The sequence below is a fragment of the Chenopodium quinoa genome, unplaced genomic scaffold, assembly GCF_001683475.1.
Source record: "Chenopodium quinoa cultivar QQ74 unplaced genomic scaffold, ASM168347v1, whole genome shotgun sequence".
Classification (NCBI taxonomy): domain Eukaryota; kingdom Viridiplantae; phylum Streptophyta; class Magnoliopsida; order Caryophyllales; family Amaranthaceae; genus Chenopodium; species Chenopodium quinoa.
The window spans coordinates 210,676-271,623 of record NW_018742684.1 but is presented as its reverse complement, the minus strand read 5'-3'; the positions used below and the strand labels follow the sequence as shown (position 1 = coordinate 271,623).

At 33.2% G+C, this 60,948-nt stretch overlaps 7 protein-coding genes across 7 annotated transcripts; 3 read left to right on the top strand and 4 right to left on the bottom strand.

Annotated features, from left to right (window-relative positions):
- The first annotated feature begins 222 nt into the window (after positions 1 to 222).
- On the top strand, positions 223 to 7,463 carry LOC110722601 (2-C-methyl-D-erythritol 2,4-cyclodiphosphate synthase, chloroplastic-like). Its single transcript, XM_021901865.1, has 3 exons — positions 223 to 741; positions 1,168 to 1,298; positions 6,895 to 7,463. Exons 1-3 carry the CDS (start codon positions 381 to 383, stop codon positions 7,126 to 7,128), a joined length of 726 nt encoding a protein of 241 aa, XP_021757557.1. The 5' UTR covers positions 223 to 380; the 3' UTR covers positions 7,129 to 7,463.
- Positions 7,464 to 15,300: 7,837 nt separating this feature from the next.
- Positions 15,301 to 18,251, top strand: LOC110722600 (1-aminocyclopropane-1-carboxylate synthase-like). The gene is made up of 4 exons (XM_021901864.1): positions 15,301 to 15,991; positions 16,144 to 16,275; positions 16,574 to 16,734; positions 16,964 to 18,251. The coding sequence occupies exons 1-4, from the start codon at positions 15,839 to 15,841 to the stop codon at positions 17,967 to 17,969; spliced, it is 1,452 nt and encodes a 483-aa protein (XP_021757556.1). The 5' UTR covers positions 15,301 to 15,838; the 3' UTR covers positions 17,970 to 18,251.
- Positions 18,252 to 20,589: 2,338 nt separating this feature from the next.
- On the bottom strand, positions 20,590 to 22,837 carry LOC110722599 (heavy metal-associated isoprenylated plant protein 39-like). The gene is made up of 3 exons (XM_021901863.1): positions 22,547 to 22,837; positions 22,042 to 22,117; positions 20,590 to 21,170 (listed from the first exon to the last, which is right to left on the bottom strand). Exons 1-3 carry the CDS (start codon positions 22,556 to 22,558, stop codon positions 20,857 to 20,859), a joined length of 402 nt encoding a protein of 133 aa, XP_021757555.1. The 5' UTR covers positions 22,559 to 22,837; the 3' UTR covers positions 20,590 to 20,856.
- Positions 22,838 to 23,921: 1,084 nt separating this feature from the next.
- Positions 23,922 to 24,755, top strand: LOC110722495 (uncharacterized mitochondrial protein AtMg00810-like). Its single transcript, XM_021901763.1, has one exon. It carries the CDS (start codon positions 23,922 to 23,924, stop codon positions 24,753 to 24,755), a length of 834 nt encoding a protein of 277 aa, XP_021757455.1.
- Positions 24,756 to 34,062: 9,307 nt separating this feature from the next.
- On the bottom strand, positions 34,063 to 35,295 carry LOC110722494. Its single transcript, XM_021901761.1, has one exon. The coding sequence runs from the start codon at positions 35,293 to 35,295 to the stop codon at positions 34,063 to 34,065; it is 1,233 nt and encodes a 410-aa protein (XP_021757453.1).
- A 751-nt stretch (positions 35,296 to 36,046) lies between these two features.
- On the bottom strand, positions 36,047 to 43,777 carry LOC110722597 (monodehydroascorbate reductase 5, mitochondrial-like). Its single transcript, XM_021901862.1, has 17 exons — positions 43,495 to 43,777; positions 43,214 to 43,403; positions 43,011 to 43,110; positions 41,221 to 41,298; positions 40,946 to 41,017; positions 40,610 to 40,728; positions 39,838 to 39,922; positions 39,220 to 39,309; positions 38,763 to 38,864; positions 38,551 to 38,640; positions 38,142 to 38,222; positions 37,694 to 37,765; positions 37,511 to 37,605; positions 37,256 to 37,344; positions 37,027 to 37,089; positions 36,886 to 36,926; positions 36,047 to 36,412 (listed from the first exon to the last, which is right to left on the bottom strand). The coding sequence occupies exons 1-17, from the start codon at positions 43,502 to 43,504 to the stop codon at positions 36,299 to 36,301; spliced, it is 1,491 nt and encodes a 496-aa protein (XP_021757554.1). The 5' UTR covers positions 43,505 to 43,777; the 3' UTR covers positions 36,047 to 36,298.
- Positions 43,778 to 50,090: 6,313 nt separating this feature from the next.
- Positions 50,091 to 53,646, bottom strand: LOC110722596. The gene is made up of 2 exons (XM_021901861.1): positions 51,374 to 53,646; positions 50,091 to 50,876 (listed from the first exon to the last, which is right to left on the bottom strand). Exons 1-2 carry the CDS (start codon positions 51,917 to 51,919, stop codon positions 50,151 to 50,153), a joined length of 1,272 nt encoding a protein of 423 aa, XP_021757553.1. The 5' UTR covers positions 51,920 to 53,646; the 3' UTR covers positions 50,091 to 50,150.
- Between the last annotated feature and the right edge of the window lie 7,302 nt (positions 53,647 to 60,948).

Sequence of the window (60,948 nt, the reverse complement as noted above, 5' to 3'; positions counted from 1 at the left end):
AGACGTTTGGTTCAAGCATCTAAGGTATGAGATATGTGTTTAGAATGAGTAAATCCCATACCTATTGCTTATTTTTACAAAATTCAATTTTGAAACCCATACTCAAACCCCCCAAGGTACGGGATTTTGAAAATCAAGGGGAAGGTAGGTATGAGTCATACCCATATGGTCACACCTTTAGGCTTTAGCTTTAAATTAAAAGAAAAACATATCATTCTCAACTCAAAACCAAACAAACCAAACCCATACCAACGTAGTTTCATTACTCATTCCAAATTTATACCATTAGGGAGTACGGAGTATTTGTTTATTTGAACCAAATACACCCTCATTTCTTGCTCATTCCTTTTTCAATTTCCCAATTTTCTGAAGGTTAATCAATGGCAGCTATGACAACTGCTCTCTGCGCTTGCTCATTCCTTCACACCACCACACAAAAACATCTACTTTCTCTCTCCTCTTCTTCCCACCTCTCACACTCTCTTCCCTCCTTCACTCTCAACACCAAATGCCTGAACAATTCAGCTTTAAAACCCACCAATTCTTTCTCAATTTCAGCAGTTTCTACCCCAATTGCTGAGACTTCTCAACCCACTTCATTATCAAATTCAAAACCCCCTAAAATCCTTCCTTTTCGGGTCGGTCACGGGTTCGATCTCCATCGCTTGGAGCCGGGTTATCCTTTGATTATTGGTGGCATTGACATTCCTCATGATAAAGGATGCGAGGCTCACTCTGATGGTATTTTTTTTTTTCTCTCATTTCTGGGTGTTTTTTTGTTTTTCATTTTTATAGAATTTAATTTAGTTTTGAATGTTGAATTTTGTATTGAATAATGTTGGGATATTTTGCATTGTTGTGAATTAATTACATGCTTGGCTGGAATTATTCTGGGCAATTTCGGATTTTTTATCTGGAAATTTGAAGGGGTGCTGAAATGGATGGTTTCTCTGCTAGTGCTAGATAGATTTTTGTTTGTTTTTTAATGGGATTTGTATTGAATAGTGTTGGGCATTTTTGCGTTATTGTGGGTGAATTATCAGTTTTGTTGGAATAATTTTGGGCAGATTCGGATTTTTGTGGAATATTTTACTTGATAGTTAGGAACTTAGGAAATTTAAAGTGGTGAATTGTAATTATATGTAATTTTTTAATTTATGATTGTAGGAGATGTGCTGCTTCATTGTGTGGTAGATGCTATATTGGGGGCATTAGGGCTTCCGGATATCGGGCAACTTTTCCCTGATAATGATCCTAAGTGGAAGGGTGCAGCTTCTTCTGTTTTCATCAAAGAAGCTGTGAGTGATTCGTTTACTTCTCCCTTTTATTATCTATCGTAATTCATGTAGGAATATTCTTGGTTGTTTCCAATGAACTAGAACTCTTTGGATATCATTTTCAGCTAATGAGATGAATTGTGGGTGTAACTCACATTCCATTAGTGTGTGATTATTTGAGATGCTTTAGGTGAGATAGCACCAATATCTACACTCGAACTTTTTGAAAATTCTAGTCTAAGCACTTGAGTTAGAGATATTATTCAAAATAAGGTGGAGCTAAATCAGGCAAGGATATAAACCCCTAATCATAATATTCAGTAGGGAGAAGGTATGGTCTTAAAGACTTAAAGAGTTGTTGGAGGTAAAAATTGGACAGCATGAGGTTCAGCAATGATGTCTTACCTTATCTTTTCTGGATCTCATATTTTCTCTTACTCTTCTTCTTTATACCTGTGATCTTTTTCCTCCTCTTTCGATTGCACCTTGAGTACTAAGAAGGATGAGATAATTTCTGACTTGAACAATTAGGGCTGCATCAGAACTTGTTTCAAATTAGGTTGATCAATCATCAGTCTTTATGTTTCCAGTTTGGAAATCATACTCATTTCCTCCCAACCATTTGTCAATCCTCCAGTCTAGTCACCGTGCCTGTCACCTATGTATCACCTGCACTATTTCAAATACTAAAAAGATGGTAATATTGTTGCTCTTCCACCAGATGAAGACAATTTTGTCATCCTTAGACTGCTTGCAGCTCCTTTTTACAAGGCTTGAGTTAGTTTTGCAGACCATTGTCTGGCTGTTTATTTAAATCCATGTTAGGACTTTGTCAATTTGGTATGTTTTTGGGCATCTTCACTTGAACTTCCTCATGCAATTCTCCTTATAGCAGGGTGTTAGTTACATACAATTGGTTTAAACTCTTGTCTCCACCCCCTTGATGCTGTAATAACACTATTACGCACTTGATAATTGACGTATTAATTCAGGGCGAAAAATTATTTGGAATTCAGTTCCAGCAGCTTTGAGTGCCAATAACCTTGCTTTTAACCTTTTCAATGTTTCTGTCTGGCTTAAGCTTAATTTTAAAATTACCCACTGGCAATCCATGGGTCTTTTGCCTGCTGGGGGGTTGTTAACTTGTGCATTCCAGTGCATCTAACCCTTTTGCATTGCATCGAACCTTCAAAGGTCTTGTAAGGCTTTAGTTGTAGGTTCTCTGCAGGAACCAATGCATGATACTAAGGCATTGTGAGTGACAGGAAACTGCGGAAACTGTATAATTTTGCACCAAATTGCTTCGATAGCCTAAGTATTAATCAAGGAACGATATCCTGATAGGTGTGAGACTTGAATTGACAGGAGCAGAGAATGATTCGAGTGATTAATAGGCCTCATTAATTGCAGGGTGAGGTGGAATTTGGAGGTGAGATTTGTAAGGAAAATCAGGCACACGAAGAACTTTGTTCAAAATAATGTCAATAAATGAGCTGACCAGTGGATTTTGGTTTCTATTCTATTTGGTATTGTAATATGGTTGTCAGGATGTGTTATCTTAATGTAAGAGTTGAACTGAGATAAACGAATAGTAATGTAGTATGTTGCCCACTATATATGAGCCAGTAGGAGTTGTGTCAAAAGGCAAGCTTTTTTATCTTTTTAGAAATCCGTGGAAGTTTCTTCTCCTTGTGACACTAGTGGTGTGGAGAGATCTTGGCATGTCACTGTTGCTGTAGTATGAGATTTGGTGCTGAATTTGTTACTTAATCTAAGGTTGAAAAAGTGTCATCATGATCCAGTGTAATTCTGAAATATGCAGCAAGCCTTGTACTCTTTCCTGCCATGAGTTCAGGTAGATAATCATAGAGTTTGAAGCGCCTTTCTGTTATTTATAATCAATCTTACAATGGTCACAAAAGTTTACTTGGTTTCCATCCATATAAAGCCTTGAAGGCTCCTTCTGAACAAGTAGGGGGGAAGGGTATTATCTTAGGCTCTTTGGATTCGATTTTGCTGATTGTTGAATCAAGGATATAAACGTATAAAGTGTGCCCCGCATTACCATTGCTACTTTTTCGAGGATGCTATCTCTTGCTGTAATTTGTAGCTATCGTTGCTGCTGAATCTGACACCAAAGAAGCAGGGTATCTGATTAACTTGGTCAGTAGAGTTGTATTAGGGATGTTTTCTCGAATGACCCTGCATAAATAAGCATTTTTGTCGGAGCCCTTATGCTATTGTGTTAACTAATGGTTTTGTATCAATTGAACGATAGCTGAACAGCGAGGGTGAGTAGGTGAATTGATGGCCTCTGAGTAATCATCCTTGTTTTGTGCAATAGGCAGAAACAGAAAGATTTCCTTGGAAGTAGTGTGCATACCTATCTATCAGGTCATTCCTAAGTCACAGACTGGATAAAATGTCTTTTGGTCTGTATATATTTAGCCAGAATGTGAACATGCTACCCCAGTCCATACACCTCTCCTATTGCTGCTTGGCGAACTTTTGAGCCGGGTTTTACAAATGTTACCATTACAACTCCTGATTTGTTTTGTCCTTAAGAAATTACATAAGACCTCCTCCACCAGTGACAGTTAGGCACATTAGTAGAACAGTAGCTAGGCTGTAGTTGGGATGGTCAGCTTTCAGCATAGATTAATTGTGTAAGTATATGATCTGGTCGATATTAATGTTATTAACCTGGCATTATTTTCACTGTGGTTCATTTTTCATTTTGCAAAATGCAAATACTTTTCATTTTATTTTATTTTTTATTTTTAATTTTTTTGTGGGGGGTGGGGGGGTTGTGTGTGTGTGTGTGTGTTTGTGTTGGGGGGGGGTGATTGACTGATTGAGGGGGCTGGAGGGTAGTTGATATAAATCACTTGGTAAAGAACTAAAGACTAGAAAGAACAGAATGTGATTTTTGTGTGATTTGAAGTTAGGTTAATAATTGAACTTAATTAGATGGAGAGGGGAGTCTATTCAGTCCAAATGCTTATAAGAGGCATGTAGCAAATAAATTAGCAAAATTAGATGAAGAAAATCGATTGTATGGGATGAAGAAAATCACCATTAAAGTAACTATTCTTTTAGTACAAAAAAATATATGTACAGCCACAAGGGAAAAAATGGAAAGAATAAAAGAGTGAGATGGGCTGGAAGACCAATACTAACAAGAATAAATATTCACATGAGTTGGGCTATAAGCTAAGGAGGACCTTAACTAAGTCAAGTAGATGACAGAGACATGAGGCATTGAGAGTTTTGAGACACGCATTTTGTGGCTGTCACGAATGTAGTAAATCCATTATCTCACCTGTTAGATGATTTAGCAGCAAATATTTTTTATTCATTGAACTATTGAAGTGACAACTTTATGTGCCGAATGGCGATGCAATCTTATGTAAGGTGAGATTTGGTGTCTTAGAAACTTTTCTGGTTAAATTGAGGAGTATAGAAAAGTTAAGTACACAATAAGTCAGAAATCTAAGTTGATCAACTTTAGGGATACAAATTCTTGATGATTAGTTTTGGATGTTGTTTCATTAACTTTACTGACTGCTAGTTTAGAATTTTAGTGGATCATTTGTAAAGAGAATCAAGTAGATCAAACGTAGGCATGCTGATGCTGTACTTTTGCATTTGATTTTGCTGTCATACTCGGTGATACATCTTAGATTTATTACTCAGTGATAATTTGGACTCCTAACAGATTTTCCCCAATGCCCTTATAGTAGATGAGATGGATTACTGGTGTTTAATCTTGATATTGACTGTTTCTTGTGCATGACCAGTGGCGGACCCAAGAATTTCTGACCGGTGAGTCACAAACTCACAATCGATAACCAAATATGTAAAAAAATTTTTTTTACCAAAATTCCCAAAAAAAATTATTTACAAAGATCATCCAAATAGAAAATTGACAAGATTACAATACTAACTAACATTTAACAAGCTTAAAATTGACAAGACTAAAATTAACAAACTAATATTTATTTATTTATTTATTTTTTTTTTTTTTTTAAAAAGACTTAGAAATTTTTTTGGGCCCTGGTGAGTCATTTGACCCACCAGGCACAAGGCCAAGTCCGCCCCTGTGCATGACATATTTTTACAAACTTAGGACTTCCCTTAAATCCTATTACTGTTCTGCTGTTGGTAAATAGTGCTTCAAGATGGCACTAATAGACGAGATTTTAGGTGAGGCTAAGTAATGAAACTTTATCCTTTGATTATACTAAAAGTAAATTTATCACTGCCAATATGCTATGTTTCATTTTTACACTTACAAAGGGTAGCATATTGCATAATACCCTAGGTAAGCTGAAACTTGCTGTAGCTTGCACAGCCTATGGCAATGGGATATTGGGTTTATAGATCCTAGTACAGATTTTCATCTCTTGTTTATTTGTTTGTTTGTTTATTATGTTTAACTGGCAATGAAAACTGCATTGTTGCATTACCAGATAGGAAGCCTGGACATCTAGGTGAAATGACTATATTTTACAAAATCGGATGTGTTAGTAAGTGATGCAGTGGGGAGTGGGCTAAAAGTGTGAAAGCTTGAATAAATTGACTGATAGAAGTGACAGTATACTTCTTATGTGAGTTAGTTCCTTGATAGATATATTCCAAGATTATGCTTAAGCAGGATAGTGTCCAGTCTGCCCACTTCATGTCCTTGAATGGTACGCTTGCAGTTTCTTATCGGAGTTATTACAAATTTTCTTTATCTTTACCTTAGAGCATATTAGTACCCCACCAGCTTATTACACTGATTAGAAGGGACATGGCATTTATGAGCACTTCACTGACTTGTACACTCCTTGCCATTATAGAGAAAGTAGGCTACCAATTTTGGTAGCTTGGCTACAAAATGACCTATCTTGGCTAAAAGAAGGCAAAACGACGACAAAAATGTACCAGTAGGAGAAATGCAATAAATTTTTTGTGGTTTTCAGCTAGTGACACTTGTCGTTGCAAGTGGGCGAAGTAGCCCTCTTTTCAACACTGTGATGCCGCCGCGTTCGTCCCCTTCTACACACACACACTGTCACTCTGCCATTGCCCCACCCCCAACCAACCTTTTGAACTTTTACATGTGAGACTCTCTGAAGTTAATTTGTACATGTAGCCATTAGTCAACAATTGGAGAAATGGCCATCCTATTATCCAATTAGCTTAACCGGTGTACGTGGCAAGAGTAGGAGTGGCCAACCTTTGGTGATGCCATTTGAAGAACTACAAACCTCTAACTTTGTGGTTAAGACTCTAAAATGAGAATATCTCATGATTTTTTTTTCAATAGTTATGGTCCCAAGCTATATTTGCCCAATCCTTAATTTTTCTACCATTTTTTGTTCTTTTCCTTTGTGATTGATTGGCGATTACACTGAAGGGGCCACTCTGACATGGTGGTACATTTAGTATCATCATTTCCAAGTGGTCCAATTATTGTGTAATAGTTGAGCAACTAACAAGGGAAAACTGTATATAGTGTTATTATTAACTCCTGCATGATTTGTCTACTTGCATTTCTATTTGAGGCAATGATGCTGGAGTTCCTTGATATGGTTAAGTTATGCTTATGCTCTAAATTTTGTAACAACAGGTAAGACTAATGGACGAGGCTGGGTATGAGCTTGGCAATTTAGACGCCACCTTAATTCTTCAAAGACCTAAAGTTAGCCCACACAAGGAAGCAATCAAGGCCAACTTGTCTGCTCTGCTCGGGGTTGATACCTCCGTCTTGAATCTGAAAGCGAAAACCCATGAGAAGGTTGATAGTCTCGGAGAAAATAGAAGTATTGCAGCTCATACAGTGGTTCTATTGATGAAAAAGTAAAGGAACCATCATGAACCACAATTAGAAGATCAACATCACTATTGAAAAATCTTATGTGTGATATGTTTCTTTTGGTAGGTTTTTGGTGAATATAACTTGCAAATTATCTTGTATAGCGTTTAAACAGTTCATGTTTAAACATTTTTATCTCGACCTTCATTCAACGAAGGCTTGATGCATTCATGTATCAATCTAATACTAACAGTGTATTGTGTAGCAGCTACATGTCTAAGTCTGTGACTGGTTTCTGGTTTCGGTTTCGCCGACAAAAACCAGGATCAAATAGTAAACAAAGAGCCACCTGCCAAATTAAAAGACTAAAATTGTTGTTGGGACACAATTTATCAAAACAAAGAACTAATCTATGATTAAAATTCAACAACTTACGTGTATAATAAAATAGAAGTTGACATTATTTAGGTGTATTTTTTAAATTGGAGTATCACTTATTGCTTCACTTGTATGCATCCCACATATATGTATATCTTAATTTATTTACTAATCTAGCTAATTGACCAAAATAATTAGTCGAGAACTAGAGACAAATTTAACTATCATTGATTTTTTTTTTTGCTGTTGAAATTTTGCTGAATTGAATTTCTAAGGCTGTTATTGTATCATAAATCAATTATCAATATAAATATATAATCGCTTGAACAAGTAAATGTCAAACATAAGAAGTTAACATCTTGAAAAGTCAAATGCGTGATTGTATTTTGGTGGGGGGGCATGTGAAATGAAATGGAGTTTAAGCTAGATTTCAAACCATGTTTGGATATGTACATACACATCTTAATTATAGTCATTTTTGGTGATAAACAAGTACATGTTGATGTTGGACTGACACAACCTTAAGCAACATTTGACTCATTATCTTTGATTAAACTTGATGCAATCTAATTGAAATTAAATTTCATGACAATTTCCAAGCAACATGTAAATATATGTAATGAGGTACGTATAATTTTACACTCTTATTATATTTTCCGGCCTTTGTGCTTATATCTGTGTGTAGAATGAACACACATTCTTTAAGATGAAGCTAAGTTTGTAATTAAAATTCGCTTTTTAAATTACACAAAATAGCATATATATAACACTTATGGAGTAAACAAAATGTTTCTTAATTACTTCGCATAATTTAAATATGGACTGTTGAATATCAGTAAAAAAAATTTCACCACCTCATGATCTTACTGAACTTTTTGGATAACAAACATGAGTATATTTAGCTATTCATTGCCAACCCTACGCCGTGAAAGTTTAGGCTTACAAATCCTACAATTATCTACTATGCGCAATGCGCCTATGCCAGCAATTTATATCATGATCTAGGCCGAAGGAGAATATGAGTATATATAAACGAACTCAACCAAGTATCAATCTAAAATCAAGAGTGATATACTTCGTATCATATATAGAGTAATAATTCTCTCTATATTATTCTATACGGAATATGAGACCGTTAGGGCCAGTTCTCATTGACTGAGCTGAATTGAAGTGAACTGAACTAAACTAAATTTATTAGACTTGAACTGAACTGAACTGAACTGAACTGAACTTATTAGAGCTGAAATGATCTGAGCTGAAATTAATCTCATTAGAACAGGCCCTTAATCTCAACTCACATATGATTAAATCCCTAATAAATTATACTTCGTGATATATATCATAGTATCATACGTTGCATCATTTGCATGTCAAAGTAGTACAGTATAATGTTATTAAAAATACTAGTATAAAATGTTAGTGCAACAATAACTGTTGTGCATGATAAATGTAAGTTTGAATGAGTAAGCCTTAAGCATATTAATGGTACTCTCTATTAACTTTTAAGCCGTGTCATCTGCGTGGCTAAAATGACCATTAATTTGGCCAATTTCCTTCAAACACCCTTTTTTGTAGTGTGAGATTTGTGACCCTACGAAAGTGACGTGAATTGACATTGTAAATGTGTGTGTGTCCCAACAAGCTTATCAATGGGTTAGCTCCCAAACAACCCACTTTAAGTTTTGTCATCGAATGTACATTTATAATGCGACGTGTGAAGAGATAATGCCAAATTTCTCCTATACGTACAAATACCAAGTAATATAATACAACGATGGACTCAAAAGTTTTATGTATGATTTCCTGTTTTATACACCTTAGAAATGTAACATTAACCACCATCCACTTTTTGTACTTAAGTGAGTGTCCTCGTGAATTTTAGATTGGTACGGAGTAATTAAGTGACAACCCTCTTAAGAACGACAGAAAGTGGTATCATTGGTATGAATTTGATAGTAAGGTTGGAGAAAAGGTATCGACTAAAGTTATCAAAATCATGATTCAATTTTGTAGTAAAAAGAGACAATATATGATTATTGTATTAATGTTTTTTAAGCTTATTTTAGATTTGTCAAATTTTCATTAGTTAAGAGAAATATGTTGAATTGTATGGCTATACATGAATTATAAATGGCAAAATTCAAAGATTTGAATCCTAATTTTAATAACTATGGTATTAACAACTTATTTAGTTCTTCAAGGGTATTGAAAAATAAAGGGTGAGAAGAAGGAGCAAGTGAAGGAAAAAGAAAATATTGGAATGTAACTAGAATTGTGGTTTGGAATGTAACTAGAATTGTGGTTTGTTTTAAATGGTAGCTAGCTAGCTAGGAATTGAAATTATAATTGGGAAATTCATTTTCTTTGGTCGGTTTATTATAGAGTATATGATTTCATGAACCTAATGATTTAATGTTACTACCTCCGATTTTTGTTTGTTACAACTTTAGGGTATTATTTAAGAGATATAGAGTATAAAATATTCTAAAGTTGCAACTAAAAAAAAATCGGAGGTAGTATTAATAATATCTTATTGTACTATTCGATTTTAAAAAGATACGAAGTACTATTAAAGAAAAAAAGTTACTCCGTACTTTATATGTATTAAAGATAGCTGTCTTTTCATATCAATTGCAATATACGGTATCAAATGTTTCCTCAATCAACCATGAGACAATTTTAATTTACTTTTCAATCTTTTATTTTCCATCTACCTTCATGCTATCAAGCTAAGCAAGTTGTAAAAGTTGACGAGTCATTACACAACCATTAATAAAAATCACAGGTCTTATAAGACGTAGTATAAGTCAAGATTATGAGGGGTTTAATATCAATGTATCGTACTATCTTAAAAGTTAGTATTGTACTACAGTCTCCGTAGAACAGCTGGCCATAATATGGACCATTTTGAAACAAAAGGATACCCTAGCTTTAGTTTCAACTCTTCAAAAGAATATTACGTGAAAGAAAGAAAAGAAATTCCTTCCTAATAAAGACATATCTCCCACTGCAATATGAAGCCATAAAAACCCTTCTCTCTTGTAAATTTCATTGCATTGGACTACTGGTGACCTTAATTCGTCAGCAATAACGCAATGTTACAATTAAAAAAAAAAAAAAAAAAAAAAAGGAATATATTGAAGTAAAAAATTGTTTTATGTGTGTGAAGTGTGATGTGACATAATGATAATATATGCACCTCCAGAAGGTCTACATATAATATATATCGTATATTTCTTCTAGTCAAAAGAACTTTTGGTTTGCTGAAGAACAAAATCAAAGCATATGCTTATTATATTGGCAAGTAGTAATTGCTAATTGGTTTTGGATGATATGTCCATTTTCTACTAGTGTCATTCCAGGGAGAGGCCGCCAGGATTCTCTTATCTTTTCTTTCTTTTATGTATGTATGTATAGGGGCTTGTCCACTAATTCAGATTGAATATACATACACGAGGTTTTAAATATAAATACATAATTGATCTGATAAATGAACAGCTACTTCATTCCTACTAAAAAATATATGCCTATATCGCCATACGTACCTACTATATTGATCTTATAAAAGTAATTTTTTTTTAAAAAAAGATAGATACACGAATATTACTAGGTGATTTAGGTCTATGTTTTCTCAAAACTAAGACCAAATCTATTATACTCGTAGTTCGTTAAGAAAGTAGAAAAATTAACGAACTACTGGTATGTATCTGAAAAAGGGCCAATAAGACTATATAATTTGCAGGCTATTAACTTCTCTATAGCTAGATGTGTTTAAGTGTGTAACTGAAAGGATTGAAACTTATGAAACAAGATCTTCTTGCCTTTATCCATTACGAGTTGAATTTTCTACATATATACATGATGCTGCTTGGATTTGTAAAGTTACATGAGCGTAGATGAGCATGCACTACGGCTGACTTGCTTTTGTGTCGTCAAACACTAAATATACCCTGACAAAAATAAATTGAAAGAAGACTGAGTAGGGGAAATACGACTTTTTATTTAGGGTGTTACACTATATATTAATTACTGTATTAGATACGCAAAGTCTGCTAAAAATGGTCGACGTTTACAGGTTGAATTTGAAGTCTTAGACTAAAATTGCTTACCAAGGAATATTTCCATCTTTGACAAGCAAATTAAAATTGGCCTCCCATGTGCATATTGACCTTTTACATGTGTATTTTCTCATGCATATAATTTTCATATTATGCTAGCTTTTATGTATTATTATTGAATAGTAAACTTTCTATTAGTATAATTCAAATTATGGATATACTTTTTTCAACTTATATGAGCCCCCCTTCAACGATGAGTTTAATTGACAAGCAGTTGTTGAATGTGCTAATCTGATTTGATAGGTTGTTCATTTGTATTCAATATTTATGCTGGTTGATGTTGTTTCTTATTTGAATTAGCTAATAAAATTAGTCATTACGTGTTTGGTGAAAGTCAGTATTTGGTTTTTACTCTAAAAAATTACCAACTTTGTTATAGATAAAAAGCCAAAACCAATTCTCAAGAAGATAATAGTCAAATAAAACGTTTTTCATTTAAATCAAATCAAACATAATTTTAGTTTTGGGGTGTTTGGTTGAGAAACATTCAGAGTGATAATAGAGCTAGGCTTTTGGAACAAAATTAAGGTATGCCTAGTCCAAAACCCCTAATAAGATTGTTTGGTTCAAAAGATTAATTTACTACTTCATACATAGTATTTCTTACAGAATAGTTCTCCTTAACTAGCCATAATAAATTATCCCAATAACCTTATTATTCAGTTTACACATTATACACATATACATGAGAAAAAGAATAATAAAAAATAGTAAATATAATAAAAAAAACATAGTAAATCCCTACCACGTTATTACTAAATACTTGTACTAAATATTCAATATACACAATGAATTGGTCAAATCAGCCAAGGACTAACACAATCATCTAAAATATTAAACTGCTAACAAAAATGATAAGACTATAAGAGCTAAAAGCCGATAAAAAAATTTGTAAAAAACTATCTACTTAAAAAGAACAATGTTGAACTGTGGAATTTGGAGATAAGGGAGGGTAGATGAAGTCGATAAGAGTATTATATTTCAAATTATTATATTAGCATTATATTTTACCTATATACAATTACTACCTCCGTTTCTTATTATGTGCAACAAAGGGGTATTATTTTCGAGATATAAAATATTATTTTGTTACACATAATAAGAAATGGAGGTAGTAAATATTTTATCGGTCAACATTATGTACTGTGTATGTTGACAAATTATTGGCAACTAAGGTGTTACATTTATTAAAAATAGAAAAATTACATAAAATTATCACATTATTACTCATTCAAAACTCTTTATAATACTACCCACTTCATCCAAAATTCATTACTCTGTATCATATACGCCGTATTATATTCCGTATTTATAGTTCAAATTCACTATTAACGTGAATATGTGGCTATTAGCCTATTAATACTTCCTCCGTTTCTATTTAGTTTAGTGACACGTTCAATTTAGGCACACATATTAAGGAGAGGAGAGAGAGTGAGAGAGAATGATAAAGCAAGTGAGGTATACTTAAAAAGCAAGGTATAAAACTTACCCAAAAAAGAAACGTGTCAACTAAAAAAAACTTCTAAAAAGGAATACGTGTCAACTAATAAAAAACGAAGGTAAGTATATAGTAGAGGATGCGACCTTATCTTTAAAATGCTAAGAGTATTTTAGAATACATGTTTATTTCATGTGAATTACTGGTTGTTTAATTTGTTTCTTGATCATAGTATATAAAGCAGCAGACTATAATCTTTGACACTTTTTTTTCATGATATTGAATTTTTGCCGAACTTATCGACCATAAAAAAGAAGAATGTTTTTATTGGGGGCTGAATCTAGTCATATATCTGCATGTAATTGACGTCGACATTTACACACACGATTTACTCAACAATTCTGATTTCTGTAAACGAGTTACGAGTATCAAAATAAAAATAAACATAAACCCACAAATTAAAACAACTAAAAGTTAAATAAATTTCAATTTTAGCAGTAAAGTTTGGCAGAAATGTTTTATTACACGTTAAAAATGTTAATTATCTTGTTTGTGCCACAATAAAGGGGAAACCAATTACCAAATTGTTTTTATAAAAAAGGAAATTATCTAAGATTAAGCAGACAACCGTGCAATGTATATCTAGGTTGTCTTGGTATTATTCGTGCAACTTTTAAATAAGATAATAGTGTGTACGTGTGTAATAAATATACAAAATGCTAATTATTCAACTTACTCGGAAAAATTAAATAAAGAAATAAATTTATGTCCCACTCTAAAGTTTGGAGGATTTCCATTATTTATGAAACAATTCTTTCTAGGCTATTTCCGGTTGGTTAGGAGATTTCTGTCGTAAAGATTTTTCAGGGTGGCAAATATATTTCCGTACGTGCATGTGTAAATAATTTCGGTCAATGCTCATTTATTACAAATTAAATTAATTTATCTATAAAGTTTGAGATTTATTTGTATACATGATGAGCTCAAAACCTGCAAATTCGATTTTTTTTTTTTAAATGTTTGTAATATTTTTTTTTTTTTTAACTCCATCCATCTTACTAGAATCGATTACATACTTATTATACTAAAAAAACCAACTCACTGGGCTTGTCAAATTATGTTTCCAAGAACATTTGGTCTCTAGTAGAGAGTTATGTACAATATATCCTTGTTTAATCTTATTCAAACATTTGAACATGTAGATTGAAACATTGAGATTTGTAAATTGTACTCTTATATGTTTTCTATTGAAAAAAAAATACTCCTTATTAGTTTCAAGACTAATTAAAAAAAGGTCCATTGTTCATTTATTTCATGCATGTTGTTATGAATGTTATCTATGTAATAACCTAATACATTTTCTTTTGAGAAGATAATAACCTAATACATTATTGATTATGATCTTGCAAACGAACGTATGTGTCGTTGATAACCCTTTAAAATTATTCCTAAAATGGTATTAATTTGGGATTTTCATTGCATCGATCGGTGTAGTTAATATTTATACTTTTAGTTATCTTATCCAACGTCTCCAGAGCGTTTGTTGGCTTTTCCCTATTGACTATTTCTAAATTGAAAGAAAATATTTTTACGTCATCTAATCTTTAAAAGTAAGAGTAAAAACTTGAGCTTTCTACATATGGAGCATTTATCCATCATTTTAGTTTATTTAGTTTGAACTTTTACTTTATTCTGATATTCCACTTTCATTTTTTATTATCCATTTTAATATATATACTTTTAAATCATCAAATTTACTTTTTATTAATTATATAGGAAATTTATTTTAAAAATAATTATTGATTGCCAAAAGGATCTCCATATATTATTGTTGCAAACTCGCAATTTACTTGTATGTATGTTTTGGGTTGAAGCTTTCTTAGTAAGCTCCGCCTGATTTCCTATAATTTCCCAATAAAATTTCAAGAGTGAAAAGAGTCAAGGCCTCTATGGTAGACTAGTACTAGTTGTCTCACCATAAATGCTCAAATGTTGAACATGCAATTTTTCAACCCAAGTGAAAATGGTCTGGCATTGCACACTAATTTGAATCTTTTATGTTTGACTAGTTAAATGTTGTGTTAAAATTAAAAATACTTTGGTTAAGTTTTCCTAGTCAAACAACCTCATTACATTCTCTTAAGGTCTAAACTATTCTTATCTATCCAAATTTGAATCAAATTTGACGACTAAAACCAAGATTATTATTGCTATTTAACCTCAAAGCGAATAGTTCAAAAAACATATACCATTACAAAAAGAAAACAAACACAATCAATTACAATACAATATAATCACTATAAAGTCTGCTGCAGGATTTGTCTCACATAATCACCGATAAAATTAAAGTACACTCGTCTTTTTTTTTTTTTTTAAAAAAAAAAAATTGAGATCAGATCCTCTTATTGTAGCACCTCCACAACCCTAAAGGATTAAGAGAGGTCCCCACAAAACGAAACTTCCTGTTAACTCTTAAGAAACCAATAATAAAAGTAGTTTAGTTTATACTAAGCTAGCTACTAGTATAAATATACTAATATATAGAGAGTATTACCAACTCCAAACATTAATGTCCAACTAATTCAAAACATATTTCAAGTGCCAGCTAATTTTTTAAACGATCTTTCAAACATCATCAATTATATTTCATTCCCCTGCCTTTTCCACCCCTATAAATAGCACCCTCATTTGCTTCTGTTTTTACAAATTAAGCCACAAAAAAAACAACTGTATTTACTTACTTCTAAATAAGGAAACTTTTATTTCTTGTGAATTTAAGCCTTTCAAGGGTAAAATTGTCATTTGAGTATATAAATTCAAGATAATGGTGGCTGAATTGTTGTCAAGAATTGCTGCTGGAAATGGGCATGGTGAAGAATCTGCCTATTTTGATGGGTGGAAAGCCTATGAAAATGACCCTTTTCACCCTGCTAATAATCCTACTGGTGTTATTCAGATGGGTCTTGCTGAAAATCAGGTAATAATTGTCTGCTAATCCTTCTCTTAATAATCTGATTATGACTATTTATTTATTTTTCATTTTTTATAAATATTGTCAACATTGAATATTATGGAATTTATTGACTTGTGAAAATATTGATTAATATTATTTATTTTTTAAAATTGCAGCTTTCTTTTGATTTGGTGAAAGAGTGGATTCTGAAAAATCCTGGTGCTTCCATTTGTACTGCTGAAGGAATTGAACAATTTCAGGATATTGCCATCTTTCAAGACTACCATGGTCTGCCAGCTTTTAGAAATGTAATTTTCTATTCTCATCCTCATTGGTCAAATTATTACGAGTCAAGTTAAGTCGAGTCTAACTTAAATTTATAATATTAAACCAAAGTCGAACTTGATTCGAGTCAAGTTTTGGCCAAGTCCAACTCGAGTAGCTCTCACCAATGAAGTAATTTTATAAATTACATTGGAATTCCACGTCACACTTTGACTAAACATAGCAGCCATATACTATAGATTAAATATTATTTAAATATAATTCATGATTAATTTGGTTAATTTGTGACTAATTATTGATTATTTTGTTTTTTTTTAACAGGCTGTAGCAAGTTTCATGGAGAGAGTGAGAGGAAATAAGGTGACATTTGATCCTGATCGTATAGTAATGAGTGGTGGAGCTACTGGAGCCCATGAATTAATGGCATTTTGTTTGGCTAACCCTGGTGAAGCGTTCCTCGTTCCTACACCTTACTATCCTGGGTACGTACACTTGGACACATTTTATTATACTCGTCTTCTTTTACATTAACGAAAATTCTACACATAACTAGTCAAAGTTATGCATGATCGAGAATATTCTCATAAAAAATCAAGATTCTCTCTAATAACTAGACGGTCTAATTATTATTTGTACTTTACTAGGTCTACCTAGAGGGTCCGATAAATTATTTCATGTGAACTAATTATGTTTTATTCACGAATTTTGCAGATTTGATCGTGATTTAAGGTGGAGAACAGGGGTGGAACTTGTCCCAGTTGAATGTCATAGCTCGAATAACTTCAAAGTGACTCGAAAATCGTTGGAAGAAGCATATAACAAAGCTCAAGAAGACAACATTATAGTAGAAGGTGTACTAATAACAAACCCTTCGAACCCACTCGGCACAGTCCTAGACAGAGAGACCTTATCAAGCATATTAGCCTTCACCAATGAGAAAAACATTCACTTAGTATGTGACGAAATTTATGGTGCCACTGTCTTTGGATATCCAAATTTCGTCAGCATAGCGGAGATCATGCTCGAACAAGACCACAACCCGGATTTAATCCATATCGTTTACAGTCTATCAAAAGATTTAGGTTTTCCAGGGTTTAGAGTAGGGATTGTGTACTCTTACAACGATAAAGTTGTAAATGTTGCAAGAAAAATGTCGAGTTTCGGGCTAGTTTCGGCTCAAACACAACTGCTAATAGCCTCGATGCTATCAGATGAGGAGTTTGTCGAGAAGTTTCTGGTCGAAAGTAGCAAAAGACTCGAAACAAGGCACAATTTATTCACTTGGGGGCTAAACCAAGTAGGAATTAAGTGCTTAAAGAGTAATGCAGGACTTTTTGTGTGGATGAACTTACGACCACTCATCGAGCAAGATCTAACGATGGAAGGAGAGCTAGCCTTGTGGCGAGTAATCATCAACGAAGTGAAGATCAATGTGTCGCCGGGTTGTTCGTTCCATTGCCATGAGCCAGGTTGGTTCAGGGTTTGTATTGCTAACATGGATGATGAGACAATGGAGGTGGCATTGAAAAGGATTAGGACATTCGCGGCACAGAAGGTGGCTAAGCCTAAATCTTCTGGTGCCGCGAAAAGGAAGTGCTGGCAATCCAATCTTCAGCTCAGAATATCATCTCGAAGGTTGGAGGATTTGATGGGAGTTTCATCACAACATGGATCTCCACACTCACCCATGTCTCCCCTCGTTCGAGCTCAGACTTAATTAGTTGTTTTAATTAACATGGTTTAAAGTGTATCATTTGGAAAAATAAAATTGATCATAATGTTTATAGTATAGAGATTATTTATCTTTTGTGACTTTGTGTGCATAACTGAATTGTAAAATTTATGATCATTTGTTTGTATCTAGTAATGAGAGTAGGAGATTACAAAAAAAAAAAAAAAAAATGTATTTTGTAATCTCCTTAGAAAAAAATATTCATTGTAATGTTATCAAGCAATCAAAGGAAATTTAATGATTGAAATTGATTGATTGATTAACTCATATCTCATTTTGTACTATGTAAATATACTACCACAAATTGTAACAAACTAGCTGCAAATTAAATAATTCAAAAGAACAAAATCATCTGATTCTCTGCCTTGGAATGATACTAGCTTAGTACACAATACACATCTTTCACTACATAGCACTTTAATTTGTCTCTTTTCTAGGGTTGAGTGACTAATATGTGTCAAATTATTTTCATATTAAGAAAACTGCAAAATAAATAAATAAAAAAATAACTCTCTACTATTTCAACTCATAGTTAGCTCTAAAAAAATGTTTGTATTAAGCTAAACAAGTGGATCGATCATATTATCAGATATCCATTAACTGTAATGAGCATTGTCACTTCTCACGTGGTATAATCCATCCAACCACCAAAAACATTCATGCACAACTGGTAGTACTAATTTCTTACAAGTACAAATCGCTCTTAATTAGCTTGATACCAAGATACCATGTATGTATGTGCATGCACAGAAGATCATAAACTCATAATGCATATTTCATGCATTATTAAGGCCCGAAGTACGTAAGACAAGTTACAGCTATGAAAAGATAAAGTAGGTGTATCCTACGCTACCAACCATTGCATAAAAATGACACAGTTTTAATTTAATTTGAAGCATAAACAGACAAAGACAATTGAGCAAAGAAAATGGAAGCTAAACAACACATAATGATGTGAAAGATGGAATTTAATTGGCTGTTCTATTTAATTAAACTATCTTATCATTTATATTTATGGTTAATTATTTGACTAAGATCTAAATATTTCTTTTAGGTACTGCATCGTCTTTTGCCTACTTTACAATTTTATATGGGTATAGTAAATATAAACAAGAAGAAATTCAAGGAAAAGAACAAAAGTTTAAGCACTTTGTGAAACATTATTATGTTATAAACTTTTAAAGGTTTGTGGTGTCTCTAGAAGTCGGTTTTAATTGCTAATTGAGATGATTATCCTTGAAAAATCATGTGAAGACAACACATGAACTTTGTCATTTTTTGTGTAGATATGGATCACATAATTACTTCCCTTTTTATTCTACTTATTTATTATTATTTAATTTTTTCCTTCGAATAATTGAAGTCTTGTTAGGAACTGTTTGATTTTCTTGGTGGCAATTTTGGACACTTGTCTTTCTTCTTATGGGCTCCTTAACTTTCTTATTGGATCTTGGGCTGGATACTGGGCCTGGCCCGTTTTATCTTACAGCTTAGAAAAGGCTTACACAAATGGGTAGTCCGGTTAGTTTTGGTTGGGCCAATGAATTGGACCAAACCAATATTAATTACAAATTCGGGGGGTTGGTTCTCGGATTGATCCAAGTAGGGAACTAATAGATCATCTTTTGGTCACTTTTTTGTATATTTTTTTTATTTTGAAAATTTTATAATAAACTAGTGGATCCATTGAGTTAGATCAAGGTAGATGGATGGAGTCCTATTAATTTTTTTTTTTTTTTTGGTCTTCAGAGAGCTGTAAGGGTGGGTGATAGGAATCAATCTCAAAATCTCTGAAAAAGTAGCTCTAACCATCTTAGTTATTCCCCACTCCAATTAAGCTTGTGTGTAAAAAGTTTGACACATGATCCACCCACGACACCCACAATTGGATCGGCTTAGTATAAATTGTTCCCTATTCAATATTGAGAAGAAGTTCACTTAGTAATTAAGTGGTCTAAATCAACAACCTAGCCTAGAGGACATTCATGACTTATGAGAATTGACATATGCTCCTAGATGTTTTAATTTTTAAATTGTGACATTATATACTTAGATGCAATGTACTCTTTATATGCTATAAAAAGTTCCCATCTTTAATTTAATATAGTGACTTGGATTTTGTACACATGTATTTTTGTGGATCATGTGTATTGTTTAAATTGACTTGCCTATATATGTGGACTAGTAAAGTTGGGAAAAAGAATTGTTGACTATATAGAGAGAGCTGCACCATATTTCATAGATATATAGAGTTAATTTGAGATACTTTAGATACCATGTTTTTATTTTAACATACAATGATTAATAAAATATGCGACTTTAGTATGGATGTTATGCACAAATAAGTACGAAGTATAATACAATTGTAAAATGGAAGAAGAAGAAGCCACACTTTGGCAACTAGGGCAAGAAGTCTAGCACAATGAAGAATACTAACTTATCTCTTGAGCACACTTCAATTTTTTGATGAATACATAATAAATCATACATATACAAGGGAAAGATCTCAAATGTAAAACAATTTTCTAATAAACCATGGTTTTGATAGAAGCTGCAATTGCAAGAGTGTAAGAACATAACCTCGGTTACTAATCACAATCAAAGCTTCTCAACAAAATAGATACTTGGTATTATTCCAAACTCTTTTTATTAGGTACATTTGAAAAATATGTACTTTTGAGTTATGATACAAGTAGTCGAAATTCAAAGTAGAAGCAAGGAGCGGTCATAACAACATGATAACAACATGTACCACAACTGGGCATAACAACATGTACGTCCAATCATCTTGCATTCGCTTTACACCTTACAGGTTTCAACTCAGGCGAATATCACAAGTCTTTTCCATTTAAAGCAAACTATATCCACATAATTAGCAAATCACACAAGTATTAGGATTATTATCTTCTATAGTTTGATAACAATAGTAAACAGGAGGGTTATGTAATCTGTGAAGTCTAAGAAGCTCAGCAATTTGTTTCTCTTTTTCTTCCTTCTCCTTCTTGGCTTTATCATCATCTTTTTTGTCACCCTTTTTATCATCCTTTTTCTCCTCTTTAGGGGGCCCCACTGTTACAATCTGTGCATTCCAGGGTTTCTTTAACTTGCTTACCACGTCAACTGCATCAGCATCTCCTATCACTGTCATTTTACTTTCCTTCAAGTCTACTTCCACTGAATTAATCCCTGCATTATTAATTAACCATCATAAACTTTGATTAGCATTGTTTTACATACCCTGTTTTCCTCTGTTTTTATTGTTGTTAACAACTTAATTATAGTACGAAGTAAGTGTAATATTATTTGATTAAATTAAATCAACAACTTATTAATTGAACTTTTATAATTCAATGTTACAAAATATTCTATTGATATTACCAATCAGTCACCTTTTGTAGCTAATATTATGATTATCAATAAAATACTCCTTGTACATGATTGTTGTAAATTGTAATTTTGTTAAGCCATGAAAAAAATATACTATTGCCTCAATTGTATTATCTTAATTTATGAACAATATCTACCGTGTCAAAAGACCTTCTACAAAAACAACAAAATCACTCCATCTCCCGTCTTATATATGAATTTCTTTTTTTACACAATTTAATGAATTTATATACCTTGATAGTTATAGAAAAGGAAAGGAGGGATACTCAGTCAATTCCTCAGATAAACAAAACTTGTTTATCCCAGGGTATAATTGTCTTTTCAAGTATCAGTGCGGGGGTATATGTGTCTTTTTATATACTAGTTGAGGGGTACATGTGTAATTTCCACACCAAACAGTAAAAGTAAAAAACAAATAGTAATTGGACAACTCACCAAAAGTACTAAATAAATGACCCTGCTTTTTCAATATATTTACAAAAATGTCATTAGATTAACAAAAATTCGTTTATCTGACAGATTAACTTGTTTTTTCCCAAAGGAAAGTATATGCATAAAATTTAAACAATAAATGAAAAAACAATTATATTCGCATGAGAAAAAAATGATTGGAAAAACATGAAGGAAAAGAAAGTTTGAGAGTCAAGAAAAATAAGGAAAGAGCACCAACCTGTAAGTGAAGAGACTGCTTTCATGGCCTTTTGCTTGTCTTTGTCATCATGGATGTTCAACTTCATCACCACTTTCTACACAAACAACCCAACAACCAGATTAATGATCATTATTGCCTTATATTAATTCGTTTATTTCTTCATTTCATCACATCATTTTTCTCTTAAGCAACATATACCGACAATACATCAACCAAATACGTATTCACATATTAGTCTGGGTCTAATCCACCTATCTCATCAATAACGTCAACATATAAAAACTCGATCTAGCTAGGGGCATACGACATACCCCTAGCTCGCGACAAAGTAATAACATACATATAGAGGAAGAGAGATCATATACTATAATATATATATATATGCATTTTATTATAATTGTTATGATGTAAGGGAAACATGATAAGAAACACTGAATGAAATCACTGAAAATAACAACACAATTAAGAAAATATAAATGAACCTATCAACTTAAGAAATGAATATTAGAGTATTAATTATTACCTTGATTTCCATAGATCGAGTTGCTTGACTTGCTTCTGCAAATAAGATCACAGTTTGACTAGCTAACAAATATAAAAGAAATTAAGGTGATATCACAAGAATTGATGACTAATTCTAAATAGACACAATTGTATAGTTTAACACAAATTGTGAGAGAGAAAGTGAGAGAAGTTGTAACTTATAAGATGAGATGTCCTTGAATTTTCAACCAAGGGAAAACACTATACAATTTCCTTGAACTTCAAGGTAATACAAAGACGTCGTCATCCAATTTATTTATTTATGGTGTAAATTTTATTTGATATCGGCTAGAAAATTCCTAAATACATTGATTTTTTTAAAGTCAAGTCGTTAACATAATGTCTTTTTTTGGTATTATATTTTGCAATTTGCTAATACGTATAAAAATAAAGACTTTTGGATGATATAAATATAATTATGGATATGAACAATAGAAAGAGACTAATAATTGTCTTTTAAAAATTTAATATGATAATTATTATTTAATATATATACTTCGAATATGGTATGGTGGGCTATGATTTGTTGCATCTAACGACTCATTCAATAATTTTATGACGTATGTTGAACAACGTTTACATGTGGATTCAAAAGTTGAAAGTAGGTTCCTCGTATTAATAATATGAAGTTAAGGCATGGAAAATGGTAAACGTTGTTCTAACTCCTTCTAAGAGTTGTTACTTGTTAGCTTAATTGCTCACGTTTTTACACACTTTGTTTTTGTTTATTATTACTCCGTATTTTTTTTAGTTATAAGATAATATATGAAGTGTGTCAAAAAAATAAAAAAAATATGAAGAATGTAGTATATACGTTGAGACTTGAACATACTTTAAATGTCAATTAAGAATATGGTGGGAACGCATCTTGTGACCTTGATGTTACCATTTTGATTGATCGAATACCTTGTCATTTATATTTGTTTCGGATAGGGAAATGTCGTCCTTACCTTCCCCCATTTGATCTCAATTTGGAATTGGACATCTAATATCTAAATTGAAAGCCAAACAAGAAAATTTTGTATTTAAAAATTAGTTTTATAATGTCATCCAAGGTTAATTACTAACATTACAGCATAATCAAACCATGATACATAATCCAAAAAGTCGGACTTGTTAATAAATTTCACTTTCTAAATGATACGTAGTATCTTTGATCTTTCCTAAGCTATTGTATAGTACCATGAATCCTTTGTTTAAGAAAATAAATGGTGAAGAATAATCAACCCTAGTACGTACCGTAGAACGTAGTACAATTCAATCTCCTGAAAAACTACGTCAAAAGAGGAAAAGTTTCACTATTATGAAGTATTCTGGTAAACCATCTACTTTTAAATTGAATCAGCCTTGATATTATGAGGAATATATTGTTTCTGTCACAACAGAAATATGCACAGGAAATTATAGAGCGCGCAGGTATGGCCAGTTGTAAACCTGCGGCAACTCCAGTGGATACTCAATCCAAACTCAGTGCAGACTCTGGACCCCAGTTTCATGATCCAACACTCTATCGCAGACTTGCAGGTGCTTTACAGTACCTTACTTTTACTCTCCCTGATATTACTTATGCATTTCAGCAAGTTTGTCTATTCATGCATGATCCCAGACAGGCTCATTATGATGCTCTGAAACGCATCATACGATATATTCAGGGCACCATTGATCACGGGTTACACTTATATCCTTCATCTCCTACAAACTTGATTACTTATACTGATGTAGATTGGGGCGGGTGCCCGGACACTCGTCGTTCGACCTCGGGATATTGTTGTTTTCTTGGGGACAATCTTATTTCCTGGTCTTCGAAGCATCAACCTACTCTTTCTAAATCAAGTGCAGAGGCAGAATACAGGGGCGTCGCAAATGTTGTTGTCGAGGCTTGTTGGCTTCGTAATCTTCTTTTGGAGCTACATTGTCCACTACGACAGACTACAGTTGTTTATTGTGATAATGTCAGTGCAATATATTTATCTCATAATCCCGTACAACACCAACGCACCAAACACGTCGAAATGGACATTCATTTCGTTCGAGAAAAGGTGGCGTTGGGGCAAGTACGGGTCCTACATGTTCCATCTCGTTATCAGTTTGCCGACATCTTCACGAAAGGCCTACCTCGACAACTATTTTTAGAGTTCAGATCCAGTCTCAGCGTACGCCCTCCTCCCGCTACGACTGCGGGGGTGTGATAGAATATACGATATATATTCTAGTTATTCTGTTATAGTAGGAGATATATTTTGTGAATATTTGTAAATATCTTTTGAGTTTCCTAACGTGATTAGGACTCCCGATTGTAACCCTATATATATTGATTAATGGAAAACACTCCAATATGAGGAGTTTACAGTATCTAACACTTTATTTAATTCTGTAGAAATGTTTTACTCATCCTATCGGATAATATTTAAATCAAAGTATAATATCAAGAAGATTTTTCCATCAATTTAAACTTTTGGTTGAGTTGGTTCTAATTAATACTAAATTTTTTCATCTCTTGATTGATGTAGCAACAACCCGAGACATTGTTTGAGCCTTTGACGCACCAACTAGCTAGATGGATTATTTTAATATGGAGTATATATGTTTGCTTCAAAAAATAAATATGGAGTATATTTGTCTGAGCTCCAACTTAAGTAGTCACCAAGACATGTAACTCTATTATTTACCATGTCAAATGTAATGATAAAACTCTAACTAACAACTTCTGATCAACCAACAGACCTATTTCTATCTTAATTTAAAGAGAGCCACAAAAAATAATGATACGGATATAAATTAATTCCATATCTTAATACCACTCAAAATAAGTATTTCAAGTAATATAGGAGTTTATATGTATATATATGAGCATTTGCCATATTATATTTAGATAAGATCGGTGAGAATGGACCGCAAATGCAACTATGCATTGCATGAATAGTTAGGAATTAGGATCTTGTCAATGTCTACTTCGCCAATTCCAATTTATCATTTTATGTTGATCATTTATTTTGTTTGTTATCTCAAGATCACTAGAAGTATTTAGTGAAATTTATTTAATTTTATATTTTTAAAAAGGACCCCAAGTCCCCAATCAACGGTCGAATTTGCATTTAATAGGAGTTTCATTTCTTAAGGTAACCAATTGATGTAATTTTCCATGAGACCATGATAAGACAAACTTTATGTCATGCTCTCAGCCGAAGACCTACATTTACAAAGTCTACGATAGATAGGTACATATTGTTCATGTGTTTGAACAATTGAACTTAACAATTTTATTTGTAGTAACCAATGCAAATATATATGTGAACTACAAAGATTTAACATATTTGTAGTGATGATAAGCTTCTCCTATATACAAAAATCTATTGTCTTCTTTCTCAAATTGAAATTCATATGATCATTTTATTGACTTTGATCACTTTATAGTCAAACTTGATAACTATGGTAATATACTTTCATTGTTTTCTCGAAATTGCAAATTATTTACCAACACGCTGATTTGACCTAAAATCTTTCATTCTTTAAGGATGATTCCCCCCCCCCCACATATTATAAGTAATACGAAGTAAAAAGTTAATTTTTGTCAAAAAAAAAAAGTAAAAAAGTAAATTTATATTATATCACCACTTTGGCAGAAATTGATCTTAATTAATATTTCAGAATAATTTTGCTATCGTTTCTTTTAAAAAAATAATAGAAAATTAAAATTTATAAAATATACAACTCAACCATTCTAACGGCATTTTACATAATAAATAAACATAATTTATTTATTTTTATTATGCTAGTAAAATTAGGTTGTGTCCAACATTTAACACTTTTTTTTGCACATTTACTCACTTGGAAGGGTTGCTAATAAACAATAATTAAAAATGGAATTTCATTAAATAAATAAATAAAAAAAGATAACAATTCTACCAAATTATGTTTTATGATTGCAAAAACATACTCGTATATTGTACAAGTAATTTAAAAGCTTAGGGCTTGTTTGGCATCATTTTTGTTTTTCAGTTTCTTGTTTTTTGTAAAAATAAAAAACAAGAAACAACAAAAAGGTGTTTTCACTTTTCTGTTGTCAATTTTTAAAATTATCATGATTTTAATAAGTTCATATATTTTTTGATTCATTATGGAACATCAAGTAAAAGTTTCATATGTGGCTGGCCACATTTTTTTTATTTTTTAAAATTCTTTTTCTCTCTCCTCTTTTCTTCTTCTCCAAGCTCATAAAAAAAACATCTTGATTTTCTCTCTCTTCAAACACTGTTCACACTCCTATCATCTTCTCTCTCTTAAAACCATCAATTTATCTCTAAAATCCATTGTAACTGCTCCAAAATTCAAGCAATTTTGTTCTACTTTTTCTCAAATTCAACAAATTTTAGTCAAACTTACATATAAGCAAGTTGAACTGACCAATTTGATTAGAATTTTTGCAACTACGAAACCTATTATGACAAAAGAACAAATTGAAGAAAATTTGAATGGAATGAGGTAAAGAACAATAAACTCGTACAGAAATTTGTTCTCAAATGCAAAGGTAAGTTATACTCCAAAATTTTCGAAGAATTTGATGATTTTTTGGGCGATTTTTTTTTTATTATTTTTTTTAAAAACAATTTTAATGGTTGTTAGTGGTACGGGAGTTGGTGGTGGTGTGGTGGAGTTTAAGGTTTTGAGGACGGCGAATGAGAAAAGTTGGTGGTGGTGGTGATGGTGGTGGTTACAATGGGTTTGGGTGTGGGTTAATGGTTACTAGGTCGGGGGCTACTAGGGGTTACTAGGTTGGTCAAGGGTTACTAGGTTGGTTAGGGGTTACTAGATAGGGGGTTACTAAGGGTTACTAGGTCAGTTAGGGGTTTTACTTGAGGTTACTTGGTTAGGGGTTACTAGGTCGGTTAGGGGTTACTTGGGGTTACTAGGTCGGTTAGGGGTTACTATGGGTTACTAGGTCGGTCAGGGGTTACTTGATCTTACTAGGTCGGTCAGGGGTTACTTGATCTTACTAGGTCGGTCAGGGGTTACTTGATCTTACTAGGTCGGTTAGGGGTTACTTAGGGTTACTAGGTCGGTTAGGGGTTACTATGGGTTACTAGGTCGGTCAGGGGTTACTAGGGGTTACTAGGTCGGTCAGGGGTTACTTGATCAGGGGTTACTAGGTTTGGGGTTACTAGGGGTTACCAAATCAGTCAGGGGTTACTATGGGTTACCAGGTCAGTCAGGGGTTACTTGGTAAGGGGTTACTAAGTCAGTCAGGGGTTACTTAAGTGGGGTTATTAGAAGGGTTACTGATATGGCAACTTGGCGCACTGTGTTACCAGGCGCACCAGAAACGTGTTGTATATCATATACTGTTTAAAAAACAAAAAAAAAACCAAAACAATAGAAAACCAAAACGATGGCAAACAAACCCTAACTTTCCTTTTTTTTGAAAACCAAAAGCTCCTAGTTTCCTGTTAAAATGATTATTGTTATTACTAGTGAGTAGTGACCCTTGAATCAAAATTAGCCTAGCTCTTGCTACACTACAAAAATTAAATCCTAAAAATAATTGTTAATGACTTCTTACGTGGGTGTGACTTGGCTACCAGCTCTAGAATCGTATGAGATCACCAATGAGCGAGGCAATTATAGGATAGTCAACGCAGATTAAGAATTTAATCAATTTTTTTTGTTCCAAACATGTATTAGACCAGGATTAGGTTGCCCTGATTCATCTCGTCAATTTAATTTAAGTTAATTAGAGGAAATTAGATTTTAAATATAAATAATAATTGGGTGTGATTTGGAGCTACAGTTAGAAAGCCACTATCAAGTATCAACTATAATGTGCTTCTACATGCTTCAAGAACATACTAATTATTATATCTGCAAAAAGATGCTAATTTTATTAAATTTTGTTTTATACGCATTTGTGACATCAAGAAAGATGCTTATTTGAGTAATTTATTTGTAATCTTTTGACTAATTTTGGCTTTGAACTTTTGATGGTGATATAACGGTAAATTTTTTGGCTATGAACATGTAAGAGTCGGTGCTTTTTTTATGCTAAATGATGTGATTATGCATTTAAGGTTTGAATGAAACCGAAGTTCAAAATGAGTGATCTATATTCTATAGTTGGTTCTCAAGGTTTACTGAAGTATCAAAGGCGTTTTAGGTCATTAGGGTTCTTTGAAGGGATGTATATACTATTATCCATCCTATTTAACGCCTTTTTTTTGGTACTAAGGATTGAGTCCCGGACAAAACAAAATTTTAAAATATATTAACTACTACGCTTGGCAAGGCCACACCAACTAAATCTTCTAGGATAATACGTCAAAGGCTTAGGGTTATTGGACTTGAATCACCTCCGCTAGTCAATCAATTACTCGATTATCTACCCTATATAAGGCCTTGTAAATGTATACTCGGTAAAATATCTGAACTTAAAAGTGGATGTCAAGAAGGTAAAAACCACTTATGTTACCCTAGTAAAAAATTTCCCTATTAAGTAGAGTTGATTGTTCCTCATTCTCTGTCTTATGGGGCTAACTTTCCGTCTATGTCCTTCATATATACTTTTCGCTTTGGATACTCCTGCTCTCGCTCTTCCTTCTCATCCTACCCCTGGGAATATACGTGTCTCTTGGTCGCCTCCTCCCCCTAGTGTTATTAAAATAAATGTTGATGGTTTTGTTCGAGATGGTTCAAGGGTTGTAGGCATTGTTCTATGATATCATTTAGGAAATAATGTTTGTTGTCGTTCTTTTAATATTGGTATGAGTACTGCTCTTATTGCTAAAGCTACGACCCTTCGTAATGGTCTTCTTTTGGCGTAGGCCCATAATATTTCAAAAGTATTTATTGAAGGATACAATTTGCTTATTATTAATATTTTGCAGGGAAAGGTTCAATGCCCTTGGAAAATTCAACTATTAATGGAGAGCGTTAAGAAGCTGATTCGAAATTTTACCTATATTGATTCGCGCCACATTTATAGAGAGGGTAATAGAGCATACTATGTTGCTTCTTTGGGCCATTTTATGCAAGCTCACCAAGATATCGATCCATTTATAGATAGTAAATTTTCTTTCTATTTTGATAAGTTAAGGTATAGTCTTGAGAGAAAATTAGCGTAACTTCTTGTTTACCTGAAGAAAAAAAAAATGGCTCCCTTCCTTACCAACTCACATAGCTTTTGTATATTTTTCAGAATTTAAAGTGGCTATGCATGCTGATATTCCAAATTTCCAATTGTTAGGTTGTATCTTGTCTGCCTATAGATTCACCAGAATTTCAAAAGATTGACCTATTTAGGAATCTCTAGTTCTATGCTTAATTTCAGCTCCTCAAAGCATTTTATGGACTAATGCTCCTTCCACATCTCTAGGTTCTCGGTTCACTGTTAAGTGTTAAGGCTTTCCTCATTCGAACCTTGCCCTTAATTATAGATTCACAAGAGCTTTATAAGGTTAACCTATTTATGTAATGCTATCTTCATTTAAGGTGCCTCTAAATACAAATGAATCTTATCAATATAATGGGAATTCTAAGTTCACGAGTTATATTGATAAAAAGATTTCAACAACTAGATCCACCACAAGCCTTAGACCTTGATTTATCTACAACATGGAATTTTTACTTTCTAAATTTTTTTTGAGTTTTTCTAAGTTATGCCCCCAAACTTCTTCGGTTTCTAAGCTGTGCCCATGCTTTTTCAAACGTCTAAGTTGTGCCCTCAACCTTACTAAATTTTGTTAACAATAACCTTTGACGTTATCACTAACCTTTTTTTTCTTATTTTATTTTCTGATTTTTAAAAAAAAATTCAAGTGTTAAACCAATTAGAACGGGACACGTGTCAAATTAAAAACACCATGACACCATTGTTGATGAAATAACTTAACTTTCGTTAACAGATATGGTTGTCAAAGGGTATTGTTGATAAAATATCATGAGGTAGAGGGCACAGCTTATAACTTTGAAAAAGCATGGGTACAGCTTATGAGAAAACGCAACAACAGAGTAGTAGAATCCAGCTTAAAGCTCAAGCTATCTCCATTAATGGAGGAGAAGAATAGAGAGTATTCTCAGCTTTTTTGAATGCCAAGTTATTACAATATCAGAAAATGAATTAATTTCCAACTAACTAATAATAGGCCTATTTATACTAAAGGTTGTTACAACCATATAACCAATTAATGGTCCTATGTTGACTGTATAAAGCTATAACAGAATTTGTTATAACTGAACAGGCTGAGCTGGCAGTCCATCATGCTCAATACCCCCCCTCAAGCTTGGGGTGGTATCAACCATTCCAAGCTTGGACAAAAGTTCTGTAAACTGAGCTGAAGGAAGGATCTTTGTAAAGACATCAGCAATCTGACTTGTAGTAGGAAAATAGCTTAATTGAATAAGACCTTCAAGAACCTTGTCACGTGTAAAATGACAATCTATTTCAATATACTTCGTTCTTTCATGAAACACAGGGTTTCGAGCTATGTGCAGGGCACTCTGGTTGTCACAGTGAAGAGTTACAGGCTGTAGTTCAGACACTCCCAACTCTTCCAGCAATCTAACAGCCCATGTAACTTCAGAAGAAGCTGATGCCATGGCTCTATATTCAGCCTCTGATGAAGAAGTAGAGGTTGTTGGCAGCTTCTTACTCTTCCAGCTAATAGGAGAATCACCCAAAAGCAAAATATACCCTGTGATAGATTTTCTAGAATCAGGACAGGCTCCCCAATCACTGTCAGAGAAGGCCTGTAGTTTAAGCTTGTCATAACCTTTAAGCAAGATGCCCTGACCTGCTGTAGAGGCTACATACTTAAGAGTATGTAACAAAGCTTGATAATGAGGAATTCTTGGGGCTTGCATAAACTGACTTAAAGTCTGAACTGTATAAGATAAGTCAGGCCTTGTATTTGTCAGAAAATTAAGCTTGCCTACAAGACTTCTGTACAGGAGAGGATCATGAAACAACTCCCCTTCAATAGAACTAAGTTTAAGCTTCTGAGGCAAAGGAGTCACCACCTTCCTGTCTAACTGTATATCAACACAACTCAAACGTTCCTTTGTAAACTTCTGTTGAGTCATAGTGATGCCATAAGAGGTGTGACCTATTTCAATCCCAAGGAAAAAACTCAATAAGCCAAGATCTTTGATGCGGAAGGTAATATCAAGATGCTTCTTCAAGGCTGCCATTGAAGAGGTGTTTGTGCCAGTCACTATCATATCATCTACATAAACAGCAACCAAAGTGATATGAGACCCAACTTTCTTAAGAAACAAAGAGTAATCATTCTTGGACTGGATAAACCCCTGTGCCACCAACTCACTGGTCAACTTGGCAAACCATTGTCTTGAAGCCTGTTTCAGACCATATAAGGATTTTCTGAGTCTGCAGACTTTATTGCTGGGATTAGGAACACCTTCTGGAAGTTTCATATAAACTTCTTCATGCAATTCTCCATGGAGAAATGCATTGTTCACATCAAGCTGAAAAATAGGCCATTTCCTGCTTGCTGCCAGAGCCAAAATACTCCTCACAGTTGACATCTTGATGGCAGGGGAAAAAGTTTCTTGATAATCTATCCCTTCTTTCTGTTTGTAACCTTTAGCAACAAGTCTAGCTTTGTATCTCTCAAGAGATCCATCAGCCTTAAGCTTGACTTTGTATACCCATTTACAGCCAATGGGCTTCTTTCCTTGGGGAAGATCAACAACATCCCATGTATTATTTTTCTCCAAGGCTTCAAGTTCTTTTTTCATTGCTAACTGCCAGTTGGGATCTACAGCAGCTTGTTTCTAAGAACTGGGTTCTGTCAAGGAAGAAGAAGAAGCAATTAAGCATTTATGCGCAGATGGTAAATCAGTAAAATATACCAGATTACACCAATGCTTCCTTATGCCCTTTCTGGAAGTTGAGCAATCATAAGCACTCAAATATGAAGGGGTTCTGGTAGGTCTTGCAGAAACCCTGAGAGGTGGGAAATTAGACAAATCCAATACATCAGAACCATCAGAAGTACTAGATGGATTATGAGAAGGAATGTGTTGTTGAGTTTGTGTTTGGTTTTGTGTTTGGGTGTGTGTTTGGGTTTGTGTTTGGGTATGTGTTTGGTTTTGTGTTTGGTTTGGTATGATGCCCTGAATATCTGTATGAACATTAAACATATCAGGAAAATCAAAAGAATGATTGAAAACAGTATTTACAGGCAAATAAATCTTAAAAGTGGAAGAAGAGGGTGTGGTAGGAGCATCAGAAAAGTGATAGGGAAAGTGTTTTTCATGAAACACAACATCCCTGGAAATTTGTATCTTCTTTGTGTGAAGATTCAAGATCTTATATGCCTTCCGATTTGGAACATAACCAAGAAAAACATAAGTTTGAGCTCGAGGATCAAACTTTGTTCTGTGGTGCTTTATTGTTGAAGCAAAACATAGACATCCAAATACTCTCAAATAATCTGTTTGAGGTCTAACTCCAAATAGCTTCTCATAGGGTGACACATTCTTCAAAACCTGCAGAGGCATTCTGTTCACTAAATGAGTTGCACAAAGTAAGCACTCTCCCCAGTACTGTATAGGCAACTTTGACTGGAAATACAGGGCTCTGGCAGTCTCCAGGAGATGCCTGTGTTTCCTTTCCACTACTCCATTTTGCTGTGGAGTTTCAGTACAGCTCTTTTGCACAACAATCCCTTTTCTATTGTAAAACTGTAAGAGTTCTTCTTCAGTTAATTCTCTTGCATTATCAGATCTAACACAAAGCACCAAAGTCTTAAACTGTGTTTCAGCATAAGCAACAAAATCTTGTAAAAGTTGAACAACATCAGATTTGTGTTTCATCAAATAAACCCATGTATTTCTTGAAAAATCGTCTACAATTGTAAGAAACATATTGAAACCATTGTAAGTAGGGGTTTTGTATGGTCCCCATACATTTACATGGACTAACTCAAATGGTCTGTTAGTCTTTATGCAACTATCAGGAAATGGAAGTCTTGTTTGCCTGGCAACAGGACAAACTTGACAAACAAAATCATTTAAGCAATTGTCTTTCAAATTTTCCTTGACAAATTGCAACCTAGAAAAAGGCATGTGTCCAAATCTTAAATGCCAAAGCTTAGACTCTTCCTTGTCTTTATTCTTCAAACATGCAGCAGAAGAAGAAACATGAGCAGCATGTTTGTCAAAAAATTCTTCAAGTTTCCCAACACCATCACAACTTTGTTGAGCTTGAATGCAGTAGAGACCATCCCTCAAATCACCAAGAACAAGTGGCTGGGTCAGATGTGGCCCCTGAATAGTACAAGTATTAGCTGTGAAATTTACACCACAATTCATGTCTTTGCACAGTTTATGTACAGAGATCAAATTGAACTGAAACCCTGGCACATGCAACACATCTTGTAACAAAATATCATCATTTAGCCTCACTGTTCCTATATGCAAAATCTTTACCCTCTTTCCATCAGGTATAGTAATAGTATTGTCTAAATCATTCATTAAGGTATATGACTAAAAAAACCTCAAATCATGACATATATGATCTGTAGCACCACTGTCTATAACCCATTTGCTACTAAAAGAAGCCATTAGACAAAGTTTACCTGCAAAGAGAGCATATCCTGCAGTCTGACTATCATCCAAGTCAGTGGCAGAACCTTCCTGCTTGCCTATAAAAGCCAGATACTGATTATACTGGTCATTAGACATCTGAACTTGCAACTCAACACCAACATCAGCATTCTCCTCACCATCAGTTTTAGCAAGATTTGCTGTTCTAGCCTTAACAGCATTACCAGTCCACCCTGGAGGAAAACCATTGAGCTTAAAACATCTTTCTATGCCATGTCCTGCCATTTTGCAGTGATCACAATACCAATTAGAAACCCTTTTTCCAGTTTGACCTTTGCCATTATAAACCTGATTCCTTATAGGTTGTCCATTATTAGAGCCACTATACTGTTTGTAGCCCTTGTCTCCCTGCCTGTCAAAGAACCTCTTCCTATCTACAGCAAAAGCCATAACTTCTGAATTCATGCTTGCAGCAACTTGACTCACTTCCTTATGTCTTTCTTCTTGCATACATAGTCTATGTGCCAAACTTATGGTAGGCAAAGGTTGCATCATAAGAATATTTGTCCTGACCATTCCAAACTTATCATCTAATTTCATCAAGAACATCATCAACCTCTGATCCTGCTGAGATTTAATGATTTTCTGACTAACACCACAAGAACAATTTCCACAAGAACACACTGGTAAAGGATTTTCACAATCAATAGCATCCCAAACAGTCTTAATTCTTGTAAAGAACTCAGTAACAGGTTCATCTCTCCCTTGTTTGATATCTATTAGCTCTTGTTGCAAAGAATACAACTGAGTGGCAGAGGTTTGCCCAAATCTTTCTTCTAAATCTTTCCAGATCTCATAAGCAGTCTTATAAAACCACACGCTCTTTGCAATCTTTTTATCTAAGGAGAACAACAACCAACCAACTACTAGATCATTACACCTTTGCCACGCATTAGCAGTACGATCTGTACTAAGAGGCTGAGGTACAGATCCATCTATGAAACCTAATTTGTTTCTAGATGAAATTCCAAGCATCATCGTTCTCTTCCAATTATTATAACCAGATCCGTCAAACAAATCATTCACCAATTTCGTGTTTGAATTAACTGAAGGATGAATATAAAACACACTACCAAGCACAGTTGTAGGATCAATAAAACTTCCAGCAGCCATTTCTACTTAAAAGACTCAAGAACAAATCGATTTCAATTCGAAAGAAAAACACAAGCAAGCAGATAAATCGATTCAAGAAGATCAATATCAACAATCAACCATCAGAATCATTCAAAAAACAAGCAATCAGCAACAAATTGAAGCAATCGATCAATTTCACAGAATCAACAACCAATTCTTCAAGAAAATTCTGTAAGAAGAGCGAACAAGTACCTCAATGATAATCACAAGGATTCCAGAAAAATGCGGAGCGAAAAACAAGCACAATCACCAGATCCGAAGCTCTGATACCATGAGAAAACGCAATAACAGAGTAGTAGAATCCAGCTTAAAGCTCAAGCTATCTCCATCAATGGAGGAGAAGAATAGAGAGTATTCTCAGCTTTTTTGAATGCCGAGTTATTACAATATCAGAAAATGAATTAATTTCCAACTAACTAATAATAGGCCTATTTATACTAAAGGTTGTTACAACCATCTAACCAATTAATGCTCCTATGCTGACTGTATAAAGTTATAACAGAATTTGTTATAACTGAACAGGCTGAGCTGGCAGTCCATCATGCTCAATAGCTTAAAAATTCAATAATTTGGGGGGAATAACTTAGAAAAACCCTATTTTTTTTTTGACAAAAAGTTATTTTCTACATTTTGGAGAGGATACTGTTCTTGATTACAATAGCTGAGGTAGTATAACAAATATAAGTGTTAGAAAGTAAATACCAACTTCATGTAGGTGTGACTATATAGATGAACAAAAAGCATCCCCTTCATTGAACGGGTCAAAAACTAGTTTTTATTTAGATAGACATGTAGTACACAGGAAAGCCATGGCCTGCCGCCAACAGTTTCCTTTCACCTCTCCTCTCCCTCACCTCGCTATCAAGTGCAAAAAAAATTCGATTGTTTGTTACATGTCCATAAAATTTGACAACCAGTGTAAATGGCTGAGCTGAGTACAGAATTAACCAGCTGCTAGCCCTACCTAAACTGTTGCCCCAGCCTAAAGTGATTGACGAACAACTTCTAAGGCCTCCTCAACTGATGATGCACTTTGCAGCTTGGCTTTGTCAACGAAAGGCTGAGCCTTAGCAACTTTGGGAAGAAGTTGGAATTCCTGAAATTATCATAAGATATCAGCATTTACTTCCAATCAAAACAAAACTATGAATATACATGCATATGTGATAATGTGAAGCTGATAAAAAAAATCCTACTGGCAAAAGTAAATGTAATACTATTCATGAAAATCATGGGTACAATCCGAGTCTTTCAATATAAATCATGCTTAAGCTTAAGTTAAAATATGAGATTATCAGCACGCTGTAGTTTCAAAGATTTGACTCATTTGAGGGATCAATGAACCATATATATGCAATACAGTTCCAAGACCTAGTGCCTAACAATACAATCTTTAATTTCAATCAAGAAGAGCATCATTTTTTAATTTCAGAAAAATACTGAGAGTAATTTTTCAGCCTTCACGATTACATATGAACAACCTATGCCAGTTAGAAAGGGATACCACACATAAACTTTAAAAAATAAAACAAATTTATGAAATTCAACTACAAGGAAACAAATAAGTACCTCAGGACTTCCGCTTTCAACAAGAACTCCTTTCAGTCTCCCTGTTTAGTAGACAAGGCTAGTTAGAAGTGCTCAAGAATTATCGTCTGTGACAGTGAAAATAAAACAGCAGAAGGAAGGAAGGTGATGAATAGAACATACCAGAATCAATCCAGAATGTAGCAATCTTGGGGTCGAAGTTTCCTACCTCAACTGTCTCTCCAACTGTTAAAAAGGTGATCATTATAAGCAATAAAGTACACGATTATTATCCCTCAAAAAAAAAAAAAAAAAAAAAAAAAAAGTACATGATTGCTAAGTCATAATTACAAATTGTAACTCTGCTGCAGTTAAAAGCAGAATACACAATTATTTTAAGCAGCATCATTACCATTGTCCCCAAAAAATTGCCACCATATTTTTCTTTGGCTCCCTTCATACTCAAATACCCTTGAGTAGAAGTAGGGAAGGTAATCGTATCTACATTCAAGCAGGAAAATATTATCAAGAAAGATGACTGATAGCTTGTCAGGAAGAACCACAATAACCTATCTAAAAAGAAGATAATAACTATAAAAAAAATTAAAAAATAAAAAAAAATAAAAAAGAAATGAATAAAAGAAAAAAATCAAATAGTCTGGCCTACGTGTGAGTTCGAGCACTCAAAAGTGCACTGACACAATGCTGAGCTGATTTACGGGCATGGTCCACATGCTCAACACGAGCAACACGGTCATACATCTGCCAAACATGTATACATCACTTCCTGAGTGAGAAAGCAACGCCTTGGGGAAAAATATATTGAATAGAATGAGAATGCTTAACGTACTTTCAATGGAAAAGCTGCGACATCTCCAATGGCAAATATTCCAGGAACTCTGGAGCGAAACAAACCATCAACCTGACACCAAATCCACAATTTAGCGTATGTTTTGCATTGCACTCATAATGTATTTATTCTAAAAGAAACCAGAACCTGACTACATATATGAAGTTCATCTACAGAGAGTGATGCTTTGTTATGGCACACAGATCTAGGAATACAGTGCTCCACAAATGAAGTTATGCAGCAAACCTAGTACATGTGACTACCATGCTTACTGCACAATCTAACAATGAAATTACGCCAACAATATTGCTACAAAAACCTTACGCCTAGAATAGAAAGTCCGCTACATAAACTATGAGTCATATCAAAGTGAGTAACAATTACTAAGTGATCATCATTTTGAAATAGAGGGAGTACTTCGAAGTTCCAAAAGAGAATTAGCAATCACCTGAATACCGCCAACAGTTGTATCTAAGCCAACATTTTCAAAAGGACCAACTGCAGGTTTAGCTCCAATACCAATAACTATCTGCACAATCCATCAATCTATCAAAAGCCTTAATTCCATAAGTGCACGGGTTGAAATAAATTTAATCAAGTTCCAATTTGCTCTTTATAGAAAAAACCACCAGTAAATAAATCAAATTTTTATTAAAATTTTATGACTATAAACAAAATGCATACAAAGGGGAGAAATTCAAAGCAAGTAATACCGCAAACCTAAAGTGTCTGCTTCTATATGGGAGTAAATCAATCAATTTTTTATTAAAATATTATGACTATAAACAAAATGCATGCAAAGGGGAGAAATTCAAAGCAAGTAATACCAAATAAAAAAAAAAAATAAGCAAACCTACAGTGTCTGCTTCTATGGTAGAACCATCTTCGAGTTTGACAGCAGCCACACTTCCATCAGAACCAGCTTCTAGGTTTATAATCATAGCACCCTATATCATTTATTATCACTGAGTGTTAATACTGTACAATCAATCATAATTTATCCCAAAAGGGGAAAAAATCTACCAAGAATTTAGTCAAATGACAAGGAAGTAGTTGACAAAGTGACAACCTTCACAAACTTGACCCCGTTTTGCTCATACAACTCTTCATACTTCCTGGCCAGTGAAGGAGTAAACAGTCTTGACAAAAGACGGTCTTCAGGAAAAATGACCTACTTAATCAAAGCAACCAAGAGAAAGATATCAGTGCTAAATCAAAGCAATACAAATTGAATGTACACATTGGAGAAAGCATTAATTGACTGCAGGAAGAATATTGCAGAAAAACTTGGCACATTAACCTTAGATGTACCCTATTTCAAATTCTATATTCAAAACTGGAAAGCAAATACAGCCAGTTTACAAAAGAATCCTTGGTATCTTAAATAGTTTACTAGAATATCCAGATGCAATTGCACAAAGTAACAAATCTTACTTTCTCCTCATTTTTCCTCTTCTTCTACAATTTAAATGCATCAACTATTAAAATATACAACTTCAACCAAATGGCATATTGTCCACACATACCGTGGTATCAAGGTTCCAACCCACGGCTGCAGCTGCAACTTCCATGCCAATATAGCCACCGCCCACCACCACCACTTTCTTTGCTTTCTTCTGCATAATGAAAGACACAATCTTTAATCTTCAGGCATAGAATTAGAAACATCATGTTTATATACTACTGGTACAACTAGCAACTCAAACTCATTTCATGATGAAAAAAAAAAAGCACACATTTAGTGACAACAAGCAAATACAATTATACAGTCATGGAAGGGAATGTAAAATTCCATAATTGGAGATATCAAGAAGCGCCTGAACATAGGTTTTAAAAAAGATGGTACTCCATATTCAGTAATGTATATAGTCATGAACATTCTTTTAAAAAATAACCAAAGTTGAAGAGTTGAAATCCACGTGTGAAGCATTTATGCAATATTCAGAGTTACGATATGTAAATCTGTAAGTCAGATAAACAACTGAGTTCTAGAGATCACCCTCGAATCTTGACAATAATGGGCATTGAAACAATAGCTTGATGTTATAAGATGATAAATTCTGCTTCAAGCAGCTCATAAGTCTACATTAGGGTACTATTAATGATCAACGACAAAATTAAGCCCAGAAAGGATGTTGAACTACCAATGATTCTATAAGGGAGTTAGCATCTGCCACGTCCCGAATATAGTGCACACCGGGTAAGTTTCCTCCAATTTTCTCTGGAAACCTGAAACAAAAAGGTATGAAAATGGATCTCTCAGATTTTGCAACATTCTTGAAATAGCAGGATGATCCCATAAAAAAAATAATAAAAAAAAAGGCATTATTAGATTAGAAACTACAGTATAACAAATAAGAGATAATGAAGGAGAAAAGATCACAAAAAATATAATAGAGTAGTTCTTTCAGAATTTAAAATATAGAAATCCAAAAACAAATGTTATGTTAATCGATTTTTAGACACAAGATATTCTGCTTCCAGTCCTCCACAGTCCACATCATATCATAAATATTGCCACTAACAACTTCGGAGTATCAGAAGACATTTCTTAATACTTAACAAGTTGACATAGCCTCAAAAACATGACATTCAGATTTAAGCATGGCCTAGATTCATGTATCATCATGGATTGATATGCTCAAAAGCTCAATAAGTCTTAACTATAATGCTTGCAACAAATCAGACTGAACCAAAGGTTTAATTCACTAGCAGGAACCAAACATTTAAATTATTCCCCAAAATCAGGCTTCAGAGTCCATGCAAGAAAACTATATGCATCAGCTAGCTATCATGTTAAAAGATTTGTTAAAGAAAGATATCTTTGGTATAAACCACTAGCATTGCATTATAGAGTGCATTTTTCACTTTCTAAGAAAATGAGAGCAAATCACGTAAAGAAACAGATGATAATACCTTGTAGCTGTGCAACCAGTTGCAATTATAAGTGACCCGTACTTCAGTGATTTTCCTGACTGGGTTTGTAGAGTGTGCTCATCAATATCGACACCTGTCACAGCATCCTCGTAAATCATCTGTGGAGAAACAAAATATACCACACAGATGTCACAATTCCCTAGGCACCAAAGCCAAAAATGAGAAATTAAAATAGATAATTTGTAAGGACAAAAATTGAAATTTATAACTCTTTAGTCATTTACAAAGCTTTTCTAACTAGCCAAATATAACAAAACAAGAAAGATCAAGAGAACAGCCAGCATTACAGAACATCAAAGAAGATTATTAAGCTACCTCAATTCCCTTCTCCTGGTACCATTCCGGAGTCTGCCTTTCACCACCAGATCCAACGCAAGTATGGAAACCCTTCAAAGTCAATTCTAAGTCAGAGCCGTAGATACACTAAATTTTATATACAGGGAATCCAACACTCGACCCTTAAGAAATCATAACAAATATAAATGGTTAATAACTTTACTTCACCAAGTCTGAAATTATTTAAGTTACAATTGCAACCTAAAGAAATTGGCAAAAATTTTCCAACTTAGAAGATGAAACTGGTGTCTTACTGGTAGTCGTGCAGGCTTCTTATCCAACGGAAACAAGTAGCCCTTCGTCAATGCTGGACGCTCATATGGTGCGTAAGCCTTGCATAAAAAAGATACCTCAACAGTTAACAGAACAATCAACAAATGTAACAGTGTGTAGCTTAATAAGTGAAATTCAGTTCAAATTTTTTAATTTTCCTTGTTTGGGATTGGGGTGGGAGGAATTCTGATTTCAGTACTTGAACAATATCTAATATAAACCAAATACAACCATAGACAGTGTTTAAGAAAATAGGTACGGTACAAGTGGTCTACAAACACATTCGCTCTCCTGCGAACTAACATCAGTGGCACAGTACCCACACAAATAATATAAACTAGTACAGACAAGTAAAGCAATATCATTAAACTGATGTACCCAGAATATGCTCTTATTTTGCACCCAACCTATCCTATGGGCATTTGGACAATCTATTCAAAGGTAAAGTTCTAAGAAAATGACTTACAAGTTACAACCTTACTCAATTTTCAAGAATGCCTTTCCAACAATTTCAAACCTCAAAAGTTTCATGCCACTAATATGGCTAAATGTCATCTCCTAACACTTCGTATCCCAACAAAACTAATGCCACAGCCTATGAGCTTGGTGGAGACCTCTACCTGCTCACAAAGTACAAAATGCTGTAGGATAACTACATTTCCACAATCTTTGCACAAAACAGATTAGATTGAACACTAAAGCTTGGGGTTTTTCCTTTTTCCTCCTTTCTCTTGAACTTATCTACTAGCAAATTCGCAATGCACTAAAATTTGGCTCATGAGATAATGGTTATATCACCACTTCAACAAATAATGCAATTACAGAAGAAGTCTGACACACAACTGCTTTAAAGTCCTAAAACCTCACATTGCATTCTGAACCTCCCATGACATGAACCGCATAACAAGGTGCTTAATTCAAAATTAAGTTATCACAGTCAAGTGACTGAACACTTTCCCACAACACAACCGTGTGTCAAATGCACTGCAGTCCTGGTGATGATTACCTTCATCTATAAACCCAAAGCAAAATCAACTACATTGATTCGACTTCTCTTCCCCATTCACCCATCACGTCTTCTCCCCATTTGCCTCAGCAAAACTTGAGGCACAAACATCATAACAGGTGAAAAAACAGTAATTTCAGGATCCCCCCCCCCAAAAAAAAAAAAAAAACAAGCTAACAATTTGAGGCAATTTGAACGATCCAGTCTTTCAGATAAAAAAAAAAATGGCAATTTGTTTTCCTAATCTAAGACATGAAAGTCTAGACGTGCTTCAATCACTACCTCAACCTCTGAATTAAAACTGTCTACCATATGATCAAGGTACTTTTGCACCATATCAAACTTCAATTCCCAATTTATTCTTCGTTAATCCCTTTCTAAAAGTCATTACAAGTCCTATGTCAACATGACATAACAAATGTTACTGCAAGTCTACATTGAACATTAGGCAAAATGTACCCCGTAAAGGCCGTAATATATACTTCAATCTCAAATTAAGCACAACTATACTCCGCGCCAGTGTGACTACGTACTTGTTTGGTTGAACATACAAAGTTATACTCCCTACAAAATCATCGCTCCCATAAAATTGTACTTGGTAATTTTTAGAATCAAACAAACGCTGATAGTTATGTTGATATCGTAATTTGAACTAGTAACGCGACAACAAAATCCTAACCGAGTTATAATAATAACTAGTGTGAGCGGTGAAGCCCAAAATATCTAGAAGCTCAATCAATCAAAAATTTGAAATCAAGAAGAAACCTCTTTAGTGACAATGCAGAGCTTGCCATCAGCCAATCCATGTTCGACAAATGTCCGAGCCGCATATCCCGCCGCATTTCCACCTCCAACAATCACATACCTAAATTTCATTTTCATCAACCAATAATTAATCCAAATTTAAATTCAATCCAAAGAATTAAACGTAATTTCAAAATTAAAATTGATGAGATAAACCGACATACTCTCGATTATCGTTGGAGAAACTGGAAGAAGCAGCGATGGAGAAACTTCGATTGCCATTGAAGGTTCTAGAAGCGATGAACGAAGGTTTAGAGTGGAATTTGGAGAGAGAAAATGAAGAAGAAGATGAATTTAAAGAGTAGCCATGTTTAAGTGAGAGTGAGTTTGAAATAGTCGCCATTAATCTACAAACTGAAGAACAAAAATTAAAATTAAATTAGGAAAAATGATGATGAAAATCTGGAAATTTTGAAAGAGAGAAAGATTTAGGGATTGATTGAACCTGTTGACATCGAAAGTAAAGTTTGATGATTAAAATAAATAAATAGTGGTGTTTGTTGAATTAAATAATATTAAAGTACTGTATAATTATTGGAGATGGCTTTAACTGAGACTCAAAGGTCGTGTTGTTGATGAGAGAGATGAAAATGGAGAATTGGACAAAATGAAATGAAGAAAGTATGTTGTGTTTTTGTTTCTAATAATAGTAGCTGCTGTAGTTGAAGTTATTTTTTGGTAGCAGTGTCCTGCAACTATTTTCGGGTAGTCTAATTTAACGATTGAAATTTAAATAGTGAGGAATGAAATTGCCTTGGGTGCTGGGGTGCAGAGATTTTGGATCGCAATCCGTCACTAGTGGCTCGTGATGTGATCGTATGGCAAAATATGAGACTTATGTGAAAAAACGAAGGACCCAAGAACCAAATAGCACAAAATACTAAATTTATAAGGTTATGTGCCAAGATGCACTATTATGGCCAGGGGCGGATCTATTAAGGTGCACAGCGAGTCACATGAGTCACCAGCATACAAAAAAAAAAAAAAAAAAAAAAAAAAAAAAAAACTAAGAGGCGAAAGAAGGGAACACGCCTTTTCGGCCGCGGTGGTATGATTTTCGGGCCTTCTCCTCGTTCCGCTCGCTGGCCGACTTTGGTGAAATATAATTTTTGGATTGAAACAAGTGATCAATTATTGATGATGACTTATAAGTTCGAAAATCCTAGATCCGCCACTTTATGGGTGAAAGTGAAGCAATGAAGACTCGTTCTCTTCAACTTATTCCAGATACTTATTACTTATTCTTTAATAAATTCATATCAGATCAAAAAGATTCAGATCAGACCAGATCAGAACTTTTGATTATCATTTACTTATTGCTAAATATCGTAAATAGCGTATTAAATTTTTTTATAAAAATTACATATTTAAAAATTTTATAATGAGATGAATCTAACAAGATCCATTTTGATGATATTTTTCTTTATAGATTAGTATTAAAATGCGGTCAAAGTTTAGTCAAATTGTTAAATCAGATCAGAAAAATTCAGATTAGACCTTAAAAAATTTAGACCAGATCTACTTGTTTCAGGTGAAGAGAACAAGTCCTAAATATACCTAGCAATAAAATATTTTTAGTACACCCATCAATTCTTTACACCTAACTACTAACTTTAGGTGTATTCGAGATCGGTACATACAATGATAATGGTTTTGGTGGTTACTAGTTAGTGGTTTCTATTCTCTATATGGCAAATCAATTAATGATGGACTTATTTGATCTTATTAAACGATTAATCCTTTTTATTGGAGTAATTCCCGGCTAAAAATGGCATTAATGTCATACCCGGCTGTATTGGTCAATCTAGATTTCTTGAGCCTTGTCTCAAACTCTCACCACAACTCATCATCATTTTTTTGTATCAAATTTCAATGAATACATTCAATTATAAATATATTCAAATGCATATTACATATATTTGATATTTGAAAAACACACATTTAGACAAATTAAATAATACTCCTTTCATCCCTAAATTACATTCATCCTTTCTATTTTGGGTATTCCAAAATTACATTCCACCTTTCTATTTTTAGTAAGTTTCTTTTTTCTAAATATCTCAAATACACTCTCTTTTTAAGTTGTACTTTTAATGTATAATTAATGTATTTACATTCCACTTTTAATGTGTGGTTGACTAATGTACTTTTTCAGCCTTTAATTTTTTTAGAATCCTTGTGCCAAGTTACAATGAATATGATTGGTTAAAAATTTTCAATTAGGAGCATGTGATTGGTCCTTTTTTTGCAAAGGATTGATGACATGTAATGAGTAATCACTAATCTATATTTGTTTTACTCAAAAACATTATTTAATGTTTTGTACTTCCCATTGCATTATCTAATTATTGTTATTTGTCTTATTCTTTCTTTCTTAATTCCCGTGTAAATTTCCAAAGAGAAATGTAATTTAGGGACGGAGGGAGTATCTTTTATTACTCGTATTATATTTTTCTTTAGGAAAATTTTACTTTTGCTACCACCCAAATACCCCAACTTCACTTTTGCTACCCTTTTAAAACTTTATTTTATTTTGCTACTACCTAAAATCACAAAAGTTAAATTTCACTACCACTTAATGAAATCCGTTATTTCGTTAAGTTTATTCAAAAAATTATTTTAAAAAAAAAAAAAAAAAAATCATCCTAAACTGCCTAGCCCCCTTCTATCAGCCACGCTCACCCCTCCCCCCTTGCCGGCGGCCGGCGCCTAAAGCTTCGATTGATGTAGGCGACCTCACCACACTCCCTTTCCCCCACCGACACAACCATCCCTCTCCCCTTTCCCCTTCTTGCTGCACTAAAACCACCATAAGCTAACTTTAAAACCACCTCCCCATTCCCCCCACCGGAATCGGCCCCCTCCGCATTCCCCCACCGAAATCGACCTCCCCTCCCCTTCCCCTACCCTTTTTGGCCACCCCTAACCCTAAACTACCACCTCGAAACCATCATAAGCGAAACCCTAAAACCCGTTTTGGGTGGGTTCAGGCTGGTGCGTGGTTTAGAGTTATAGGTTTCGGTTTATGGGGAAAAGGGAGTAGGTGGGGTCATCGGCGCCGGTCGAAGCTTTGGTCGCCGGCAGGGGGAGGGGTGAGGGTGGCTGACGGCTGGGGAGCTGGCAGTGTTGAAGGTGGCTAGGTTCTTTTTTTAAAAAACAAAAAAAATATTTTTTGATGGTTGACGGGGAGGCAATTAGGGTGGCTAAGGAGGGAGGGGTTGTCGGAAGGTGGCGGTTAGGGTGGCTGGATCTCACTAACGGAAATAATAATTGAAAGTGTTAAGTGGTGGTGAAATTTAAATTATGTGATTTTAGGGTGGTAGCAAAATAAAATAAAACTTTAGATGGTTAGCAAAAGTGAAACATAGGTGTTTGAGTGGTAGCAAAAGTGAAAGGGTCTGTTCTCTTCGGCTTATTTTCAGTTCAGCTCCAATCAGTTCAATTCAGTTTTTAATTTCCTTCTCTTATAAAATATTTAGTGTAGTTTAGTTCAATTTAATTCAGTTCAGTTCAACTCCAATAAATTCAATTCAATTCATTTCAGTTTAACTCAGTTCAGTCAATCAGAACAGGCCCAAAATTTCCTTTTATTTATAACTGTTTTAGGAGAATATTACATCCTAATTGTAATAAAATTTGTAAAAAATTCTATGAGATGATATACAAATTATACGAGAAAGTATCTACTTTTGGTTTTCAATTATAAGGTAATCAAGTAATTAACCCCAAAAGCAAAGCCGTACACGTACCATTCTCTATTTTACATCAGTGATTAAAAAGGTTTTAGTAGAAAAGACCATTATAATTTGACCCAAAACTACTAATTATATAATTAATACAAAGAATGAAAGGGTACATAATGTATTGATACATTTATTTAACCACCAAACAATTCTTATAAAATCATAATAAATAATGCCATCAACTTAATTATTGTAATTTGTAATTAAGGGGGGATGTACAAGGCTTTCATAACATAAGTTAACGTAACCCATCACTATATAAATGGTTATTTTTTTCCCATTTAATGATTATAATATGTGACTGTTACTTGCACTTCAGTGCTTAAGTATCAAAATTTCACAACATACATACGTGTGTTGTTCTCAAGGGTCTACCTTTGTAAATTTGACTTGATCATCAGTAAGACTTTTTCTTGGTATAAAGTCAAACTGATGTATAATTAACTTGTACGAGAATTTGAAATATTCAACTTAGTAGATCAATAATTGTGTTGTTTGACTAGGTAAATAAGACCCCTAGTAATTTATGTACTACGTAGTACATTGATAAATTCTACAAGTAATTGTTGGAGAAAAGCTTAACCATATAAAACTTGGAAAGCTCATCTTTTCTGTTTTTTTCAATCTCAGTTCGAGATAATTTAATCTCATCAATTAACAAACGAGTTGTTCTGATCTCCTAGCTAGTGTAACGTTATAATAACATTAGTGGTTTTACAAAGTAGGAGAAGATATAGTTGCTACTCGTATGAAGTATATATGAATATACGAAGTATGATACATCCACATGAAACAAAAAATGTTCAGCTCAAAGATTAAGTATAAAGTTGTTAAATTTGGAAACAATATAAAATGGGTCTGGACAATCCGAATAAGGAGGAGGAGAGTTTGGTCCAAAAACAAGGCTTTGGAGCTTCCATACTAAAACCAATTGACAATATTAGGAGTAACTCCTCTACCTTATAAAGTGGAACCACCTCTCCACTTTTTCCAATGTGGGACACTCACAAGTGGGATACAATGGGTTTCAACAAAAGGACTCATGGAAATAATTAGCTACAGATTTTGTATTTAATAATTCCTATGTTTTTTAAAAAAACCGATATTATTAGAGTATTCAGACGGATCTAATAAGATGTTATGGATGATTTTTTTAATTTTTTTTTTAATTAAGGTAAGAAGGGGACAGAAAATACCCCAAGCGAGGGCCATGAACATTAGTAAACAATACTCCGTAGTTAAAAGTCCTTACAAATTTCAAACTTTGACCTCAAAAGTAAAGTGTAATCATTATACTATAATTCTACGAGTACAAAACACAAACACAAATTTGTTGTTTATCAAAACTATACGTTTAATGTAAAACAAGACTTTAAACCTACAACTTTTCAATGAATAGATACCTATGTTAATTAGTAGAAGAATTTTACATTGAAAAGTAAGTTTGAATCTTTTACTACCAGCATAATAAGTCTAGACATTTTTTAAAAGCTTGGACTGGCAATTGGCATATATTATAGAGTTGAACTATCTAAAATTTACATATGGAGGTCAATTTTAAGGTTTGACTTTCTTGTTTCTTATGGTTGATGGAATATCACCATTGATATTTACCATTACCACTAGTCCACTACCACTACCAAGTCCCAAGTGACCAATATGTAAATATGTAACAATTATACTCTTACAAGAAAAGATGTAATAATACCTTTATTTTACTTTTGGTTAGAATATAATCTATTATACATATCAGCATATGTTACAATTTATACCAATCCAGAGAAGAGTATTACATTCACTCCAAATGCCCAAAAGATGAAAAGATACATACAAATTACAAGAAAAACACCCCCACTAATTTTAGTATTTCTAAATATAGAAAGTCATGCCCCAAATCAGCTATTCTAAAGCTTAGATGACACAAGCTAAGCACCCAAATTAGCATATATGCAATTAACCATGGATGAAAAGCCCAAAAACTCCCTATTAAAACCGGGAGAGTCTACAGTACATGACGTGTAATGTTATGTACTGTAAATGCTATGTATTGTTATGTATTAGTAAAAAAAAATTATCCCTTTTAGATTCTTGTAGATATATATTCCTTGTTTTTAGGCTTTTAGCTGGATGTTTCTTTTTATTAGGATCATGAAAAATATTAAAATAATATTAAAAGTTGATACAGAATTACTAATATGTAAAAGAAAATTTACTTTATTTTCCTTTTTCCCCTCCTTATCCTTAGCGTGAGCATCTATTTTTATTTTATTTTATTTTTTTTCTTCTTTTTTATATCATAATGTTTACTTTGGGGGGATATCTTGACAGTTTACATTATTCATGGAGTTTTCAACAAATTTCTAGGTATAAGTCGTTTTTGTAGTAGTATGTAAGATATGATATTATAATTTCTTTTTCTTCCAAAACAAAAATATGTTGTAGAAAAGATATTGGATGGAAAAGATTTTATTGATCTCTAATTATTGACAAGTTGAGAATTTTTTTTTTTTTTTTTGAAAAGGCAAGGCTCAACAAGCCTAATTAGAATTAAATAGGAAAATCGATCTCCGCCAAGGCAATCAGGCCTTGAGGAACAGCATCAACAAAGGTTTGTTCAAAACCATTACAAGGATTAATTCTAGCAGCTAGATGGGCCACACAATTGCCCCCCCTCCGAACATGACAAGTTGAGAATAATACAATTACAATGTATATATATATACGAGTAAATTTGACTGAATTGGTATTAATATATAGAGCCGTAAAGTTTAAACCAGACAGGATGATTCGAATTACATTAAGAAAATACATACAAATATTAGATTTTAAAAAAGTTAAATAAATTTAGAAAATTTTATTTGAAAAACTTTAATTAGTTGTACAGTGTAAAAAATATCTTGTTTTATTTAAATTAATATTGATGATATGAAACAAATATTAGCTTTTAAAATATATATATAAAATAATTTTCAAAAGTTTTGATTAGTTGTACGGTGTAAATAAAATTGATGATATGAAAATATTTTTAATAAATTTAATTAAAAAAAATTGATGTAAAATATTTCAATTAAAAATATAAGAAAGAAAATATAAAAATATTAGTGGTACATAGCAGTACGCTGCTTTAGTAGTACATAGTAGTACATGACGTTTATTGTAGAATTTTCGATTAAAACCTCTACTATACACTAATTCTATCCTGAATTTTCTTTTTTTTTTTTCTTTTTTTTTTAATACCTTTTACATTTTTGGGAAAAAAGACATTTCCAGATGACAAAATTTACATAACACAATAGAATTAAAAAATAAACCCGAAAATTTTAAATTTAAAAAAAAAAAAAAAGGTTTTATTTCTAACCTATACATTAGGAGTAGATGATTTGCCTGCTTGATCAAGGACATCAAGTATTATTGCACGAGTCTTAACAAGTCTATGGAACAACTCCCTAATTTGTAGTTGTAACGGACCGAGACCATCCTCCATTTTCCGGCATATCTCGGCTAGCTCGGCGACTTGGGTGGCGAATTCGGCCTCCTTCTCCTCCTCCATAGGGTACTGAAAATTATCAGCATAGTCCACCAAAGATTGAGCCAATTTATCAATTTTAACCACTTCTTTCATTAGTCCGGGTGAACCTTTTTTTTCTTTCCTTTTCCACTCCTCAGCTATTTTTTCCTGGAGCCCACAGATGCCATGGGCCCAGTTAGACTGTTTAGGGACCGGGATGTGGGTCCCGAGCCCCGCCCGGTCCTGACAAGGAATAGCTGCAACTAGAGCCCACATTACAAACACTAGGACCACATTCATGATGTATACGGTGAGGGCCAACCCTGTCGATTCCCCACCGCGTGGCGCGGTGAGATTGGAGGAGATTGATTGGACTTGCTTGGCAGCTGACCAATTCTTGGCCACCATCCAAGATAGAGACTTGAAGTTCGGCGCGTGATGCCGGTCTTTCGATGACGCGCCACTTGAGCGCTTCCCAAATGACCATGATCTCTCGGTCGACTTGCCTGTATTTTCCTTCTCATCCACCACAATTGAACCTTGTAGTGCTGCGAGCGCTCTTCTTGCCCTTCGAATCTGCCAACAATATCAGCAAAATTAGAATGATATTTTGTTCAAATGCATAAATTACGCCTACCCTTTTAATTCAATTCCATCAATTTTGGATTTTGGTACACCCTTGTCAATAAATTGTTCAAATATTGAAGATTGGCATACAAAACATCAAATTTTGAAAGATTGAATTTTTTTTTTTTCAATGGATATCTTAGATAAAATTTGGTCCATCAAAAAAGAATAATAGAATTCAATTCAACTGGTCAAGTAATAAATTCAAATTTGTTGTGACATATTAGTACAAAATCTGTTAATTCCTTGTTTGACCAAGATATATCATGCAAGATGCAATACCCATATGAAATCAAGCAGTCAAATTTCCTAATTGACCTTGAAAATTCATCGCATTTTGAACGAAATTCAACCACAAACATAATGAAAAACCAAAATGGCAATCTTAAAATATAAAAATTGAATTATAAAGGACAGAAATTGGGAGTTTTCTTGATTTAATTTACCTGTCCATCGGTAAAGGGCCTCTGTTCCAAAGCAGAGACAACAATCTGAGCTTGACTTAGCATAAACTTAATCGCATCGATACCATGATTAATCGCATTACAAATATCCAAACCCTTAACAGCTCTATCCAATAAATCAGGAATCAATCGATCGAGAGGCGATTTCGCAACCTGCGACGGTTCCCTTCCAATCAACAATACAGCCTTAAACTCCGACTCACAACAAAGAAATGCGTCAAGAAGTTTCCTAATCCAAGCAATAGAAAGAAGAGTATCACTACACGAAAAAGGGCTAAAATCCCCGTCGAAATCAACCGATAGAGGAGAATCACTGGCGGAAGATGAGATCGATAGCGATGTCGGTATTGAAGATGAATGGTGGGTGTCTTTTTTATTAAGGGGTAAAAGATCAAAAAAACGATCAGCAATTTTTCTTTGGAAAAGCTCTAAATCTTCAACTTCTCCCTCCATTGAAGCAACTTGATTACGACGAATACTTATCCGGCCGAGGAAGTGCCCTTGATTATCCGCCCCTCCAGTCCACATTTTTTATTTTTTAAAATTCAAAGATCAAAATTAATCAAAATGAATGAAATAAAGAAAACAGGGGAAAACAGAGGAAGATAGAAAAAACAGGGGAGGAGAGAGAAAGAAGGGAGGGAAGAGAATAAAAAGAAATGCGGTTGACAGTTAAATGAGTTGGGTAGGTGATGTGGAGAGGGGCCCATTAAATATGGGAGTTGATGGTCAAGGTTGCTTTTTGAGGCCAACGACTGTTTCTTTCTTGTCTTTTTTTTTCTTCTTTAAAAATCATATTTTTGAACAAAAATATGATTTGTTAATGTTATTTTCTCCTTTAAAAGCTGACTTGGTATATGTTCTTTTTGTTGATTTTATGTTTCCTAAACTACCCTTTTCGTCTACATTCGTGCGTGGATATGGTGTAGCAAATAAGGGATCGAAGATATTTGGTGGTTGTTATATTTATTTAAATCATTAAAGAATTTTTAATGACCACTAATAATAATTTAATAATAATACTTGCATTGGTGACTTGGTTTCATTGGATGGGAGTTATTTTATAGATGTTAAATGATTTCAAAATAAGCATGACAATTTTATTTTTATTTTTTTGCAAGGCAATTGTTGTCTAATTCAAAAACAAAAATAAAATAATGGTGAAAGGTGTGCAATTTTTTTTCCAGAAGAATGGGTTGTGAGCTATTTAATACGGATTAATGGATTGTCATGTAGATAAATATTTTCTTTTTTTTTTGAATTAGAGTCAAAGTTGAAATAAATTATACAGAGTAGCATTCTTTAAGGCTTCATGAAACTTTGATGTAATTAATTTTTTCTTGCAAAATTTTATTTAATATTTTCATATCACAAAATGATTAGACTTATTTTCACCAAATTAAAACATTTCATTTTTTTTTCCTACTTTTGAACATATGATCACATTAGTTTATTACTCTTCACTTTTGACACTTTCATACACTTAAGTCTTCCTACTTTCCATTTATGTACACTATTTTTATTTTCATATTTTTGAATTTTTTTATAGTAATTAAATAAATTCTCACTTTTATCCCTCCTCGCCCCACCACACGATCCATAATACACTACACAGTTCTCCCTCCTACTTAAATGTTCTTCCAATCTAATGTAAACTCTATTCACAGCTTAAATGAACCTTCAAAATTATTTCCATTATTGAGTGACTATCATGCACAGTGCACACACCATAGCTAGTTAAGATGTTGGTTACACCAATGAGGGAAATAAATGTAAACAAATATTTTAGGGGTATATATGTCCGCATACTTTTATAAATAGTTCAACAACAAAAAATGCAATTAACAATAATGAAGGTAGAAAAAAAATAATAAAATAATATATAAAAAAAAGGTAATTGAGGCAATGTAAAAACAATAAAATGGGAAGAGCTTAAAGGATTGGATTCCTAAATTTAAAAAAAGAAACTCATTATTTACTAACTACCGATATACAAATATTATATTTATTACGAGTATTTTTTATTTATTTATTTTTAAGGAGAAGGTTCATTTTAAAAGAGGAATGTAAGGAAAATCCCTCAAAAAAATATGCTCGGTGAAAACCAAAGCTTTGCTAATATTTATACTCATATGGCCATACCCTTTCAATACCTATGCCAATGCACATTTAAAAAAATAATAATAAAAAAACAATGAGATATACCATGGCACCATGCACACATAAAACAACAATAAAATACTGTATAATTGTATTACTACCTCCGTTACATATTATTTGCAACGATTTGATATAAAGTAGAGAAGAAAAATATCTAATCGTTGCAAATAAAATGTAACAGAGGTAGTAAATAACATTACGGAGAATAACACTGAAAAATTGATTTTGACATACCTTTAATTGATTTTGACACATCGTTATATGAAAACAGCATAGAATACTGTGATCTTACATAAATGTGTGTGAGAATCCATTTTGATGTGCCAAAATCATTTTCCACTAGTACATAACATAAGAACATAACTATAGTCTATATGTCCATAAACTAACCTAACCTCAAAAACATCTGGAACATTGGAGGGCAGTTTTGGCAATGGAAGCAAGCTGAGTCAGCAAATGACGGCCCTCAATTGCGCGGAAATGGACGCGTTGTCTTTTATACGATTTTGTTTAAAAAATACTCGAATTTAGGCTTTACTTTTGAGCCAATTGACTGCGTCGTGAAGGGTTTTGATTGTCTACAACAGTAGTGCACGATTGCAGATGCTTTTCAACGGTGATCGCGGCCCCATCACCGGCCCAATGTAAGCCTTTTTTAAATAATACAAATCGTTGTTTTTAGATTGCATAACTGGCCCATTCTCTTAAAGTTTAAGATCATCACACACTCTATAGGGCCTAACTGGTTTTTTTCTTCTTTCATCTAGCCAATCTAGGTAGTTCTAAATAATTTTAATAGCAAATAATTTTTTTTAACGGTTTCACATTATGTATTTTTATTTTCTTTCATAATAATAACCTCACAAATATGCTATTTGAAAAAAGATTCGATAGATAGATAAATTAAATAATTTTGCAAGTAACTATGTAACCCTTTTTCAATTCCATGTGATACAAGTACTACGTAGATACAAATTTTTAAATGAACTTGGTTCACACTAATTTATTATGGACCACTATTGTTTTATTAATAAAAAATTAAGGTCACTACATTAAAACAAAGGTTATTATGTTGAAATAAAAGTTAGTAGGACATTATAAAAGCTATAAGAGGTTAATTTTTTTAATGAAATTTTTAGTATAATGGTCAATATGATCGGTATGTTAAAATTAGGTCACTATTCAAACTAGTGTTGTATTTTAAGTTCATAATAACATTAAAGGTCACACAAATTTTAAAAATGGTTACTATGTTAAAAATAAGGCTACTATATTAAAATTAAGGGTTTGAATATAATGTCAGTTACGTGTGTATAAACCTTAAGTCCACAATAATATTATTGTGGACCAGGTTCACGCAAGATTTTCTGCTACGTAGAATTATTTGATAAAGTCGTTCGATTAACTTATCTGATCACCTTCTAAAAATATGGCTTTGAGGATGACATTTTTCCTGATATCATTCATTATTTTTTTATTTTTTTTTACTAAACAAATTTGTATCAAATTTCTTTTTGGATTTCCATAATTTGATATTTTGATGAAATATTTTAGTACAACTATGTATATTATGAGTTTCATGACGTTTAGTTTTATAAATTAAGGTTGATGATTAATTATCAAATTAAATATTACTGGTATGATGAGAGATAATATTTTTATTTTTAGGGATATACACAGGGTCAAAGGGTAAGGCTAAAACTTATGATTAGTACTTTGGAGACAACATATTTATCTAGGAAATTTTATCAAAAACCTCCTTATAAAAACATTTTTTTTTATTTTTTTTATTTTTTTTTTGGTGAGAAACCTCATTATAATTTTAACTTTTGTGAGATCATAACTTAATCATTTTTTTTTTCGAAGTCATATCTTATGCCTGAAAAAAGGGGTTTGATCCTATTTTTTTCGGCGTTGACTACCCCAATTATCCCCCTCCGGCCCTTTCACGGCGTTGACCACCTTAACCCTACCCCTTTTAACGGTAGCCACCTCTCCCCCATTCCCCAAAATCCCTTCCCCTTTCATGACAACCTCCTAAAAAGCCCTAGCCACCTCTTTCCCTCCACTGGCGGCCTGGCGCCCAGGTCTCACATGTCGGGAACCCTACCCTAAGACCCCACTTCTCCTTTTTCCCTACCCCACTCCTTTTCCTTCACCCCGATTACCTAACCCCTCCGTTTTTCCCACCCCTAAACGTCCCCGCCCCCTATCCCCGGCCCTCACCTTAAAGACCCCCACCCCTTCCTCCACCCCCGCCTCAACTGCGCCCCCAAACCCTAAATCCACACCCGAACCACCCTAAACCCTAACGAAGGAAAGGGAAGAGGTGGTTTTGGGGTGGCAGAAGTAGTGAGGGGTTGTTGGCTTCGAGGGTGGGGGTCTAAGTGGTCGATATCCTGAGGTGAGGGAAAAGGGGAGGGCGATTTTTGTGGGTGGGGCTGGGGTAGTCAACACCTAAAAACATGGTCAAACCCTATTTTCCAGTATACATGTATGATTTCATAAAAGAAATTTCGTTTAAGGTATGATTTCAAAATATATATGTATATATTAAGGCTTCTCACAATATAGGTTGTGGTGATAATAATAATGGTACAATTCGCAATTAAGATAATGTGGGCAACTATGAAGTGCCACTTGAAATGTAAAAAATGGTCTAATTTTTAGCAAGTTTCAAAGGGGATAATTTAGATGTAAGAAACTTAAGGGATAATGTATTGGACTATATTGGACTACTAATGAAAGTGAAAGTCCAATCCAAAGATCTAATACATATTGTTACATTTTATAAGGACATAACTCAAGCATGCTTATGATTCATCAAAAACCTAGGCCGCAATAGGTAGCAAATGACTTTACTCATTCATCAAGCGATGCTTTATATGTTATTGTCAAGCGATCGATGCTTTATAGAATATATAAATTAATCATGAGTTACAAGTTTACAACCATGTATCAGCTTAACCTCTTACTTAAGTTGGTCATCGAACCTGATATTAAGAGCATAAATCATTGATGCGAAAACTAGCTATGGAGAGACAAATATATTACTTGGTATAAAAGAAATATTATGAACTATGAAATGGTTACTAAATCTTTGTCTGCAACGATAATATCTTCTTTTACAACTCATTTAATTTGTACATTCTTATTAATCATCATGATCAGCTAGCATCCCAACATATTTGAGCATAAAATTCCATTTATTCGGCTGATCTTCCATAAAGGTAGTGTGATTTGAAGTCATCATTTTGCAGCTAATTATTACAGATGATGATTAATTGTGATTTGAGTTTTCTTTTGCTTTATTAAGCAAAAATATATAAAAAAAACTTTAGTAAAGTCTTCATTAAAAAAATGCGAGTATTATTTAATCATTTTTAAAGATGTACTAGTATAAAACACCATTTGAGATACCTATCTATGTATATTTTTGATCTAAAAGCTTTTCGAACGCAAATGACAAATGGAACATTTGCTTATTCAAACACATTGTTTTAAAATATGGTTGATAATTTTATTTCAGATGAGGCAATAACAATTAACCATTCTCTAAACTATTTCCTCTGTGACCAGACCGATCAATTAAGCTTCTTCATAGAGGAATACGTGAATAACTAGGGTTGAAGGAGCAACAAATATATAGTTATATATATACATTTTTTTTTGATGTTATTGCCGTGGTTGTTACAATTTATTTTACAACATCATGTACATTAGTAATATAAATTTCTCTTTTATCATGCCTTTTTCACACATTTCACCACTTTATAATTTAAAAAACTTCTTGATGTTATAAAATAAAGGGAACGAGGGGGAATCTGAGAGAAGTTGTAGAGAGAATAATCATGCTCTAATTTTAAAGGGGCTAGCCTCTCTCCTCTCTCCAACACCCTAGCTAGCCTCCATGTTGAATTTTAAAGGGGTTTCCATTGGTCTTTAATCGGTGGAAAGCTCCGATCCTTGTTTCTTAATATTTTTTTTTTTAAAAAAAGTTTATGATAATACTTCCTCCTTTTGGGAGGAACTATTCTCCCTCGAAAGAAAGGGTTTCCGATTTCCTTTGAAAGATAACAGTTTTTCGACCTCCTTCGAAAGACAAGATTTATCTCCTCTTTTCGGAGGAGAAATTTCTAAGTTTTGAATCCATGATATTAGATCTAATGGATTGTCGTGAAATAATTTCGTTGGTGAAAAAGTTATTAAGTTTTCGAATACAGACAAATGAATTAGATGGAAAACATTGGATCCTCACGGCTACAAAGGATCTTGAGATTGTCTCTCCGGCCAACAAGACTGTATTTTCTAGCGATATAAGCGAAAAATGTTCCATTGTGCAAGATCTACTCGACTATCGTAGTTTTTTATAAAGGAAAATTTTATTTGATTCAATATTTTATGTATTTGTTAACGTCGAATCTCTATTGTAGATGTCGTATGACTTTTAATTAATGAAATATTTTTGCTATTAAAAAAAATGTTCTAAGACCCTGTTCACATTTAGTGAAATGAGTTGAACTGAAATGAATTGAATTGAAGTGATTGAAGCTGAACTAAACTGAATTGAATAGAGCTGAAATGATATTTTATGAGAGAAGACTAAACTGATCTGGTTGGAGCTGAACTGAACTGAACTGAACTGAAATTAAACTGAAATGAACATGCCCTAATTCATTACTAGAAGGGATATACTAGTGTAATTATAAATACATACGATATGATGTAATTAGAGTTGATAACTTAATTAGAGAACCATAAACCCTAAACCTAGAATACTCTGAAAAGATAAATATAAGAATATAAACCATTAAATGGCATCCACATAATATTCTAGTTCGTATTTCATAACAATTGTTCTTTGATCATATAATAGTTTAATTACTTAGCCAATTAAATGGTAGGCCCTAAAGAAAGATTTCATTTCAAAGCTAAGTGTAATAATTAAACCCCTTTTTCATATCCTAGCCAACAAGCTTCTTTATGATATATTAATCTCTCTATTTAGTCGTAGGCCAAAATGATTTGCTTGTTACTTTCTCAAATCATTTTGCTATTCATCCAAGCAAATGTCACCTCAATCACTTCATTTATATCAAATGCGGTAGATAATCAACATCATTCAACAGAAACTTCAATTAATCATAAAAAATTATAAACATTATGTAAGAGTCTTAATTAAATTAATTAATTAGAGTTCGTTTGGAAATTAGTATCATATAATATACATACACAAAATTTTACAAAAACACTAGTGGTACGTGAACACGAGTTTCATGTCGTCACATAATTATATTACACTGACCCGTAAACTTTGTAACTAATTAATCTTCTCGTATGCTTATAATATGGCCATATTTTCACTTTTTCTCTTGATAGCAATAGGTGATTAGGTGCACTACCAGCACTACGCACAATTGAGAAAGTACTGGTGTACAATCCTTTCTTCATTTCTGTTTATTGTTTATTTATAGTTTTTTTTTTGGGGGGGGTGTTTAAATGAATTATTTGTTGTTACATCCGTTTTAAATTAATTGTAATAACTAGACATATTTTACTCACATTTTATGTCAATAGATATATTAGAATTGACGTGCATGGATGCCGAAAGTAGCAAATTAAACTCTACACAAACTTAAAAAAAAATCCGTGTACAATAATTATTGTACATCCATTATATAGATAGCTTAAAATGATAAAAAATTAACCCTAAAATGAATAAAAGTTACCACAATAGGCATAAAAGTAACCCAATACAATTAAAAATTATTATTAAGACTTTATTAGTAAAGAATCGCATTTTAAATGACTAAAAATGAATTATTAGTGATTGTATGTAATTAAATTACCTTTATAACCGTTTAAAAAATACTCGTAAAAATATTAACTTTATAAAAATTTTCTTGTTGTCTATTTATATGAAAATTGTATTATGTTTAAAGATAACCCAAAAAAAAGACAAAAAGTTACCCTAAGATTCGCTAAAAGTTACTATTATACTGCTCGATGTACACTAATATCAGTGTAAACCGGGTGTATACAAATTTTTTTTAAACTCTAAGGCTTAAGTTATGCAGAAACACAAGAAACTAAGATAAAGATTAAAGTGAGCTTATACAGATAAATAATGTATTAAGTCATTCATTTCTAAACAAATCTTTCCTTGCATTTATAGGCTATATAACTACTCCCTCCGTCCCTTATTTTTTGCCCCATTGGCCATTGCTATTATTTGGGTCAAACTTTTAAAATTTTGACCATCAACTGTCATTGATTTATAAGAGCTAATATAGTCATGTATAATCTTGTTGTGTTCGTCTCGTTGTATATTGTATTAATATCAAGTTTTTATAATTTTTACATGAATGAAAATAGAGATATACTAGCATAGTGCCCGTGCGATGCACGATTTATAGATCAACTTATTGATTGTTTGAATAAGGTATTATTAATCCCGTAGGGAAAAAAACTAACATAATTCAATTAGTAATAAAGGGTTCATTTTTACTAACAAATTAATTTTGTCATATGGATTTATTTTATTTCCTTTTTATATATAATGTTATCTGTTTATTTGAAAAATAAATGAATAATACTCACATAATTATAAGAGATATAAACTAAATATTTCCTACCTCCCATAGATATAAACTAAAATTTTCTTAACATAAGCAGCTATACAATCGAATATTTGTTTTACTCGTTGTAGTCACCAAATTTTAGACACAATAATAACTTACCTTATATTTGACCCACCACTATATACATTTTTCCTAAGCAAATCATTGTGTCAAAAACAATTACGGAGTACATAATATCCATACAACCAATCAATAACTGATAGAATATATTCAACACAAATATATAGATATGGATTTGGTAAATTTTTATACGAATGAAAGATATTTATTAAAATTTTTAAGAATAAAAGACAAATTTCATCAATTACCCAATCATGTATGTAAATATATCTTTTTATGGATATGTATTCTTATACTGTAATTATTTAAATTTTGAATATTAGCATTAAATTAGTAAGGAAATATGAAAAATTAATGGTTATAGAAAAATAATATTTTAAAAGTGTGCGAAAACTTTAATTATTATATATGCGTAAATTTTTGGCATAATTATTGTTAGGAAAATATTGTTTAACTCTTTTTTAAGAAAAAGTTACATTAGATATATATTTTTAATCTAAGTTAATTTAATTTCAATAAACTGCATTCCCCTCAAAAAAAAATTCAATAAATTGTATATTAACAATTCATAGACTCTACATTAATCTAAAATTAAATTATTAGATATATATATTTTTAATCAAAGTTAAATTAATTTATTCACCATGATTCTTTAAGAGGGGTATGGTCAAATATCATAGTGAATGTCATATTGAA

What these genes read in the sequence shown, in the direction of transcription:
- LOC110722601 (XM_021901865.1), top strand. Translation starts at nt 381, where the DNA reads ATGGCAGCTATGACAACTGCTCTCTGCGCTTGCTCATTCCTTCACACC. An exon ending in ATGCGAGGCTCACTCTGATG is followed by an intron (nt 742 to 1,167) that starts GTATTTTTTTTT and finishes TTATGATTGTAG; the next exon opens with GAGATGTGCTGCTTCATTGT. An exon ending in CTGTTTTCATCAAAGAAGCT is followed by an intron (nt 1,299 to 6,894) that starts GTGAGTGATTCG and finishes TTGTAACAACAG; the next exon opens with GTAAGACTAATGGACGAGGC.
- LOC110722600 (XM_021901864.1), top strand. Translation starts at nt 15,839, where the DNA reads ATGGTGGCTGAATTGTTGTCAAGAATTGCTGCTGGAAATGGGCATGGT. An exon ending in GTCTGCCAGCTTTTAGAAAT is followed by an intron (nt 16,276 to 16,573) that starts GTAATTTTCTAT and finishes TTTTTTTAACAG; the next exon opens with GCTGTAGCAAGTTTCATGGA. An exon ending in CCTACACCTTACTATCCTGG is followed by an intron (nt 16,735 to 16,963) that starts GTACGTACACTT and finishes CGAATTTTGCAG; the next exon opens with ATTTGATCGTGATTTAAGGT.
- LOC110722599 (XM_021901863.1), bottom strand. An exon ending in AGCAGTCTCTTCACTTACAG is followed by an intron (nt 21,171 to 22,041) that starts GTTGGTGCTCTT and finishes TTAATAATGCAG; the next exon opens with GGATTAATTCAGTGGAAGTA.
- LOC110722495 (XM_021901763.1), top strand. Translation starts at nt 23,922, where the DNA reads ATGAGGAATATATTGTTTCTGTCACAACAGAAATATGCACAGGAAATT.
- LOC110722494 (XM_021901761.1), bottom strand. Translation starts at nt 35,295, where the DNA reads ATGGCTGCTGGAAGTTTTATTGATCCTACAACTGTGCTTGGTAGTGTG.
- LOC110722597 (XM_021901862.1), bottom strand. An exon ending in ACTCCCTTATAGAATCATTG is followed by an intron (nt 39,310 to 39,837) that starts GTAGTTCAACAT and finishes TTCATTATGCAG; the next exon opens with AAGAAAGCAAAGAAAGTGGT. An exon ending in GTTGGAACCTTGATACCACG is followed by an intron (nt 38,865 to 39,219) that starts GTATGTGTGGAC and finishes TTGATTAAGTAG; the next exon opens with GTCATTTTTCCTGAAGACCG.
- LOC110722596 (XM_021901861.1), bottom strand. Translation starts at nt 51,919, where the DNA reads ATGTGGACTGGAGGGGCGGATAATCAAGGGCACTTCCTCGGCCGGATA. An exon ending in GGCCCTTTACCGATGGACAG is followed by an intron (nt 50,877 to 51,373) that starts GTAAATTAAATC and finishes TATTGTTGGCAG; the next exon opens with ATTCGAAGGGCAAGAAGAGC.